This window comes from Bicyclus anynana, chromosome 19, assembly GCF_947172395.1.
Source record: "Bicyclus anynana chromosome 19, ilBicAnyn1.1, whole genome shotgun sequence".
Classification (NCBI taxonomy): domain Eukaryota; kingdom Metazoa; phylum Arthropoda; class Insecta; order Lepidoptera; family Nymphalidae; genus Bicyclus; species Bicyclus anynana.
This window is the reverse complement of record NC_069101.1, coordinates 15241720-15313808: the sequence shown is the minus strand read 5'-3', so window position 1 is coordinate 15313808 and position 72089 is coordinate 15241720. Positions and strand designations below refer to the sequence as shown.

The window sequence follows — 72089 nt, the reverse complement described above, 5'->3', positions numbered from 1 at the left end:
TACAGTAGTTAGGTACTCTAAAACGAGTGTTTGGTTTCGTTACAATGGTGTTTATTGTATCCTCCTATTGTTGGATAGGCTTGTGTTTTGTGCGTGTCCCGTACCTCATGCCTTACACGAGTAGAAAGCAACGAATGAGTTCTATGCTTGAACTTTATCCTCGAAGTTATGCGCATTCATGAAGAGACTGAAATAATAATAATTATGTGGTCGGAATAACGGACAAAGGGAGTTAGGTCACTTTAGCTGTTCGGATGAGAAATACAAAACATAGTGCAATACATATTCAACAGAATAAGTATGTATGTATGAGTTGTAGAGTCGCCGTAGAGTAAACGCAAAATGTAGCTAAGTATACTCGAAATTTTCTTAGATGTCAATTTTAAACAACAATAATGGCTGACTATGAACCAAAGACAATCAGTAGGGTTGAGAAGTTAACCGCGGGCATCGTAACGATATCAAGTAGGTATCGTTATATCTGAAATAACTAAACTAAAATATCCGTTACTATACGTCATCTTAAAAAACGAATACGTTCCATATTCGTTTCGTTTTCCAACTTTTCAGTTGTGTGCATTTTAGGAAATTAAATATCATTTTAAGAATATATACTCCAAGGAGAAGAAGTGAATCATGAAATACATGAAAATGTTGGATATAGTAATAATAATAATAATATAGCCTTTATTTCCAATTTTTTAAAAATTACAAAAGATTTACAGGAAAGGTTACAAAAAAACATTAACATTTCATTTCATTTTGTTGGATATAGTAGCGACATTATTTCCGCATACGAATATTTTTGAAATAAAGTGTTTAGTGGCAATTTATAATGGAAATTTTTAATTTTTAAATTGTTGAAGAAAACAATTGAGAAAAACAAAAAAGCTACAAAAATGTTTTTCTATTGAATTAAAGATTATATATTACACTAAACTAAAAAAACTAAACTAACTAAAGAAACTAAAAAGGGAAAGATAACATTATAATATTTTCTACCTATTGATCATTTTGAAGTCGCTGCCAAGCCCGATGTTGACTTAAGACGTTACTGAAAAAAACACATGACAGACAAAAATAATGTCTAAGAAACAAAAATCTTTACGATAGGGTACACCTTGAATTAATAGATTGAATACACTGGCTTGGCAGAAAATATAATGAATTTTTTTTTCCCCTTTTGTAATTTCGTGGGTACGTTATTATTTTGTCGGTTGTATATATTTTTTTTAATTATTATTTGTTTTTTCTCAATTGGTTCCTTCAACTATTTTTAAATCAAAAATCTCCATTTAAAATTGCCACTGACTTTATGAAAAAATATTCGTATGCGGAAATAATGTCGCTGCTATGTCCAACGTTTTCATGTATGTAGATTTAGTTCTTGTCCATGGAGTATAATATATTCTTTGGTGCTGTGTTAATAAAGATACACATTTATTTTATTTATAAGCCACAAAGGACACAAATAAAATTAAAAAATATGTACATAATTATCGACACGATATAATTTCATGTATCTTTCCCATCTCTTCAATTCATAGACAATCTAGCATTACGAAATGTCAAATTCGCAACATTTTCGTTAATCTGTAGAAATAAAACTTGTTGTGATTTCGTTTTTAGTGAAATAAATGTGATAAAATAGTTAATTACAAGCAGTTTTTATGTAATTCGCGGTGTACACGTTAAATGAAGTGATGTGTATATAAATAATTTAGTTTAAACGGACAGTTAGTGAGAAATATGTGAATGTCGTGACAACGGATCTTTGTTTACCAATTTTGCCATGTAAGGAAAAAAACACTATAGCAACTACGTGAAAGTCGATAGCTACATCTATACTAATATTATAAAGCTGAAGAGTTTGTTTGTTTAATTGAACGCACTAATCTCAGGAACTACTGGTCCAATTGGAAAACTTCTTTCAGGGTTAGATAGCCCATTTAACGAGGAAGGCTATAAGTATATATAAGATATATATTATCTTCGTATTCCTACGAGAACGGAAACCACGCGGGTGAAACCGCGCGGTGTCAGCTAGTCTTTTATATGTATACGAGTATATTGAGCTATTGTAAGCTCGCACGTAGCCCCGATGTGAACCATTAAAGGCTGAAAGCGAGCTTACAATAGAGTATAGACGGTTAACTTCAAATATCAAATCCTTTATTTGCTGATTCAGTTTCACGTTAGGACTCAGGTGCAGTCGCTGCCTAATGTGGAGTCGTGCACGAGGCGCGGGCCTGTTGTTGTTAGCCAGAGCTTGCTGAGAGACTGTCAGCGCAATAAACTGTGAGCTCATTACGCATACAGTGTGCCGGAGTATATAACAATCCCATTACACATACTAAACAGACGCATTTGAATTTGACACCAAACGCTAGGGAAATAAGTCTGAAGGTCGCACGGACTTTTGAATGACACTCTTTCAACTTTGTAACATATTGTACCTCAAGATACTCCGCTACGTGATTAGAGACGCGATAGACTCTATGGCGAGAGTGATAGAGTTCCGAATGCTGTGGCGACATTACATGCGTTTATTAATAATCATCTGTGTTGAATTTCTGACATAATGCGGCAAAAAACTTGGCAGTCGAGCGCTTGGCGGTCCGCGGTCGGCAAAAACTGCGAGTAACCATGGCAACGGACGGTGGATGGCAGCGAGGATACCTATGCCAAGGTCAAAACTATTAATCAAAATGTAAAGCCGGTTGCCACGCGGAGAGACATCGCCGAGTTGTGATTGTTCGTACGAGTACTAATATCTTACTAACGAAGCGGAAAATCTAAATTATTTATTTTTTGTTAGTAATCTATCTTATCTATTTTTGTCTTGGTAACTTTGCAGCAAAAACCAATAATAGGTATGATAGCAGAGCCCATAATGACGACTGGCCACAACTGAAGACGAAATGGACATCACTGGTCAAAGAAAGAGAAGACCGAGTAAGTTACACAAACAAAGTTTTGCGTAATATATCTGAAGACTTTAGAAAATTGGAAAGTTATCAGTGATACAAAGAAGTGAAGAATAGAATATAATGAAAAAGTGTGATAGTAGATAAACAATGAAGAAAGAAAAATAATAGACAATCGTTGATTTGGTTCTTGTACGATGTACGATCGAGTAATCAAAATCGAACGTAAAATGATCTTTTCAAATCCTTGGCCCGCAAATCCGCTACAAAACCGCGACGAAAACGTTGTGAATCTGCCACGCCTCCGCTACGTCTCCGCTTTGCAACGGCTGGCAATCCGCTAGTATGATAAGGCCGTTAATATGTATCAGGTAACTCAGCTGCAAGCCGCACCATCCGTTATTAAATATATATGATGTTCTGTGACTGTACGACTGTACGTACTCGTTCGTTCACATCGTTCCAGCTGCTAGATCTGAAGTCCCGCAGACGCGGCGCTCATTGTCATTTGGTAATGGCGGTCTTATCGTCATAGATTTAGCCGCGGGTCTTAGGTGCTTACTCTATACCATCTCACGATGTTTTTCCTTCACCGTTTGAGACACGTGATATTTAATTTCTTAAAATGCACAAAATTGAAAAGTTGGAAGTTCGTCCTCCGAATCGAAGGCAGAGGCTATCACGTCTCAATTAAAGGTAATTACTTGTATTAAACGAAGTACTTATCTATCTAATCTTTTTGCGAATCAGATAATGATTAATAACAAAACTGGACTAATGGCTTGTACATATGTTTTCTGTGCTAATGGCATAACATGCTCTCTGAAGTGTATATCTGTATATCACCACCGTGGTCCCAAACGGACTGTTATGGTTTTGGCAAAGTAAGATATACCTAATACCTACACTGGACCAACGTGGCAAGTAACTAACGATTTTTTACTCTGTACCTACCTATTTTGACACCTATTGGAAAGCAAGTCCTCGAATTGAGCGAGCTCACAGTGAGTTGTCACTGGCAAGCTGTACCGCCTCCATTCCGGGAAGCAACTCTTTAGCGCTCCATAAAACTGCACGAGACTAATTTAGAAAGCAGCCCCTCTCTATCTGAACGTACGAAGTGGACAGGGACGGAGAAAGTGTTGTGAAGCTTCTAGCTTCTATTCGTTTGTTTTGTACATTACAACGTTGCACTGTAAGACAGTAATTGTGTCGTTCTATATGGAACCGTGTGGCGTAGATAATATGGGTCATTATCGCTTAAAGTGAGAGTCGCGTTAGTTTTGTTGTTTATTGTATAACAAAACAGTCGAGCAATAAAACATAACTGCCGCACTTGACGCTGTAGGCAGGGAGCTGGTGGTAATTGCGGTGTATGGTTTTGGGATTAGGAAAAGTGTAGACCCTTGGAGTCCTAGCTCTGCCCGTCAATATCTCGGGAAGGGAAGAGACTTTGTCGAACAATAGCAACAGCAACGATAATATTGCTATCTCTTTCGTCCCATTGCAACAAAAAAGAGAGCGATATTTTCTTTTCCGCCATTGTTACAGTTTGATATTTATATATTTTTGATATATTTTTCAATCCGCTTCTATATTCAAATATAGAAGCAGTCAGTTGTTGCTGGCCAAGGTTGGCTGGCACTAATTTCCCAGGAATCGTTCCCGGTGGTTTAATAAATGATTTCATTTTTATGTTACATCCACCAGCTCCTCGACTACAACAGCGGTGAGCCCGCAGCAAACAGACACATCGCGACCACTGCCCGTGACCACAACGACGTAACTGTACACATCTTGTATGCAATAATTAACCGTATTACTGATACCTAGAATTGAAATTAGGAGAAATCAGGATGAAACTTAAAATGGAAGAGATGACGTCAAGACAAGGAGATGTTAGATTAGGCGTAAACAAGTTTCAGATATAGACACGTGTGTCGAAGGGAGACGCGATGGGAGATCTGTTTGAGAAGCTGCGGTTGAAAATGTAAAGCTTTAATTGTTACACATCGTCATCACTAGTCGTATCAGCGTTCCTGGCGTGCTCACTGAAGCACGGAGATACTCGTATCTATATATATACTTAATACTTATAATAAAACTTTAATTAATCGATACTAAAGCTAAAAATATTTTTTTTCGATTTATTGTCTCTCTGTCCATGTTTTTTTTGTTACTCGGGGATCACGCTGAAACTACTGAATTAATTAAAATGAAACTTTTCCTCGGTTTGAGACTATAGTATGGAGAAGGTTATAGGATACTTTTTATTGCGAAAATAAAATAAGTAGGGGTGAAATAGGGTTTGAAAGTTTGTATGGAAAGTGTGGAGGTCTATCGGAGGTTAAGGACTCATTTAGATTTATATAGCAGTTGAGCACTGTGTCAATCGATAGTTTTGCTTCATCAACTACACTCTATCTTTAATCTCATACACATTGAATGAGGTCGCAGCTCATATGAAGCTCTATACGTTACGTATATAAATACAAAACTTAGATAACACTAGGCTACATGGACATTCAGCTGTACAGACAATCTCTACATTCATATACCGTCTAATATAATGTGAGTCACGCTACTTAGGCCTTTAAAACGCGATGTAGCTTCGCTGACCACCGAGTAGCCCTGACGAAGCCTTTGATGTCAGAAGATTTCCCCGATTACACTTCTGAAATCAAGTGGGCGAATACCAGTTTGGATCCATGTATTACCGTCCGCAACTCTTTGGTACATACAACATGTAAGTAGGTATTACTTCTGTCCACTTATATACAGTTTAATTAGGGATAATGACCGCAAGTGGAGAGGATGCGAGCATTTTGAAATAGTTGAAGCGCTTCCTTCGCCCAAATTATCTTAATTGCGGTAATCTAGTTAATGCTCTCGCGCCAAGATTATGTTGTCTTCACAACTCTTACACACCGGCATGTTTTTAAAGAGATAAAAATTTACTTGTATATTTAAGCTAATTGGGGAACCACAGATGAAAATTCAGAATTTCCCTATCCTACCTACCTAGCCTTCCTAATTGAAAGTTGATGAAGAAGAGAACAGAAAAATCAAGAAAACTTTGGGTTTATCTCCGATCATCTGTATCAGGACTTTGCTCGCTGGAGTGAGTGAAGTGTATCTATTATGTAAATGTTATGTACGTTGTTAAATAACATTAAATAAACAAATAAAAAGCACAACCCGCGGTCCGCGGTGCCGAAAGTCGTACAATTGTGAAACAGTTGAATACAGAATTAGAGGCAATTGCCACGCCATTACCATAACTACACAGCTGGCCTAGCTCTGCCTAGATACCAGCCACCCTACGAGCTGGACACAGCTATTGCAGCTTCTATTGCCATTGTATTAGAGTTCAAAGTAGCTTATGATCGAACAAGTGTATCACTGTATGCCATATACATGATGGGTAACCGAATCAACATTATAAAGGAGTCATCTCTCTCCTTAATGCGTCGGAATAGGGTGCAGATTCGGATGTTTCAGTTTCGGAATAGCGTGGTATCAGATGTAGCCTCAATGACATTGGCAATTACCAGCGTCGATTGACCTTGGCTGCGCGCGTGGCTTTGCTCGGGTTTCAATTACTGTTTTTGTATGTAACCGATACTACACGTGACATGGGTGGCTTTGGTGAAACAACCATGCTCATGTACCTTCTTTAGCCGTGGATTATGTGACATTTATTTTTCTTATTAGTACGTAAGATCTCTAGTTCATCATGTTCAATAATTGTAATCTGTGTGTCTGTGATATTATTTTGTTTACTTGTCGAATTTGTGAACTTATCTTATGATGTAAGCTAAACTAAGAATGTTGGTATTATTAAGTATTTCTGCGATAAGAAGAATTAGTAGAGTTGGCTGATTTCGTAAGTAAGTTGGGATTATTCAAAGAAATTGACTGTGAATTGTTATTATTACTGGAGCTTTAGTGACGATGCAGATACGGTAGTGAGCTAACTTATAGGTCGTTTTATGCATCAATATGTCGGAATCCCAATCGCTTTGTCAGTCTGACACATGGTACTCATTTAGCGAATTACCTACACCTGGAAATCGAAAATTGGAAGTCAAACTTCTTTAATATAAATCAAGACATTAACATTTTCTGGCTCGTTGATTACTTTATGTGGCGTCGGACCACGAGCTCCTGAGTTTGATTTCTTGATCGGACGACGACGACGAAGGAGCTCGTGATTTTACTGAACTTTTTTTTCTAGGAAAATATCCCGATTTTCGAAGACGACTATCTCCCGTCGGCTCGGAGAGTTTGCAGCAGTCGGTCCCTATCACTAGCATTAACATCTGATAGTGATCGTTACAGAGCTAAACATTATCCCGCCTACTTGCATAGGAGTAGAGTGGTGTGTCTAAGCTGCATATTCCCTCGTATAAATAGCATATCTAAGATATAAACATATCTAAGCGATAAGAGCTATTGTTTCCACATTCCGCATTAGTGCGAATCGTTTGACATGTGCACTGTGCATGTGCCGCTCGGCGCATTGGTCGCGCATGACAATTACTGCGATCACGCGACACTCCGCATGTCAAGTGCATGTCAGGTGCATGGCATGGGGCAAGTAGACCCATGCCATGCGTTTAAGTAGTTATTATCAAAGCAAATCTTCATTCATAGGTCAAGTCAAGTCACCAGTCAAGTCATTTTAAGGGAAAGGGATATGTAGAGATGTAGCACAGATCCACCGCATCAAAACTCATAACGAAGTACCAATTTGTACTTCAATTAGGCTTACTTTACACTCGCTTATGAAACTTCAGGTATGAGACAACTAGTGGACGTCCGTGATTACGTTCGTTTGAAATTGTATTTTTTATAAATTCTGTGGAAACCTTGGACTTTTTCGGGATACCAAGTAAACTGTGTTCTGATCCAAGTTTTATCTCTTTACCAAATTTTATCTAAATCGGTTGAGTGATATAACCGTGAAAGGTGACAGACAGACAGATAATATAGTCATAATTACTATAGTTGAAAACTTAAAATTAAAGTTACGAGGACTTTTTATTTTAGTTAGAGAGAGCTTACAAGCAATTTCTAGACAAGTTTGTCCGTTTGGTATATAAATAAGTAGATACCCCTTATTGACTTACCCACGGCTGAAGACTTAAAGCTTGTTCGGACTATTTTAGCAGTTTAGTCGACTATTCAGCAGATCTCATCAATTCATGTTACTGGTAACTAAGTACTGGTAAGTAAAAACTGGAATATAGTTGCAATTCTTACTATACGTACCATCTTATCACCTTCGTATCGTTGACTAAATAGTACAAACACAATGGACTATCTGTCGACCGTCTCCCAGCCTTAAGCCTAACCTTTTACGCTAATCGCCATTTGAACTATTCACGCACGGCATTTCCAACTTTATTCATAACAGCAACAAAGTCTACAATCCTTCGCAAAGCGCCGTGTTTGCACGAGTCGTTGGCGCGGGCCTTGAGAGAGCAAACAGACGGTGCGTCGCCGGCGCAGTTCTGCCGCGGCGCCTGCTCGCTGTGGCGACCACACCTGCGCCTGCAGCCACAGATAGTACATCACCATCATCATCCGCCTAGTTTAATGATCCACAAGGACAAGGACAAGGACAGACCTCGCTCTTTAGTGGGAAGTGATATGAAGCTTTGATCCTCACGCTGCTCCAATGCGATTCGGCGGGATGGGGTGTTAATGGAATTCATTAACGACTACTGTCAGATGTTATGATGATGATAACCAGTACCAACGATACAGGGTGCAACACCGACTTCAAGACTCCATTTTCACTAAATATAATATTTCTTAAAAGAAACAAAACTTAGCATCTCATACATTTTGACCCAGGATTCGAACCAATGACCTCATGATATGGAACCACATAGGCTATGCACTAGACCAACTATACGACTGATGAATTCATAATGATTCAGGAAGTAATAGCTTTCAGTACACAAAATACCAAGTAGGTATTTGTATTGGTACGGTAATTTATATAACTTGTAATAAATATCAAAGAAGTAGGTACAATATTAGGCGAGTCATTTCGTAATCTAGTTTCAGCGAACGCGGTAGGTAACAGTTAAGTTTTTTGGCATTTAACCGCGGGACCACATTTGAAATTGTTAGATAATGCAAAAAACTTCAAGGTTAAATGTAAGTTAACCTTGCCACTACTTACTGGCGCCATTTTTTGCGATAAACATGTTAACTGTCGGTTTTGAACACTAACCGAGCACTAGAGTGACTTGACAACTAAGCCTTCACTCAACATTTAAAAAATGTCGAGTGGGTTATAAATTGGTGGTACTTGTATCTACATATAATTTTTAAACTCTCATCATCATCATCATTATCAGGATTTCAACAGAACTTCCTCCGTAATCCTTTTAGAAATGGAGCTTAAGTCCAACACACTGCTTCAATGGAGGCCAGCGGACTTAGAGTGACACAACGATATCTATATCTAATGTTGACCGGGACCAACGGCTTTTTGTGCTCTCCGAAACACAGGGGTGTGATATCATCAACATCCCAACTGAAAATTTCCAGAAAAAACCCTCAGTATTTCATAGCCCGACCTAGGACTCGAACCCAGAAACTCAAAATCCAAATAAGCTAACCTGTAGTGTGCCTTTAAAATAGACTGATAACGATAAGGAGGAATTCGGTGCCTTCTAGGGCGTTGTTCCAAGAGGTTGGTCATCCGCCGTAATGTCTGTAACGTATGTATGTATACATATAGGTTTGGAGCACATCTTTCCGTAGGAGACACTCGGATCACACGCGGTGTGTTCACATACTTCCTAATTAATACTTGGGTTATAGCTTCTACTACCAATTTAACTTTAAAAGTAACACCAAAATACACCATGGCTTCTAATTATAAAATTACAATGTTAAATGTCATGATAAGCCATCATCTTCACTCCGTGTTACTTATCAATGTTTAGAGAACATAATCATGGCTCCTCGCCTATTTCAACTACCAGTAGTTTTTGTGAGTCCATAGTGATACAATACCTATCTGTAAGTACTCGGGTACACGCCGCGAGCGCGCCTGATGTCATGGTGGACACAAAAACTGCACACAAAAAGTTAAAAATTAAGATAAAAAGTGGTCAACAGTTCGCTGATGAATTGCTGGATCCTAACAAGTATACATTCAATATTAAAGTTTCAAGCGTGTCGATGATTTCACTCGCTCCGATAACGATGTAAGAAATGCTTTACAAAAAAACTGCTCGTTAGAAGTCAAAACTTATTCATATCTAGCGTAAATTCATTTTCATGTAGGTACTCGTATTTTTCCCAGTTCCAAAATATGTTAAAACTATCTTCAATCTCCGACAAAAAGTCTTTCCTGTAAATAGGTAGCTTACTAATGAACTCAGTATTACATTACAGTCAATAACAATGTGATATTTAGACTTGGTACTGTATCAGTAGTGTATAGTGGTTGCCCAAAGCTCTTCATTACTCAACTGATACATGACAGAGTTCATACATGACAACTATATGATACATGACAAGTATGTTACTGTCGTTGTGCTAATACAGAATCGGTGATTATGATGATGTATTGTTTGTTTGCGACATGTCGTGACATAACGGCGCCATTAGCGTCCCGCGCCCCTCCCCCGCGGCGACAGGCGCGGAACAATGCCCGCTAATGGGTAATGGGTAATGGAATGGGATAATAGTTTCCATTTCCTCGGTTCGTCAGATGCTCGTGAGACAATGTCTCCCGGAGCCGCTCCCTGCTATTGTCGTGTCGCCTGTCGCAGTGACGGATGACGTCACTCGCTGCCGGCTGGCCTTGACAGTTGGGACCGTGTCAAGTTCGCGCACGCCGAGAGACGGACACCTATTTACTCAGACAAATAATAATTACATATTCTAATTTTGTCTGAAGATGATTTGATGTTTCGATGTGGTGAAATATAAAAACGTAGAAAAAAAATTGTTAGCCATCACGGGTCGCCTGGTAGATGTAAACATCGACATTTTGTAAAAGTAATATGCAAAAAAAAACAGTGGGAGAAAATCGCGCAGTCGATTTCGCATGGCGACGCGTCGCCACACCGTACACACTACTGCATATAGACTGTATATGTATAATATATACCATCATATAGCGTGGCGACGCGTCGCCACGGCTATAGATGTTTCACAACAATACCACCTCGTATAATACAGTTAGAGATATTACCCTGCACTCAAATACTCTGCAAAAGTCTGCACTTTCAGAAGGGACATACAAAATAAATGTGGGGTACATTTTTCTATCACACACGATGCTCCTTACCTCACCTAATACTTACCTGCGGGAGAGGTAAGTACCTAGAGGTATACCTATTTTAGCTGATGTTTCTTGCATTTTATGTTCATAATTTTAATATTTATTAATTAATTTGATTATTAAGTGTCTGAATAATAATTATCGCATGAATGTAAACACTATTTAAACAAACATTATTTTTTTTATCAAATAACAAACCTCAAACAAAAAGATAAAAAAAATTTTTTCAGGTTGCATTCGAAAGTGACCGTCTCTTGTACTAAATGGTTCAATGCACCGCAACACGACCAGCTCAAGTTGAGCCGCGCGGTTGTTCTGTATGCACGAAATGTGAGAACCGAGAGAGCAGTTTCCATTTTCAGCGGCTCCAGCTAGGCCGGTCGCGGAGTTCGGTCACGGTAGATTTATTGGATGCAATTAGTCGTTCTATGGAACCATTACGTGACGTCACGCCGTGTGCCGCGGGTTTGGGAACTTTCCACAGCGGTTGGCAACAGCGTGGTGGGTAGCTGCTCTATAAACTTATCCGTGCCCGAGGAATTGATGATGCGCAAGTCGTTAACTATTTTTTTTTATTATTAAGTTACAATTTCACCTGATGGTAAGTGATGATGCAGTCTAAGATGGAAGCGGGCTAACTTGTTAGGAGGAGGATGAAAATCCACAGCCCTTTTCGGTTTCAACACGATATCGTACCGGAACGCTAAATCGCTTGGCGGTACGTTTTTGTCGGTAGAGTGGTAACTAGCCACGACCGAAGCCTTCCACCAGCCAGACCTGGACGAATTAAGAAAATCTCAATCTGCCCAGCCGGGGATCGAACCCAGGACCTCCGCTTTGTAAATCCACCGCGCATACCACTGCGCCAGGGAGGCCGTCAATAACTAATGTGGCGGTGTAAACTTTCATGATTGTACGTTACCTTTAAGTGTGTGTTAATGTTTACAAACGAGTCAACCTTCAAACAAAAGAAAGCGCATCATAATCGGTTCATTTGTGTAGAACGACACAGTCAGACACACAGACAAACAGATCAAACTTCCAACACCCCCTACTCCACGTGGAGGTAAAACAAAACGCACTGAAGTAGGCATATTACAAAGAGCACATCCACGTAAGCGTCCCCCGAATGTCAATGTCACAATACGTCTCAAGGACCCCGAAATAACACAAAGACGTACTCGTCCGCTCTCAGGGCCACTCCGCCCGCATGCGGCAGGGCCCAGCAGGGCCCGAGCTGGAGTGCAGCCAGTGCAGACGCAAGGGCCCTCGCCTCGAGAGCCGCGATACGGGCCCTTCAGCGCACTTGCATTGTGTACGGGTATTTAGCCCTAGCCATATACCTTTCAACTGACTGCAATAAACAACTAACTTTGTTTCATCTAAAGGAGATAATTTGTATATCCTAAGGTATATAAAACAAAGTTCTCTGCCTCGTCTGCCTGTCTGTTTGCGATAAAACCAAAAAGTACTGGTTACAGTTAGTTAAACGAGTACAAAATGATATATACGGCGTAAAACCTATAGTCAAACTCCCTTTAAAATAAATAAATATTTAAATAACCTTAGGCCTTTAAATATTAGGTATGTTTTCTGTGCTTTGACTATAAGTTTTACGCCGTGTTGACGCCTCTACTTTTCATTATGATTGCGAGAGAATACATTTCTACCTTTGAATAAAAGACCATCATTTTTGTAGGCTCATTGGTAACAATCAAAAAAGGAAATATAAAACTTTTTTCATTAGAAACAAATATGCAAATTTTCTGCTTAGGTGCGCTATAACGAGTATAAAGCAGACTTTTATAATTACCTATAATAGTTATTAGACACTGACGAAACCTCGACAGCTGTATTATGAGTTTCGGTACAATATTTTATAATGACCGCAAGCTTTTCGCACTTGTAACTCTAGAAATTCTAGAAACTTCGATAATGATTTGTCTATATCAGTAGTTGACCTAGCTACAGGCACTTTTTGCGTGGTTATTGACCAGTCAGCAGGTCACCTTTAATTTTTATTGAAATAAAAAAACTAAATAAAATATTTCCTCTGTCATTTTGTAGACCTATTTGATTTTATTTCTAAGAACTGAATAAGTACTTATAATAATTTAAATGCATTATATAAGTGACTAATAGGTATTAGAGAACTTTATTTAGATATCAATATTCTTTGCTCTAAATAGTAATAAAAAGCTTTTTGCTTTGTTGTTTTTTGAAGTCGTTTCAATTTTGATAAAAAATAAATTATTAAAAAAAGAGTAAGTTATTAGCTTAGTTTTCTGTGAAAATTTGTAATAAATTGTAATTTGAATAAGTAACTAAAGGTCTAGTTCGTTTGTTTTATCTCCAAGCTCCGCTCGCCTGTCCCGCCACACCTTGCAACACAAACACACACACGGTCACAGTTCCGTGAAACTTATCTCAGTCAAGAGTCAAGACACAAGACGAACTTTTCCGAAACACAAGTTTGGTCTATGGATAGACCGCGGACGCGTACGGGGAAATGAGATAAATAAAGTTTTAAGACCTATGAATGAAATTATCTACATGTACCATGTTCTGGCTAAATATAGAATGATTTGCAAGTGAAGCCACTCTTAGTGATTGTTATAAATTATAATATAATATTAATTATGTAGGTAGTATCCGCAGTATACAACGTGCAATGTTCAGTAGTGTGCGAATACGTTTTTTTGTCAAAAATTAAAAATGTGTAATTATTGGGTAATTATTATTACTTATCAGCTAACATGCCCTTAAGGGCAACAAGAGGCGGGTCCATTCTCATTGATCGTAGCATCAACATAGTACTATATATACCAACGAGCACTCATTAAGGGCGGCGATACGCGGACGACAGCTTGCGACTGTATTGCTATTACATGTTAACGTAATGTAACGGATAAGTCAGATTTATTAGTCTTACTTACAACTTTCACCAGTCAATACAGTTTTGTAAAATACTGTAAAGTAATGAAAATACGTAAATTCATTATAGTTAGCTGTGACTGACCCACAACTTTAAGTTTTGAAACAATTAAACAATGAAATAATATAATCTTATTCAATTTAATGTGACGTCGAGTCATTCAATATTGTAGATTACAGTTAGCCTGAAACTTATTATGAGGACAAGCAATTAGGTAGCTATCGTAATACAGAGTTGCTATAAATATGAATATAGAGCTTGTAATGATATGCTTTTAATGTCCAATACAAAAAAACTTACATGAACTGTTTTAATTTAATCGCATTAGTAGTGAGTGGTTAGACGACCTAAGATGAGTTAAATGATAAAAAGAAGTAATTAATTCTGCCTGCAGGGGTAGAAGGGGGGAGGAAACAGACGCGAACAAAATAAAAACTGACGAAACCGGTCCGCTGTGGGGCGACATACACTCGTCCGCAACTAAAAGATACACATGCGTATAACTCGTAACACAGTACAGCTAATAAGTATTACATAAAACATACATAATGCAATTACTTTATCGTAGACAGAAGATGGAACACTTTTTTGACTGAGTATAACCACAAATTATTAATAATGTAAAATAAAATTACTATACTGCACAAACCCTTAAAATTAATATCTGCATTAAGGCGCAAAGTGATACGATATTATCAAATATATTCAATAACATCATTTAGCAATAATATATTATATTGTCTTCTGTATTAAACGTTTGCTTTTTATCTGAATTGACAGTTTTGAAATACAGCAAGTAGAGATTTTATTTATTCTACAAAGTATAGATAAAAAAGTAATCTACCTTAAGAACTCGTTAGTAAGTAAGTAATTATGATCATAATATCATATATATTAGTAAATTAACAAATAATTCTTAGTAAAATATTGTTTTAATCAAAGGACCGCGATCTTATCGCGTCAGCGTGTCCTGCCGCTCCAACTTCGTCGCTCACCATTGCTTTCCTCTAAGTACATTATTTTTCACAAAGCACACAAAATGTGAAATAGCTAACAACTTATATATTATATACTAGAAATGCTATATGTCTGATAAAAGAATACACTCCAACTTAATCTGTCTGAAATTTGGCATAAAGATAGATTATTCCGCATGAACAGGATCTACCCGGATAAAGACACCAAGGGCAAATGCAAATATCTACCAATATCTACTTACAACAAGTGTCTTGAAGAAAAGCGAACAAGTGTGAATACACCCATTCCCAGCAAACCTGCCTCTTAAACGACTAATGTATTTAATACATGTAAGTTCTGTTTTATTTTTGTTTGCGTAATCTCCGTAAGTTTCCGCCCCCTCCGCCCCCCTACCCTCCCCGGCCGGGCCGCGCCGGGACTATCTAGAATGAACGGCTCATTTACATTGTCTTTGTTCCTTACTTCACCCCTCTTTTGGGGGTAGGTGCAGCTTTTTTATTTGCTTCTACTTTTGTGTAGTTTGGAACAAAAGCAGATTTATGGTCTAGGCTTAGAGGTAAATGTAGGTCTTACTTTCAACTATTGTTTTTTTTATTTGAATAATAGAGATATTTTTTTTAATTGGTATTTATAGTATTAACATTACAATTTCCCAACTAACTAAGCGAAGAGCTTTTATAAGTTATAATTATTGACGAACCAAGCTTAAAGGTCACCTAATGGTAAGTGAACGACATTCGCCTAGCCATGGGTTTCGCAATTCTCTTCTTAAAGTTTAGGTGAGGCCTTTATATTGCAACAGCAGCAGGGCCCTTCACACCGGTAGGATTAGGCGGTACTTCCCCGGACGAGCTCCGTCATACAGTAGGAGTGCTGAGAGTGGACGACTGAGAATCGATCAATAGACCTCTTGGAAGTGAGCCGGCCCCTTAACCACGGAGCTATTGGAACTTTTATCTCGAGTGAACATGACGAGCTAAGGATTGTATTGTATAGTACCTACTCCACATGGCTTGAATGATATTTGTATTGTGTTTGGTAGCCAGATGTCAAGTCAATGCGAATACTCTACAAATCAAGACATGATAATTATTGGGAGAAAAATCAAAATAACTTAATTGTTTTATTTATTAAAAGTCCTTGATGCACCCTTGAGCACAAACATGAGCACACCCTATGTCCATACCGTGTTGTAGTGCTATCGTCGTGTTGTGTACACAATGCGCCCCTACTTCACTCCAACTACATACGGAGCGAACCTACAGCTCCAACTCGCCTTGGACCAACCAACACAATTCGTTTAACTTATAATTAAGTTACCATAATGAGATGTTGCGTTTATCTAACAGTTAGGTTGTTAGTTGTTAGTATGTTTGATTCGATCTATTTTAAATGGTCTAACTTTCTAACTTCTACATAAGATTATATACTACTAATACTTCTACATAACAATGCAACAAGAGTCGTGATAGCCCAGTTGATATGACTTCTGCTTTCGATTTCGGAAGGGCATAGATTCGAATCCTCTCCGGTTTTCTCCCACTTTTCAGTTGTGTGCATTTAAGAAATTAAATATCACGTGTCTTAAACGGTGAAGGTGAACAAAGCAAGGAAACCTGCACACCTGAGATTTTTCTAAAAGTCTGCCAATACGCATTAGGCCAATAGGCCTTACCCCTCTCATTCTCAGAAGTGACTCGTGCTCAGCAGTGAACCGTATATGGGTTGATAATGATCAATTTATTATAAGTGTTGGGGCAGCATGGGAAGCAAGCTATAAACACTAGAACAGAACAATGAGTTTACAAAGTAACGTCTAAATAACCTGTCGTATGTAAGTATACGTAAGAATCATCTATAAATTACGCATGATGTGGCGATGTCGCTAAGTCAATATTCTATCTGAACTACCACCTAAGATATTAAATATATAAAAATAAATCTAGCTTATACCAATCGGGCGGCGGAGTATACAAATTAGGTTGCAGTTAAAGTTGGCTCTGTATGTAGCGGTACGACCTCTCACTCGCACTCGTAGTGTGCGAGTGGGACGGCTGTGTTGTCTCTTAAGAACCGGTTAATCGTCGTGTTTCAGTTTAAGGTTTGGGTATCGCTCGATTAAAAGTTTTCTTTTTGCTCGACAACTCTAATGCCTTCAAAAAAGTTAAGCCGAAAGAAATGAATACTGAGTTGTTTTGTGTTGTATCAAAATACAAGTGAGGCTTAACATCTGGTTCGGTTCAGTAGGTTAAGCCTTTTGACGACCTTTCTGGTAAAGCTTATTATATTACAATACTTTGATTCTGCTTCCTTCTTAGGTTTAACTAAATATAAACAAATCATATGACTGCCTTGTAGGGTTCGGGCTATATACTGAGATTACTTAAAAAAAAAATGTCAGTTAAAATTGACAGACGTCAAGGATGACTATTTGTAAAGACTCTACCACCGGTTCGGAAGGCAAGGTCTGCTGAGAAGTGCCGTCAAGAAACTCAACAGTTCCCTTTTTTTTAAAAAAAATCTTATATTATCATAATTTACAAAAGTTAAAATCGTTACATTTTCTTTTATTTTTGCTTCTTGTATGAAGGTAGAAGCTGATCCAATTACCTCCAAGTATCTTTATCATTATTATCAATAACAGTGCTCATTAATAATTTAACATTATTTTAACCCTTAAAACCCACCAACCCGCACTCGCACAGCGTGATGGGTCTAAGCTCCACATCCCCTCTCCTGTACGGATCGGGGAACTGGAGCTTATAGGCCTTATAATGGAACGTTATAGGCCGTACTGTAGTATTTTACTCGAATACAATTTTAAAAACTAGGCCTTAAAATAAGCTGGAACAAATTGTACCAAGTTTCTAGGCGATAAGTTAAGTTTTCTTTTTATGTTATTATTGTAGGTGAATCAAATAATTTAATTCATTGTGCAATTACTTTACACAGCTAGTAGTAGTAGCTAGTAATCTTTCCTATACTTTATATTAAAACGTTCAGGGAACATTTATTGTGCAAACTCTACCAAAAGAAACCCAAGAAGTTAGTTACTACCATCCTTTTTTTTTAAAGATACATTTAAGGAATAGGTAGCTTTCGAGTTGCTCTGTGCTCTGTGCAGCGAGTCCATAAATATTTATTTTTCTTTGCTATCGCCGAAGTCCGTAAATGACCTCCTCAAAGTTAGCCCCCGAGTGGGGTCCGGCGCGATCTAACTTGCCCCCAAGTTAAACGAGTTAAGTTACCAGAGCACCCGCGGGGCGGCTCTGCCTGGCTATTGCATTCTTGGCTAATTTCATCTTGTATGTATACCTACTCTACTGGTGCTAGTGTTAGTTGCATCCTTGCTTAGTGCTGTTTAGTTTCACTTGTAGATAATTGTTGTGTACGAATTGTGATGAAAACTGACGAAGCGTTAGCTAAGCTGAAACACGTTTAAAAATTGACCACCTCTCAATATCTCAACGGTAAGACCGTTCGGACTCATCATCAGGAGTGGTGGATCCCCGCCCCGTTGGTCTATTGTCGTACGCACTCCTAACAGTCTTTCCCGACTAGTCGGAGGGGAATGAGAATATTGGTCATATTTAATAGAGATATGGCAAATATTACTTTAAGTAAAAGTGGTCGTTAAGCAACGGCTTGTTGGCAAACAAAAAAAAGTTTCTATGTCCCACGCCTCCTTCTGTATCACTCTAAAAAGTATAACAACGTGCTGCTGTTGTGCTTGACGAGTATAGCTTACGCATAAAAATGCTGTCAACTTGTTTTTTGTTCGTTATAATAAAGCTAGGTTAGACTGATGCAGCCGATGGTGCAGGTGTTTGTTCTAGAAGATACCCACTCACTCTTGTCTTGATACCCATATTGAAGGTGGCAGGGAAAAGCTGAAGCTGGAAGGTTATACCACATTTTTGCAATGTGTGTAAGGAGAGAAGAGCTAGAAGAGATGGCTAATACCAGTGTTAACTGCTATCCTATGGTAAACTACTCTCATGTCAGTGGATTACTCTTCATAGATGCAAAAATGCATTACCTACTCTGAGAATTTATTATGAACACGTATTGGACACGTACAAATTTGACAAAGTGAAAATTACCTTTTTATTTTCATTTTGTATTATTTTTACGTTACAATGACTACCTTTGTTAAAACCTTGTGCGCACCACTGTCCTATGGTTACAACTACATCCAAAGTCATACCTACTTCAAATAAATGAACAATCTATCTCTACCAGTAAGTATCATTAGATCAAAAAATCAAAATTCATTTATTTCAAGTAGGCTCAGTTTACAAGCACTTTTGACACGTCAGTTGACTATTTGTAAAGATTCCACCACCGGTTCGGAAGGCAGGTTCTGCTGAGAAGATACCGGCAAGAAACTCAACAGTTGCTCTTTTGAAATAAAAAAGTCATACAGTACTATAATTTACAATTGATAACAATTACAATTTCTTATAGTTTTACTTCTTGATCTTCTTCTCAGTGCAATAAACATCATCTAACGTCCGTCATATTTACCTATAGTTTCATACAACTAATACTCTAATATATATATCTACTATTTCTAAACCGCTACATAATGTACTCCGAGCAAAAAGTCTTCCACTAAACAATTCAATATCCATTTGAAAACAAAGCCTTCTTTCTGAGCTCAAAAGAAACTTGTTCGGACGTGCGTTATTAATATTACATTTTCATGTCCCGATGCTTGTGAAAACTGGCTTTGACAGATCTTGCGAGAGGGACCGACTTACGCGCTCCGCACGAGTTGGAGAGGAACGGGTAGTCTTGATTTACTCCCCAACAGAACAACCTTCTTGTGAAAATCTTAGTAACAATAATGTGCTTTATTTTTGAACCCATTAGGTTGGTTTTAGCGTGCACTAAATTGGTTTTGTCGCAGGTTGTATAAAGGCTTGAGAAACCGGTCTGTTTTGGAGGCCTATATGGCCGCAGGGTCATCACAAGTATCCCATGGGTGCGCTCCGCCGCGCCATGGGATCAGACATTACAGCCACCATTACGAGCAATAACGAAAATTGTAATTGGTAATGCTTTTGATATTATGTTGAAGATAAAACAAATTACGTAAAATGTTACAAGCGGCCGCTTTTCGTGGCAAATCCTTATTTTTTCTTTATGGTGTTTTCGTGGTTTTAAATAATTTAGTAATCGACTTCTTTTAATTAAATTCCGATCTAATTTCTTAATTTTAGCAGATTGCTCATTACTAAAGTTACAATTACTACTTATGTACATATCTAAATGTAATCCACCTTAATATAGAACAAATGAATTTTTTGGATGTATAAATTATAAAATAATAAGTAATTGAAAACGTAAATAATTAATTTGCAACCTTGCCCTGCAAGCAATTCATTCATCACTATTAACCTCAACGCTTCTACGATAAATGGAGAGTTCCAGGTTCAATGTCTGCCCGGTGAACTCATATCATGTTCAGTGTTTAGATAAAGGAAAAACAGGATGGTGGGTAATAAAAATCATGGCTGATATTCTTCCGATTTTTTTACTTATTTATAATGTTTAGAGCTGTCCTAAAAGATATATAATATTTTTTTATAAATAGTTATTTCCGGCAGCCCTGCGCGTGCTACCGACTTACGCGTCTTTTTCTGCGCCGAGTGGGAGTCGCTACCTCATTTCTATACTATTACACCTACACAGCCTTACACCGCTTTCACAATGCCTAACACCCAAACCCGGCCACGCTAACCTCACTCGTATACGCTCGGAGCTACGGGTAGTTTTGCCGTGCACCTGTTGTCACAATGAGTTGTTTGTTATACTCGTAATGTACAGACTATAAGACAAGATAGATGGAGCGAGCGTGGACAAACCTATTCTTAATAAACCTGATTTCTATAATGATTTGTATATAAGTCGTAGTTTAAGTATAAGCTTTACAATTAACGAATATGATCTCTTATTTGTATAGCGTATAAATGAATTAAGTATCTACATAGTGTCGTACAATAGAAATAAAAAAAATGATTTTTTAATATTTTAAAATCCAAACTCGAACAAAAAAAAAAGTACTACCTATAAACAATATTTCGTTATAACAATTTTCGTTTTAAAAACAACGATTTTCCTGTACAGTAAGTTACTACAAGCAACTACTAACAATGTTGAACGTAGTCAAATCAAATCAAACAACTTACATTGCTTATTTATTTAAAAGTTGAGATGGCAAGGCGCCGTTTGTTAGAAATACGGTAGTTCAATAAACATATTTCCCATGTAGATTTTTTAAGTAAGATCTTGTTAATTGCCCCGTCTATCCTCCCCGCAGTCTGTGCGCCGGTGTTGCTATGTAAGCGCAGAGTACGCGCCGCCCCGCGGCGACGCTCGCTCGCGCCGGGGGGCGATGACCTCTTGCATTTCGACTGACACTGATCTGACGACTCCAACACGACTCATGTCAGAGAGACTGGCGGCTGGGAGTAGGAAACGGTATAAGAATAATAAGAGAACACTTCGTAACTGAGCTCGTCCGAGGAAGCACTGCCACCATGCTGATGCCGCCAAGCAGCATTACTGTGACCAGTGGGGTATGGTTGTCGGAGATACTTATTACATTTTTGTACACAATAATGTATGCACATCTAAACATATAAAAGCTACTCATCACGAAATCTCTAAGATCTGGACTTAGAAAGATGAAATTTGGCAGGGATGTAGTTTATAGTTAGTAGACATCCGGTAAGAACGGATTTTGCGACAGGGCCGGGATAAGGAGGTCCTAAGGGCGGCCGAAGTCGTGGCTAGTACTAGTATATGCCTTGTAGGACGTGTTGCAGGCAATTATTTCCACATACAACATATCATGTGCTTGTTCCATCTGCTATAAGTTACTGAAAGCGTAATTAAAAATTAAAATTGACTTCAAAATTTCAAAAAGAGAGAAATAAAAATACAACTATTTATTAGTAGGTAGAGATCGTTGCTTATAACGTTGGATTTTATAATGATTGACAATTTTTAATGATTGACATGTTTAAAAAACCTTGACATTACACAATTGACACAATCTACAAGTTACAAGTGAACATATTAGTCAACTATTTTATACCATCTTGATTATCAGAAGTAAAATAGTTGACTAATATGTTCACTTGTAACGTACAGGCTTTACAATAAAATACGTACAATAAATTTCGCAAATAACTAATTATAAAGTAGATTTATAAAATTGCGGTCGTTTGCGTTACGGATATGGTTAATCAATTTAAATATACTTTAAGTAAATGTAATGTATTAAGTGTACTGCAGTTGGCTCAGATTAGTACAAATGGCACGTAATGACAGCTCGGCTCGACCGCAGTCGTGCAATAATTGCCGGAGTTACACATTGCTAAATTGCTTTATACCTTTGCTGTATCTAATGAGGTATCGCTCCTCTGTTTTGAAATATAATAATGATAACCATAAATCCACTCTATCTACCTGCTGCAACGGAGCAGTGCTTAGCGTATGTAGCTTTGGATCAAATAGTTTAAGTCCTGTGTTGGGTTTTGAAATAGGTAATGAGTTTTGTTATCCAAGGAATGATCTACAACTGCCTGGAGTTGAGAACTTGGCGTTATACCTCTGTGCCTCGAAGAACACGATAATATTGTCATGAACATCAGGATATAGTAATGGTAAAATAACAGAGAGCCGTGATAGCCCAGTGGATATGACCTCTGTCTCCGATTCCGGAGAGTGTGGGTTCGAATCTGGCCTGGAGCATGCACCTCCAACTTTTCAGTTATGTGCATTTTAAGAAATTAAATATCCCGTCTCTCAAACGGTGAAGGAAAAACATCGTGAGGAAACTTGCATACCAGAGAATTTTCTTAATTATCTGCGTGTGTGCAGTCTGCCAATCCACATTGGGCCAGCGTGGTGGACTAATGGCCTAACCCCTCTCATTCTGAGAGAAGACTCGAGCTCATTAGTGGGCCGTTTATGGGTTAATAACGAACGAATTAAAATAACAGAGTCATATACATCATTCTAAGCTCCAAACATCTTATCAAGACTTCTTATTAGCATCATATAAAATGATGAACCATGACTAAAAATGTAATAACGTATCGCTATACAGGGTGCTCGGGAGTATATCCCATAACTTCAAGGTGTTGACGAGTTCACTTGCAGGAGCCGAACTGCGTAAGTAATATTTTTTTAACTAATAAGTAAAAACTTTTTATGTTTCCATACAAAGTAATTCAAATAATTTCGACTATCCACGTAACACACACTTTATATTATTATAAGAATGCATCTATGGGACACATTTTAAGACCCATTCACAAAAAAAAAATATTTATTCCGAAAATATTAATTTTAGAACACATATTCTTTGAACATTTTTAATTAATTTTCGGTAAAGAATAAAATCCCAGAGTAATGGTAAATAATGGTGCTGGTCCCCAGCACCCTGTATAATTGCATCATACGACGGACACCATACCTACCTGCGACGTGTCACAAGCGACCAGCGACTCTCCACAAGCGAAGCTAGCGACCGACGACCAGCCCTACATTTTATTTCTTTGTGCAACTTTTAGCTGTGCGCGCATCCGGACTGCTATTATAGTTTTATTGCCGCAAGTTGTCGGGCGGAGAGGTTTCTACAGTTTACGACTTCTGTCCGCTAAATCACTTTTTTGGTAATAATCTGGGCAGATTTGGGACAGCACTGGCGTCGGCTGCGCCACCTATTCAGTGATTTCCCTTACATAGTCCTTTTGAGATGGCCTTTATTACGAATGTCCAGGATATGGTCTAGGTACGATCGCCTTTGGCTTCGCCTTCTAATAATTCCAATCACACTCACCGTATAAATCCATGAAAGAATAACCTTCCATACCATAATTACGATATCACATTACACTACCTACTTACCTGTTTAAACTTTAAATACCAGAGATATACCACTAAAAATATCTATATTGTTTCGGAAGTAGTACCTAAGCAAGAATTTGCACTTTAATACATCCATTTGACTATGTTGGCGGTGGACGCAAATAGGCCAATATTGATAAAGGTATATTATTGTACAACAACAAACGTTATCATATTATGTTACAGTACATAACTAATATTATGTTAAGTATTCGCATTCGCACATGTTGATAGCGCACACTAACTCGCTTGCGTGTGTGTGCATGTGTAGACATCTAAAACGTCGTTTACATTACATGAACTACGATTAAAATAATAATTATTCGATTAGCAGTTGGGCCCTGTAGCCTTACTAGTTATTATCTGTGAGGATTTCTCCATGTTAAAAATACCCTTAATAACATTCCTGGGGATGAAGAAAACTGAGTCAGGTGAACAAAGATTGTTTTCACGAAATTCTTTTAGTATAGCCTACTAAACTAGTAGAAGTCCTAGAATGTGCTAGACAAATGATGTCGACGTTTCGATATCGATGACGAAGTAAAAGTCGCGACGACATGTAGTAAACGTAGTCTCCGCGACTTTGTGCAAATATATTATTTAGGTAACCTTGGACGGTACATAAACAGTTTTTTGTCAGTTGCGCGACCACATACCGGCAGATAGCACTGCCCAGCACGGTCTCGTGTGCGATAGCTTATCTGCAATTATGTAACTCGTTTGTTTATAATTTACAAGCCTCAACAGTTAAACCTGAGCTCGAGAGAGAGAGGGTTCCTACTCCGTCCATTGTCTATTACTCTCCCAGTACCCATTCCTAACAGTTTTCCAACTAGTTGACGGGGAATATCAAAAAATAGTCAAATGGAAAATACTTGCAGTATGTCAAATAAAAAAATGCTTCATTCTCAAATTTAACATACAAATTAAGTACTATAATTAAACATCTCACTTTGATTCAAAATTAGTACCCTATTTTTGGTATAATTATGATGTCAAACGGATTTACAAGCCGTTCTGAGGAAATTGAAAACATGACAAAAACAATAGTTTGCGTTACGCTTACGCATCAACAGCTCAAGAGATTTGTGCGCGATTTGGCAATTGGCAAACCGAGAATTAACACGTCAGTGAGATTATCTATTTTAAGGAACTATGTTAGTCGGTGTTTCACCGGAACACTGAATTTTCTGCACGGGTGAGACGGGAGCACTGATAGAACTAAATAAACAAATCAATAATTAAAAAATAATAAACCCACTAAAATAAAATATTTTAAACTTCGATTATACAATATAATATAAATATAATCTAATATTTGAGTAACTACCTCGTCTCGTCGGTTGAGAGATGTGGGTTATTGTTTTTTCATAAATGTACTAAAATATAGGAAACTGTTTGATTAGTGATATAATTGTAAATACATTCTTGATAACGCCGCCAGCGTGATAGCATTATACACGATTGTAAAATGTTTAAACAACTTATATTATTACGAAGTTTTACCAAAATACGCTTACTACTTTGCCTGGGTATAAAAGTCTACGAAATCAAAGGGATTTGGGTTGATGTAGTTGGACCAGAAATACCTAATACTTTTCTGTTGCTGCTCTTCCTGGTCTGAATATAATAACTAGCTGACCCGACAAACTTTGTAATGTCTTATAAATTATTCACTTAGGGGTATGGAAAACAGATGTTTGCCGATTTTCAGACCTACCCGACATCACAGAATACATACAAGCATACAAAATTTCACAAAAATCGTTCCAGCCGTTTCAGAGGAGTTTGATATCAAACACCACGGCACAAGAATTTTATTAGATAACTCAGGCATTTTAATTTTCTTAAACAGTGGAGAATTCATTTCGATGCGCGATTGCGCGGATTCAGATTACGCGTAAGAAAAGAATAATATGTCGGTAATGTATTTGTGAACAAATGCGAATGTAAAGAAGAGTGTATGGAAATTGTTCTAGCACCACTAACAATAAAAACCTATCGGTAAGCACAGTGTTGGTCGACGCCCTGCAGTGGACCGATGACGTCAAGCGGGTCGCGGGAGCCACTCGATGGTTGGAAATCCTTAAAAGAGCCCATGTCCAGGAGTGGACGTCCATCGGCTAATAAGAAGATGAAAACTATTGATGTAATGAATTTATGAATATCTTGGTAGGCAATGATATTTTGTGCCAGAGATGGAGCACTAGCGTATCAAAACTGAGGTGGACAAATGTGGAAAATTGACTTAAGTCGCTTAAACAAAGAACGTTGTTTAACCTAAATATCGTCTACAATGTCGAATTGTGTGTTCAGCAAGTGGTAAAACTATATATACATAAATATATAATGGAGTTAAAGACAAAATTGTGCATGTGTGCGCTCAGCGGTGTAGCTAAATTGGGATCACTTTATGCGGTGATTTTGTAGGACGTAACCTATCTATAGTATTAAATTATCATGAAAAAATGCCACACAAGTTATCAAACAAGAGATCTGCTCACCTGTCACCATCTCTATAATCTCTGACGTCAACGCTTTGAAGATATTCTAGAATATGACATTGTATCATACGATTTACGTAAGTCTGATCTATGTCTATATATCTGTCATACGCGACCGATTGCCAGATGTTTTGATGACTTCGCTGTAAGCGAGCACTTGTGACGTCACTTTGTTTTGGCTTCGTTTTGCTTTGTTTACCGAGCTCGGACAGTGTGTATTCTCTCACAGATCATTATCAAACCATTTGTAGTTATCTTATTTTAATCGAGATTTTATACCTAATTTGGGGAAACTTGGTACACAAATAGTGACGGATCACTGGTACACCGCTGGTGTGTGACCAATCGTCATAGAAGTATAAACGTGTTGTGTTTAGGAAGAAAGTTTTTCTATAGATAAAGGGTTTGCGCTTGACTGCAATCATGCCTGATGAACAGCAACCATGAGGTCTAAGATAGGACGCCCTTGCTTAGAAAATCAAAACAGCGAATACTTAATTCGCTGTTTCTGTAACATTGCCGTGATAGTCCAGTGGATATGACCTCTTCCTCCGGTGTAGGTTCGAATCCAGTCCAGGCCATGCACCTCCAACTTTTCAGATATGTGCATTTTAAGAAATTAAATCACGTGTCTCAAACGGCGAAGGAAGAAATGTTCTTTCAGTACTAAGATACGACAATAAAAGGAGGAAAGGACATGTTCCTGCTAAGAAACGTAGAACTATCAAATAAAATTGTACATACATAGGGTTTGTTACCCTCTACGTGCAATTATTCGGACGTGGATGGTTTAATTCTCTTTAGAATTTAAGTATATTTTATTCGCGGAGACAAGCATATTATGTTAATTATTCATTGTTCATAATGAACTTCCGCGAAGCTCTGCCTGCTTCTATCCCATAGCAACTACAGGAGGCCCAAAACGCGCGCGCCACGCCGTCTTCGCGTGCGTACGCAAATAGCGCGCGTATTTATACACGCTGCGTACGGACGCACAGTTTACGACTGTTTATACGTCTTAAGAAAACAATCTATACATACCTATAATAAAGTCGTAAGGAAGCCAAATCTGTACGCTAAAACATTACTTGAAACATTGATATTGTACCGAAATACTGTGTTTGTTAAGTTCACACACCGCAAAACACCAAGTAGTAGTAGAGCTTTGTCACAAAGTTCCACCGGGAGAATGCGACTGCCGCGCTATCTATCTGCACTGTGTACTGTGTACTGCGGTTGCCGGTCAAAATACAGGCACGGCTTAACACTGTGCCTTAGGCGAAAAAGTACGTGCTTCTAGCGAATATACCATGTGGAGTGTTTCTGAACAGAACATAGCTATGACAATACTTACGTGACGACTTACTACTTAACATGACAATCTACTAGTAAGTAAGTTAATACACCCTACTTCTTCACTTAATTGTAGTTACTACTATTAGGTACTTATAAGTAATGAACATGAGACGTAGTTCGTGCAGCAATATACGAGTAATTTCACTACATTATAAATTGTGTCCAATCTATAGCGTCAGGCTAAAACCTAGTCTCATAATGGTGAGAAAGATATGTCTGGCCGTTAAATAAAAAAAAGGACCAATAGAAGCTAATAAAACTTTTGACACGGAAAAAGCTAATTTATAGTAAAAGTTTAGTGAGCAACAAAAACTATAATTTATAGTGTATACGTGGATTTAATATCCAAATATATTTTCAAACAGCATTGACTGCGTCCACAGCCGCAGCTCCAGCTACAACCGAACAATGCGACACTGAACAAAGACACATTCGCACTCGCCGGTTGCGGTCGCGGCCCAAATCCATCACCCACTTCGCCAAACCATGCTTTATTACCTTCAGCGCAGTTGTCATTGTCGCTCGCCGCAGTTTCATCACCAATTACAATCTTTACGACTCGCTCGCATCGTAAAACTCCTTTACAATGTAAAATTTTATTAAACAGTTGTAAAATATATGTAATTATATTCGGTTTTATGGTTTTTTGAGCATTGTGAAGGGACGGAATAATTAGAGTCCCAGGGCTCCTCCCTGCGACAGGCCCGTGACGTGCACCGCTATTAAAAGGGATAAATGTATGGGAATCTTCGGCAGGGTTTTATTTTAAGCCGTCTAAATGGGGAGGGTGGAAAGACATCATTTCAGTTCTTTGTATCTTTCGATAACGACTTCTAATGCGCAGTATACAAGTTATTACTTACTAATACTTGAATATCGTAGTAAACTATTTAGCTCCTAATCATTTTCTGTCTTCTAATGGAGAGAGAGATATTTTTGGTATTTCTAGCTCAGTAAAGTTAGCGTATGCTTTGCCTTATAGGTACATATTAGGTATACTCGTACAAAGTAATAAATCCTAAGTATTCCAGCTCGAATGTGTTAGGTCTTTCTATTCAAAACAAAATGCGGTGTTAGACAAGTAAAACGATTAGGAACATCAACGACCTTTTGTTCATTGAGGTACATCGTATTCGGTACTACAGTGTTTCTTCTAGTTAAACAAGTACCTATGATTCTTGTAACTAGGAAAAATATGTAAAAATGAAATAAACCCAGAGTGTAATATTACGCATGATAAAAATGTAGCAACCAATCAGTGTCGGGTTGCGAGCCGGCCGGGATCGGGGGAGGGCGCGGGACGGGGGATGGCAATTTGGACGCCTAATTGGAGCCATCAAATATGGACGTTCAAATTATTGGCTTCATTTGTACAAAAAATGTAAGACGGAATATACTCGTACCTACAAGCACAGTAAAAATATTTGTTGTGCTGTAAGTTGGTTCGTTGTAGAGCCTCCACGGAACATGTACAATGATCAAATAATTTCATGCTTTAAAACTTATTTTTTATTTTTTAATAATAAAAAATATTCTTCAATCACATTTTACATTTTATCTGATAGTTCTTGTACCAATTTTGAAACTTAAAAATAAAGGTCTTTTATACAAAGTTGTAATTCTAAATTCTTCCCCTTCTATAGAAGAGTATGTATTAGAGTATTTAGATTTTCATGACAAAAAGTAGCCTAAAAGTCCCATTAATTTTTCTTCACGAAAATTCATCAAATCTGTCGAATTATATGTGAAAATTAACAGAAATACAGATTTATAGGATATGATAGGATACTGCCCCTCACACAGCGTACTTTTTACATGTTTATGAGCCGATAGCCAAGTCAATTATTTTATCAATACTGTACATATGTATTCTGTGCCAATACTCATTCATACGAGTATAATGTATTCTATAATCTGAATAAAAATGTTGAAAAGTCCATTTGACAAGTTAAAACCTAAGACTGTATGACAAGTGAATTATAATTAAATCTTTATGTTTTTGTAACGAAAAGGAGACTTAAACCCACGTCTCACTAGACACGGGCATAAGTTAGTTATTTCTGCATATCGTCTCCAAAGAGTAAAAAAATCTTTTGTAGGTTTGGGTGTACTCTTCTATAATAAGATCCCCAAGACTGTGATGGACCTGCCAATGCATAGCTTTAAGCAATGTGTTAAAAAACATTTACTTAGTCGAGGGTACTACAACATTGATGAGTTCCTTAATGATAAAGATGCTTGGAGGCCGTTGGATCAGCTTCCACCTTCACACAGGAAGTAAAAGTAAAACTATAAGAAATGTACTATAAGAAACAGTAATTGTTATCAATTGTAAATTATAATACTGTATGACTTTTTCAAAAGAGCAACTGTTGAGTTTCTTGCCGGTATCTTCTCAGCAGAACCTGCCTTCCGAACCGGTGGTAGAATCTTTACAAATAGTCAACTGACGTGTCAAAAGTGCTTGTAAACTGAGACTAGGTACTTGAAATAAATGATTTTTGATTTTTTGATTTTTGATTTTTTTTTGAAATGCTTAGTAATGTCATTTCATTCATTCAGATATGCAGACATACTCGTAAGGTCGATAACACAACAGAAAAGTCTACCAGGACAGAAACAAATTGAAACAATATTTTCGTATCCTACATTCCTTCGTTTACTTTGATCAATTTATAACAAGTCAGGTGGTTATTGTAACATTAAAATCATACAAAAAGGCCAGGCATTTTTTACTCTGCGGAAAATATATTAAAATATACAAAAATAATAAAAGGCATTTAGGTGGATGGCGCGGCGCAAATGAAGCGGGCTGTAATTACTGGCAACATTGTCAAAGGAGAAATGACGAGCCTCCGCCTGCGACGACCTACGCACAAAAAATTTGTAATGAATTTGACGGCTTTTCCACTTTGACTCTCTAGTTTTATTATTAAATACCTGTATAATAGTGGGGTTTTTATATTACAAACACACTAGCGGACGCCCGCGGCTTCGTTCGCGTGAAATTCAGATTTTCACAAATCTCGCGGAAATCATGGATTTTTCCGGAATAAAAAGAGTAAAATCTATTTCCATACCAAATTTCAGCCAAATCGCTTCAGTAGTAGCGGCGTTAATGAGTAACAGACATCGAAACAAACATACATCCATACAAACTATCGCGTTTATGATATTAGTTGGATTATATTATTAATTACACACTACACAGTTCCTAGATTGCGTGTAAATTAAATAAAAATACGCGTTCGTCTCGGGACGCTCGGAAGTGTTAACTTAAATTAATTTAAGTCTCTAAGTTGTTTCATCGTGAGCGCCCACCAGACAAAGTGCCGCTGTAACGCGTTACGTTACAAAGCGGTTTACATCTTCCCGCTTCCATCTTAGATTGCATCATCATTACCAGCAGGTGAGATTGTAGCCAACTAAGTTCTGTCTGCGATTTCAAGATAACTGTGCTTCCCCAGGTGCTTATAGTTGTTTTGGTACATACCTAATACTAAAATGCAATCAAACTTTTTTAATGTTTTGTCTGTCTGTTTGTCCGGGCTATACTGAACGGCTGAACCGATTTAAATGAGAATGGTTAGAGAAGATTATTGCGCAACATAATTATAGGTAGGCTATTTTTTATTTCGGAAAAATCCGTGGTTTCCACGGGATTCATGAAAAACTGAATTTCGCGCTAACGAAGTTGCGGCCGTCTACTAGTTATTAGATAATGCGACTTACATTCTCCTCTCAGTAAGTTTTGCGACAGGGCCGAAATGAGGAGATTTAAGGGCGAATGAAGTCGCGGGCGTCCGCTAGTACTGTATAATTCGAATTAAAAACGAACTATCGGCGAGCGCAAGGTGGAACGAATCGTCCCAAACGTCTCAATACTCGTTATCGGGTGTCGCAGAGTTGATTCACTGAATTTATTAAATTCCGCTAGATTACGCCGAATTCCACAATTATTCCGCCGCGTCGCCGCTCGTTACACTCCGGGATATATTTTATTGTTTCTAACGAGCCTCTATTTTCCTTCCCCTGGTATTTTAAGGAAAATTTGGTGCAAATGAAAAATGTCAAGAGAATTGGTGAGCTTTATTATTTTTTCTTGTATATTCTCTCCCAGGCGCCTCATTAACACAATACATAATTCTGGAACAAGATTTCATAAATCACGTCTCGTAATTATTAGAAGAAAAAAAAATAAAGAAGTACTATCGGAACGAACGGTATGAGTGTAATGTAATTAAAACCACACCAAACGTAGACAGGTACTGAGTAAATAGTGATGGTAGTGGTATACTGGTAGGAATCTTCTTACCAGGTAACAATTGGTAAGAAGAATTCCTCCTTCATCCTTTAGCCATAGGTTAAGTAGATGTCACACTAATCTGCATCCTTGAGCAGTGCTTATACATTCGACGCGTAAAATGTTAAAGTATTGGGATAGTTTTAGCTCGATAACAAAAGACTTTTTTATCTAAGATTTTCGCTGTTTTGAACTAAACATACGTTTAGATAAGTCCAACGCAAAAAATAACAAATTAAATAAAATTGCAAGTAGATGTCGAGGATAAGGGTCTGTAAATTCGTTCACCCGCCGGAGGGCTCGTCCCTCAAAAGAATGAGACTCTTAAGACCTTAACCCTCTTCGCGCAAACAACCTGACCGGTCATGAAATATTCAGAGGGAGTTAGTGATGTGACGTCATGCCATCTAGTCGAGTACAAACTTCGTAAAGTCATCGTTGCTTGCTTCAATCATAAGTTTTAACTGATACTATAAAAGTTTGAATGGATGGATGTTTGTCCCTGAATTACGCCAGAATGAGACCGAGACGAATGAGAATGTCGGAGGAGATTAAAATGTGATTTACTATTGGAAACGGAGAGTAACTTTATCGCCGTTCTAGAGAATTGTACACTATCGGGTTTTGATGGCGTTTTTTTCTAATATGGCTTTTATGGAAACTATAAATAATAGCTAATATGATATAGGCTTACAGTATCCAGTGTAAGTAACGCAATACCTATCTTTAGTTAAATATAGTGTAAAATATGTGCTATGTATTCGGTACAAGATAGCCCATACAGTACATAACCTGTATCTATCGACTATCTTGTACCTAATCGAGTACGGTTTTATGTCACACACAACACTAGTCCAATTTCGTCCTGTGCAAACAGTTTTGTGCATATTTGCTGACCGAGTCCGGCGGACTGCGGACTGCGGACATTTCGGATCTTTACGTTTTTTTCGCGCACTAGTTTTAGTGTTAGGTTTATCTATTTTTTTCAATATTCTTTTAACACATCATAATCATTTTAAGGACCCATGACAGAACCAGAACTATGGCTTACAAGGAGAGAGTAGGTATTTGAAGCTTGGAGCCACAACGTTAAGGTGGTATGTTTGATTGTTATCGGCGGTTACTGATAGTGACCGGGCCCGAGGCATGGAAGTGTTCCAACCAAGCCATCTCTGCTCTGAGAATTTTTACTAAAGTAAGAAAAGCTTAGCATTTATGAGTCATACCCAGAACTCGAAGCTTGGACCTTGTGAACCGAAGTCACATGGGAAAACCACTGGACCAACGAGGCAGCTTCTTTTACCACATCACTATATTATGATTAGAGGTGGTTTATGTTTAACATGTCCTGACCACAAAAACATTTTTCTTAGGGGAAGTGAGGTGCATCAGTCGTGCGTTTTTCATTCATCGCTACACGTCCCCCGGCCCGCGCGGACCATCGGGAGTGTTACGAACGAAGTTGCCAAGCTATAAGTACACGCTGCTGACATAAGTTAGCATTGCTGTAAAGAATGATCTACTGCAAAGTTATCATGCTTCGTTTCCGAAAGCAAATTTCTAGAAGTTTCATAGAATTTCCAAAGGTGCCAGGAGCTAAGGAAAACATATAATTTCCTATGCATTGAAATATGCCCAGCATCTCGTGAATAAATTTTAAACTTGTCGCCAGTATAATGTGCATCGAATAATATTTTCTGTTTTCTTGAGCTCTTGTTTTAGATTCAAATTAGGTACCTTATTATCTATAGTCTATACTAATGTTAAAAAAACTGAAGAGTTTGTTTTTCGAGTTTGCTTAAACGTGTTAATCTCGGGAACTACTGGTCCGATTTGAAAAAATCCTTTCAGTGTTAGATAGCCCATTTATCGAGGCTATATATTATCCCCATATTCCTACGGGAACGGGAACCACGCGGGTGATATTTCGCAGGGTCAGCTATTATGATAATTGTGAGAGCCACGAGCAAAAAATTAGCTTGATATCTGAAGCAAACCGGGTAGAAACCGAGCAACAAAAGTAAAACAACCAAGATCATGTTATAACTCCGCACCTAAAGCGCGCCATGTGGAGTCAATAGAAACAAGACACCGTGCACTTGTGCACTCGTACTGACGTAAGCTGCGTGTACACTGGTACTCGATGACGTGCGGACTAACTCTCGAACTAACGAAGATCTACAAACAGACCGGAAGAAGCTCAGGAACAGAGGCAACGCACGCTTTTGTACTCGACGAAGACACCGTCAAAGGAAAGCGTTATAATTTTAAAATAGTCTGTGTGTTAGTTCGCTTGATCCACCGTAGCGGCTGATCTATTGAAGCTATTTTGATGAGTAAGCTGTGAAGTTGACTCAGCAGGGTGACAGACTGCATCTACATTTCACAGAACACAGTGCACCTGCTTCTATTCGATACAGTGCTACCAACCACTGTTTTTGGTTTAACAGAAGTTTTGGTGTTACTAAAATATCTGCTTTCGGTCAGTGCAATCTCATGTAAATAGATCTTTCTACATAAGCACTTTGTACGTACATATTACTATGCTTATAAAAGACAGTGGGACTGAATCTGATAACTCCAGAGAGATTCAAAGAGTTACAGAATCCATTATTTTTTCAAAAATTGATAATAACGGAGTGAGTACCCCGCCTAACCCTGCACAGTGTCCGCACTTGTCAACCCTCCGCCGCCGCGTCTCACTCTCATCACGTGATTATCACACATGTTCGATACGAGCTCCTTAACTAACCACTTGACGAGCGCACAACCTAATATACACCATATGTTCAAACAAAAAGATCCACATTACAACGTCCGATACATTTATTTCTGGAACAAGTGCACGCCATATTAAGTGCAATCGTTAATTAACTGAAATAGAATGGCTTGTTATTAATGTGTTGCATTCGAAATAGGACTTAATAGCACAAGAAATAAAGTCGGTTTCAGAATTAAGTGTGAAGCAATTGAGATTTTTTAATTATGCCAAACATAGAATCGTATGACCTGACGTCTTGGATTGTTTTGAACTTTCAATTTAAGTTTAGCTATCGCGAGTATTAATTGAGGCGAATTGAACTCAATTCATATTATAAAGATACCTATATAAAAAAGTAAATATTAAAATATTTTTTATTTACCTATTTATTAAATAATTTGTTATATAACATTACTGATACTCATTATCAGTTAGAGCATTTTGTACATAAGGCTTGAATTTGTTATCAATCACTCGGTACCAGAAGATTATATACTAATGACCGGGAGCAATCAATTGTCGGAACTGTACAAGGATCTGTACACCACCAATTTCTCAACGCCGAGCTACTGAGCTCACACTCTTGAGCTTACTAATATAAAATCTAATAACGTATCTAACAGAGACAATGAAAGTTTATTATGTACATTTTCGTTAAAAGACCAATGATTTCGGCAGATGGAAATGCGTCAGAACAACTGAGTGGGCGCGCTGACAACATCTCTTGTTTCCAGGGAAACACTACATGAGATGAGGGATCGTTACTATAGCGACACTGCATTGGGGTCCACTCGTATTATGTATAATTAATTATCTAATATCACAACAAGAGATAAGAAATATCATCTATGACATTGTTACATTACCTTCGAGTATAATGCATGCACCTCCAACTTTTCAGTTGTGTGCATTTTAAGAAATTAAATATCACGTGTCTCAAACGGTGAAGGAAAAACATCGTGAGGAAACCTGCATACCAGAGAATTTTCTTAATTCCCTGCGTGTGTGAAGTCTGCTAATCCGCATTGGGCCAGCGTGGTGGATTATTGCTCTAATCCTTCTCATTCTGAGAGGAGACTCGAGCTCAGTAGTGAGCCGAATATGGTTTGATAATGATGGTGATGTTACTCGTAATGGAATTTCCAACATAACATCCAAAAATTAAGTTCAATGGAAGTCAGTAGGTAATAACAATAATTAATGGATGGATTTAAAAATCAAATGTAAAAATACTTGGATTTGTATCGGCTTTTATTTCACCCAAGAAGTAGAAGTAATCATAATAATAAATATTGCAATGAATGATGATTTTAAAAGAGCAACTGTAAAACATATTTTCGTATCTTCTTAACAGAACCTGCCTCCTAAACCGGTGGTGGTACAATCTCTACAAATAGTTAAGATTTCTTTATAGTTGAATAGTTGACTTAGAACAAAGTACTTGTAAACTAAATCTACTTAAATTAAACGATTTTTGAAAGTTGAAATGATGTGATATCATAATTGTTAACGTGGAATCTTTTGTTGGCCGTTCATTAGTTGTGTTAATATAGTCGCTCTCGCGACTGTCACCGCGCGACTGGCGACAGGCGACAGGCGACAGGCGACTATCTGAGTTCTGTGACGGGACACTTTTAATTACTGATAAAGTTGCAAGTAACGGACTTAATGATCGCCAACACTTGGCGGCTTGCACGTCCAACACAATTGCTAAAGGGGCGCAGATCATTTGAGGACTTGAGCCGCTTTTGAAAGGAACTTTATCAAGTAGATGACTGACAGACAACCACGTGTATTCTCGTACGTCGTACTCGTCGTATTCACGTGTGTATCGTATTTTCTCCTCTTTAAGTAGAAATTTCCAAAATTTTTTCTAGTGTAGTCTAAACTTTCTAGATAAAATCATTTTTCAAGTTTCGTGTTGCTGACTGTAGTAGCTTCTGCTAAGAATTGGTGTTAATCAGTCAGTCAGTTATATCTTTAATTATGACATACTCATAGCTTAATTTATAATTTAGTTCTAAAAGGTTCACAGTCAAGCCCGGGTCAAAGTCAATCAAGGTCACAATTAAGTGTACGGAAGAGTTCAAACTTGTTGATGGAGTTCAGTCACTTAATAAATTCTTATACATATTAAATATTTATATATTTAGCGTTTAAATTAAACATAATCATAAATATAGAGTGATTAAAACAAATTGTGCTATTGTTTGTAAAACCTAAAACGCAGCTCTTGTTTTCTTTGCATTTGCATCATGCAAATCTTTTACATAATCATAATTTTTACCCGACTGCAAGAAGGGTTAGTTTTTCGCGCGTATCTTGTATGTATGTATGTATGAATAGAAAAAAAAACAAGCTCAGTCCAGAAATTTAAAAAGCAATTAGAAAACAGTCGGGACCTAATAAATAATGTAGACCAAATCATTCTATCCAATTTATGGTCCCGACTGTTTTCTAATTGCTTTCTAAATTTCTGGACGGAGCTTGTTTTTTTCTTTTCAGTTTTTTTATATTTTATGCAGTCGGGTTTTTTTTATTTGTTTAATTAATTTATTTATTACTGAAACTGTCAGTTAGACAAAATATACGCTACTAAAATTCACGCTACGCTTTTAAAATTCAGAGCTACCAACCATTGAAAGTCAAATCAATTCAGTGTCGTTGCCGTCATAAACAAACATCATCATCATCGTCATCATATCAGCCAGGCAGCTTTGTAGCGACTTCCAAATTTCACGATCTTGAGCCGACTACATACAGCGAATTCCTGTGACTCGCTTGGTGTCGTCAGTCCACCTGGTAGGGGGTCGACTAACACTGCGCTTTCTAGTGCAGGGTCGCCATTTCTGTACCTTAGGACCCCAACATTCTGTTTAGAAGTATTTAAATAAAAAAATAAAGTTCCAACAGAACCAAAAAAGTCTTTTAAAATTTAGTAGACTTAAATTCTACCCAAATAAACTCCAGTTCGTTAAATCCCTTTAAAAAGAACGAAAAATAGCGTGAACCACGTAGATAAGCGAAATCAATTTGACATCGCGCCAAAGGAAAAAGCTAGCATTAAAATATTAGGTACGACTTTGGAGTGGGCAGTTGGGCACTGTGGTGTAGTGTAGCCTCTACAGCACTTCGCCTTGGAGGTACGTAAGGTTACATAACGCGCACCGGCGAGATTAAAATAATGATACAAAGATAATAGCCGTCTCAATGATACCTCTCGGCCGCTCGCGTAATGTGCACATTAGCTCTTGTACTGCTTTATTGTGAGTGTGACTTTAATAGTAATTGCTATAGTTAAGGCCTCCGCACACATAGCGTAGATAAACATGTTTGCATTGTTGAAAACTTGCACACTGGTCAGCAGATTGTTAAATATGGAATAGTCATTATGCTTCATTTACTACCTTAAGTTTATTTAAATTTTGATACACTTTTCTTGTAACTTTATAATGTTCTGATTCATCTCATGTTTATCAATGTTCTTTTTTATTTGTTATTATAATTTTGAATAGCTCCTGATTAGCAAATTTTCCGTCATAATTTTGTTCAAACATAAGATCATGCTCTATAAGCTTTTGTTTTAAATTATTGTAAAAATAGTGATGAGATATTGTAAAACTAAAATAACATACAATATAATAACAGATGAATCCACGGTATCTTAAAATTTATTGAAATACACATACGCTCCACACATTATATACTTAGAACCTTAGATAGTCGGGTAAAAATGTTTAAATTCTGGTAAAGATGGTTAAATGATGTCATGATTAATCGCCCGCATACATCTCAGAGACAGCTCAATCTTACTAAAATATCGGCTGTCGAACTTCCGCGGTTGCCGTTATCCCTTACGATTATGATATGGCTGACTGATTCACAGCCAAGCCAAGTCAAGATGTCTGTCGTGCTATCAGTCAACACTCAGCTGTGTCACTTCGTTATCAACTCATATTCGGCTCACTGAGCTCGAGTCTCCTCTCAGAATGAGAGGGCCAATAATCCACCACGCTGGCCCATTCCGTCACTTGGAGTTAGTTAAAAATAACTTCAATGATGCAAGCGATCGGTAACTGCAATTTGGAAATGTTTTATTATTGACATACAACCTTGATATTTGTCTGTCTGTTAATGTTAGCACAAGCTATTACGAGAAGGCTGTGTGTGTGTGCTAATGCAAAATTAAATAAGCTCCCAAAATAACAAGTACATAGTTAGCTTTTTAATGCAAGTTTTAATAACTACCATATTTAAAGTGTTTGTATTGTTTATGAATTGTTATTTATTTTTCAGTCAATACATGTTAGTCATGTTACATTAAGCTGGAATTGACTAGCAGACGACGATTTTTCCCACGACTTCGTCTTTGTGTAAACCCTGACCTATTTCCCTATTAAGAACAAATTTTGCTACTCTTTTGGAGTTTCATTTCTTCCCTTAGTGACTTTCTCCTCGTCACAAAAGAAAACTTCATTCCTGAAATACCTTGAAATTTTAACGAATTGATGCATTACTTTCGATAGTTATTCTTTATTTTTACCGAAGTCTAATAAGATGGATAGAAGGAGAAGAGATTCAATTACATTTTTCAATGCATAGTAGCGGTGCATTTATTTAATTTATTTATACTGAATATGATTGAGTCAGGGCCGAGGTGGCCGAGAGCTACAGGGTCGGGTCAATAATCATAATGTTCATGTAATGGTAATAAGTAGTATTCAGATGTAATTGTATACTGCTGGAGACCGGAAGTAGGCGGGTACAGACAGTACGATCATATACACGCTTAAAATATTATTAAACTATAATATCTTTTTATTAGTTATTCGCTATTAAAGTGGTTAGCCTAGATGCGTTTGAGTTTTGAGTCGAGCTATGAAAAGATGAGATTTTCTAGTAGAAAACAAATTCTCAGTAGCGGTTCGGAGCTGGGTAGATTACATTACATTCTCGTGACATGGTGAGCAGAAGAAGTCGTCGGTCAAGTGGTCATTATTATCATTGAATATGTTGCTGGTCGTTGCAGATTTTAAGATTATTACCTACCCAAAAGGCCCAAGCACTTTTTTTTCTCTAGCTGTGTCATCATCATCATCATATCAGCCGATGGACGTCCACTGCAGGACATAGGCCTTTTGTAGGGACTTTCAAACATCACTCCCTGCGAATCCCTGCGACTCGCTTGATGTCGTCAGTCCACCTGATGGGGGGTCGACCAACACTGCGCTTACAAGTGCGGGGTTGCCATTCCAGCACTTTGGGATCCTAACGTCCATCGGCTCTTCGAACTATGTGCCCCACCCATTGCCACTTCAGCTTCGCAACTCGTTGAGCTACGTTGGTGACTTTGGTTCTTCTGCGGAACATTTTTCTAGCTGTGTAGTCATTAAAGTTAGCTGATGATTAATTATACATATTTGTCACAATTAATTAATTAAAAATAATATAATTATAGTGTTTTAACAAAGTTTTTGAGGAAAAATAATTAATTTAAAATGTGTAGCTAAGTTTGCAGAAATTAATTTTGAAATCTCAACTTATACGGTAACGTATACCTACCTACGTAACGAGCATCAGTTCCGAGTGAAGGAACAAACACAATGTACACAATAATGAAGCCATAAACATATACGAGCACACGTTTGAAGAGACCGCCCGCAGTACGAGAGTCGGTACAGTACAGTACAGTACAAGTGATAAGCGATGTGTAATGTATTCTAATGGGCTCTCGTAAAACTCGCCTCAGTCTATGGACAGAGAGCGTGCGAGAGTCAGACACACCACATGTTAGGAAGGCGCTCTTATTTTACGGGGAGTGCGCTCAGGAATTGTTCGATCTCGTGCCATCTTCGCCGTTCTACCACAGGACTGCTAGGCATCGCAGAGATCTGCACCGCTACGGCGTCGATATTCCTCGGATGCGTACTAAGCGTTTTAGTTACTGTTTCCATATACGCACTGAAAAGATGTGGATTGCTCTTCCAGCTTCAGTTTTCCCCACCATAGTTTCAGTTTTACCCATATGGGTATCAAGTCAAGAGTGAATAGGCATCTGTTGGATCAAGAGTCGGATACAGACGGCAGTTATTCTTGAGACGCGTATTGCGAGGAGGTTCATCAATCTGGCGCCCTGACCACTGGTTGCTTGGGCACTCAAATATCCCGCAGCGGGAGGGTTAAATTTATTTTTATAATTTTTTGATTTATTATATTTTGTATTTAATTAAATTAATATTATGAAACTGTTTTTCAGGTATCCACTTTCATAACTTTCATAAAGTGAAGTATGTCTGGCCAGTGCAGACTGTCGGCCCACTGCGCGAGTAGGAGATGTGGCAGCGGCCATTACTTAACCGGAGAACAATAAAAACAGTCATAAAACAATTTGCATACATTACGCTTTCATTAAAATATAAAGCGATACCATTCGACAACGGTGAAAACTGCATTCTACCGGCACCGATGTACATTACTGCTGATAAACAATTGATATTACTACAATTATTATAAACTCTGCTGGATTACTTTAAGGTTTTATTTCGATTGGGGAGGTAGTCCTGAGATTGTTGATAAGCGTTGATGGATGAAGTTGTTTTTTAAGATAGGAGGCATTGTTTTTTATTCGAAAACTCTTTATCATTATGGACACGCGGGCGGGGTGCGGGGTGCGGGGGGCGGTGATTTGCCGCTTCGTGAGCCAACTCGTGTTAATTGTTATCAGCGATTAAATGGACTAGATACTGCGGTTGCCGGCAGTCGGCAACTCGGCACGCTGCTGCCGGCGCCCGCAACCTGCGTTATTTCAATCAAAATAAACTACAACTAGGCTTGATTTACAAACGTCGAGTTTATCCATTTGTAAAGACACAAGTTCACTATTTTGAGCTTAAATATATAACTGGAAAATCTTAATTACACACTCAATACTTTGTTGTAATACAAATCCTCAATAAAGAATTGAATTTTGTGTATTTGAATTACGTTTTTGAAAAATCTAATCTGTCAGTCTATCATCGAATTAGAACTGATACTAGCACACCTAACATCATCTACATGCGACACAGAGTCCTCTAGTACATACTATTACTTCGCAATGGAATATTGTTGCATCGACTCCGAGGATGCCCCGGGTCGGAGTGAAAAATAGTAGAATCACACCCCTGGACGGATTTAAGAGTAGATATTTTTAATTTGGAAATATCACGTGTCTCAAACGGTGAAGGAACACATCGTGAGGAAACCTGCATACCTGAGAATTTTCTTAATTTTCGGCGTATGTGAAGACTGCCAATCCACATTAGGCCAGCGTAGGCCTAATGTGGATTGGCAGTCTTCAGCCAGGCCTAACCTCTCTCATTCTGGGAGGAGACTCGTGCTCAACAGTGAGCCGAATATGGGTTGGTAATAATGATAATGACGATGATTTAAGAGTAACGAACAATCGCAAAATCTACCTTTTCAATATTCTATAGTATAAGAAAAGTCATTGATAAGTGAAACGAGCATTCGCCTGCTTATGTGAATATTGACAGATAAATGGATTGATTTGTTGTGACCGCGTGTCACGCCTGATTGAGTTACACACCAGATCATATGATATTTTTAATTTAGAAATCTAGCGCACGTGGTCGCACTTAATCCTACATCCACTGGACTACATGCCTCTTTAGGTAGCTAAAATATATTCAATTTAACATGTAAGTTTTATTATTTTACTGTGGATGGAACTGCCTCGTCGAACCAGTTCTTCGCCCCATTACGTCCTGTGCTCGAGCTGAGTCACATTATGAACGATAGAGTTGATTTCATTCAACAACTGCACAAGAGCAGCAAGTTGAGAACTTGGTGACGAGTGTCTTCCTGCTTCGGTCCGTCATAAACACCAGCAGGTTTATTATATATTTCAAATAATCAGTCACAACATCGTTTTTCATCGTATTTTCATTTTTACTATCACTTAACTTTGTTTTTACATCGAAATTACATAATTATAGCAAGTAGTAACGTTATTTTAACAAAAAACGATGTTAGATGATCACAAAAACGAAAATAAGATAAATAACTATGTAGTGATTCATTGTTTAAATGGTACACCGAGATACATAATAAGGCCGCTGATAGTGATCGTTTATAGATAGTGTAATTCAAACATTATCACCCTTTCGATGTATGTAGATTGCATTGCAGTGGTAGTACAGTACAAGTACAGGAGAGGTGTCCAGTAGCGAGCTATTGTAATTGGTTGATAACTATATGAATAGGTCATTTGTATGTAGCAAAGTTTGCGACATGTAGCGGACGTAAACACTTGGAAACGAATAGATTTCCTAGAAAACATTAAAAAATCCAGCCTTTTGTGGCCACGAGGGACTTTCTACCGGAAGAGGAGCCTCCCTGCCGCGGCGGAGGGCGAGCGGACGCCTTCCGGAGGCCTCTTTCATGTCTCGAGTCGTGTTTGAACTTTTGTCCTTTGACTTTCGAAAAATGGAGAAACTTCGTTCATTCGTGACTCTCTGGCATTCGCTCTGTTGCATGGTCATTAGTAGCCTATGGGGCGCTGTTATGTATTTTTCAATAGGTGCTTTAAGGAACTTTGATATGAATCTATTCATGGATATTGGATTCATAGATTGGTATGAATCTATTTGGAAAATGTAAACTTATAAAAATTCACTTTTAAGGTGCTTTTTGATGACAATCCTCCGTTTTATTTTCATCACTCAACCATAAAGGTCTTGACTGTGATATTACTTCAAAATTCATTATTTGACCTATGATTGTCTTTTTTTTATTCTTTACAAGTTAACCCTTGACTACAATCTCACCTGATAGTAAGTGATGATGCAGTCTAAGTTGGAGGCGGGCTAACTTGTTAGGAGGAGGATGAAAATCCAGACCCCTTTTCGGTTTCTACACGACATCGCACCGGAACGCTAAATCTCTTGGCGGTACGTGTTTGTCGGTAAGGTGGTAACTAGCCACGGCCGAAGTCTCCCACCAGCCAAAAAATCGTTCAAATATACAAATATATAAATATGAGCCATGATAGCCCAGTGAATATGACCTCTGCCTCCAATTCCGGAGGGCGTGGGTTCGATTCCGGTCCGGGGCATGCACCTTCAACTTTTCAGTTGTGTGCAATTTAAGAAATTAAATATCACGTGTCTCAAATTGTGAAGAAAAAACATCGTGAGGAAACCTGCGTCCCAGAGAATTTTCTTAATTCTCTGCGTGTGTGAAGTCTGCCAATCCGCATTGGGCCAGCGTGGTGGACTATTGGCCTAACCCCTTTTAATTCTGAGAGGAGACTCGAGCTCAGCAGTGAGCCGAATATTGGTTGACAACAGCGATGAATATGAAAATATACATTGATTTTCCTGCGGACGAAGTCGTGGGCAAGTCCCGGTCACTTCGATCGATGTAATAGATAAAGACTTTTTAGTTTAAATAATCTAGGTTTATTCTTTGGACCAAAGTAATTAAGATAAGATAATAAACAGTGGCTTTGCGTAACCCCTCTAAGGATATAGCTATCAAACCAGTTCCGGGTTAAAGTTGGCGGCAACACGAACACTTTCTAGTTTTAGCACTGTTATGTATTGTGTGCTTTTAGTCACATTTGGAGCTCCCGCGTTACGCAAGCTCATCATCAGGACTCTTTTGTTATTGAATACATTTGGCTTTCTATTGTTGTGCTTACGACTCTCAGATAAAACAATAACATCTCAGATTGGAATTGTAAATCTTTATAATACTCTTAGTCGAGTTTTACGAGTATATGTAAACTAGCTGACCGGACCGACGTAGTTCAGCCATAGACCACTTTCTATATAATCTGAAATTTATAATAATTATGTAAAGTACTTATTACCAATGCGGCCAATTTTGACGGCCTCCGTGGCGCAGTGGTATGCGCGGTAGATTTCAAAAAGGAGGTCCTGGGTTCGATCCCCGGCTGGGCAGATTGAGATTTTCTTAATTAGTCCAGGTCTGGCTGGTGGGAGGCTTCGGTCGTGGCTAGTTACCACCCTACCGGCAAAGACATACCGCCAAGCGATTTAGCGTTCCGGTAAGATGCCGTGTAGAATCCAAAAGGGGTGTGGATTTTTATCCTCTTCCTACCATGTTAGTCCGCTGCCATCTTAGACTGCATCATCACTTACCATCAGGTGAGATTGTAGTCAAGGGCTAACTTGTAAAGAATAATAAAAAAAAGAAAAATGCGAAGACGTATTGCTTGCACTGCAAAAAAGTCATCAGTTCTCATGACGAGCTAAGCTGTGAACTCTACATTCTCCAACATTTTCTTCCTCTGCATATTATAATGTTTTGTGTCCTCATACCAGCAGACCTGAGGTTCCGGAGCCAAAGTAACAAAACAAGTATATATATCACAGGAAATGGGAAGCCTTAACTTTAAAGGAAGTAGGTAGACTTTCCATTTCCTGTGATCATAAAGTTACTGATTAATAGAGCTTACAGAATAGGTTTCTCAGCTCATTCATGTAGAACTTGAAGAATGATCACGTTTATTAATAAAGATGTAGGGCAAAAAAGCTTTAACTCGTTTAAACGATTCAAAAAAGTTGCACGTGGGCGCAGCTCCAGCTCGTGTGGAGTGGCGGGTGACGTCACTCGCTCGTGATTACATCGCACCATTACTTAACAAAAGCTCCGTAGGCCGAGAGCTGGTGGACGGAGATGTGATTATTCACGAACCGAATTACTAAGTAAAGTAATCTATATTAAGATTATAGGTATGAATAGTAAATCCGCAAAATGGCATATTTTACAAGTGAATGTTTGTTTGTTATGATTTAACGCCTCAAATTACTTAACCATTGTTATATATATATATATACGAAAGTATTATTAACGAATAATACGAGAAATAATAATCGTTGGGTATTTAATTAGTAAACCAAATTCTAGGCAGTATTCTCGTGAGCAAAGCAGCTGGGAAAAATAATATTTTACTAGATATTCGTTAACCTAAATATTAGTTGTTATTTAGTAGTTAACCCTAATTACTGGAACAGAGTAAAGTAGGTACATTTCAAAAGTAGTAGCAAATTGTCATAGCTTTGCTGTTTTAATAGTTTTGACACACCTAGAGCTGCGTTATGCATCATTTGGTTCTATATAGTTTTCCGAATCTACACTAATTAAACTGTTTAAAATTGCATGTAGATCTAATAATACTTAGTAATCCGACCTCAATTTGCGAAAATGTATGATGCACAATTATTGATCAATCCATTCTAGTACTATCCGTAGTTCGAAGTGCCGATGGACGTTGGGGTCCCAAAGTGCTGGAATGGCGACCCCGCACTAGTAAGCGCAGTGTTGGCCGACCCCCCACCAGGTGGACTGACGACATCAAGCGAGTCGCAGGGATTCGCTGGATGCAGATGGCTCAGTATCGTGATGTTTGGAAGTCCCTACAAAAGGCCTATGTCCTGCAGTGGACGTCCATCGGCTGATATGATGATGATGATGATTATCCGTAAAATTTCCTTGGTCGTCTCATTGCAAACACATTGAACTGCGCCGCAGCGTCGAGCAGTCGCCAGCTCCTGACCTACTATATAAATATTTCCTCCCAAAAAACTAAAACCAGTTTTTCCCGTCCACATTCAAGGGCACACGGACACGCTTGTGTTTATTGTCACACACACTTATAGCGTGTGTTTACTCTTAAACTTAAGGCTAAACTAGAAATTATTTACATTAACCTTAAACCTTATAGTTAACAACTTAGGCAGATATAACTATCTAAGCGTAATCAGTCGGTATGTTACGTTTAACGTTCGATTCAAATTTGTTTTATATTTTTTAATTGTTTTATTTATAGAGTCTACCAAAATGATATTAGTAAATAACAGGATAAATAGTTTATTAAAATTTTGAATTTTTTAGAATTTCCAATTTCCAAATCGTATGCTTTTTTGTTTGTGGTCACATATCGCAATGATTGTACATCCAAAACAAATAGGGCTAGGTATGTAGTACTTTTAAATGTCAAATCTATCAGTGAGTAGTGACTCTACCATCAGTTGAGTGTAGATGGTATTTGCAGTGTGACGTCACGTCTTTGGTTCAGATACTGTAGGTACGTACTCGTATCTGGACAGAATGGCATGAGTACTATATTTAAAAGTGTTAAGGCCACGTTTAAAAACCTAATCAACCTATACAAACTAATCTCAGAATAGGTGCTGTTTAATAATCTGAGGAGCTAATATGGTTTCTAATGTATTTTTAACAAATGTCACCTTTTATAACATTTACCAACACATAAAACTTTACAAACATGTTATTACCTGTTTTGGGCTCAAGAACCTACCTTTTATTTAATTACTAACTTGAGAGGGCGTCACATAAACATGTGCAAATAGACTCTGGTTATGCAGACTCAATTTGTATATATAAGCCAAAAAAATATGTAGATTATGTTATCCTATTAAAAAAACGTAAATAAGTGATACCTAACCGAGTGTCCCACTGACCTCGCCATGTTGTTTACTGGTAGGTAGGTGTGAGCTAGCACCAACTTATTATTATTGCCAATGAATAACGTTTTTCAACGTTCTAAACGTTTTTGTAAAGGTTTTTGTTATCATTATTAGACTCCCAGTGGCCCGTGATGGCTACACTTGCCTCATTTTATAAAAGCTGAATGTTTGTAGCTCATGATCTACAGGGTATAGGAGATTGGAATTTGGTAATGTAGAACGGTAGCAAGTTTAAAGACGCCTGACATTCAGTTGTAAGTACCTAAGGTTTTTTAAATTTTCTAAAGTATATCATGAAAATCGTATCCCCGGAACTTAGATTCACGGCAACCCTTCGCAAGAGACCATTAATTTTTGCTAGATTGGCTAGGCGACGGGGGATATGATTTTTCCCTAATCAGATTTCAAGAGAGCACTTTAACCGTCATATGAGAAAATGGCTGAACGTCATTAGAAAATAAACCACTCTCGACAATTCACAACTGAAAAGCGTTGTGGAGGATAGGAAAGCTTTTCACAGACCGCCAAACACCGTTATGGCCTGGAGATGGCATCGTGTGATGATAATGATATTATGCTGAGAAAAGTATACAAAAAGGACGCTTTATACTTCATTGGTTGGTTGAGGGTTTGGACCCTTGAAACCTGATATCTCTCAAAGCCACCACGGTACAAACTCCACAATTCCTTAACATACTGACCAATGGTAGCAGCTTATAAAAATTAAGTAATAACTAAAGACCTATCTATCTATATATCGGAGGCTCTAACATACATACATAACATACTGTGCTCCAATTTACTTACAGTGTAGTTTTCTTTGGCTGGCTTTTGTCCCAAAGGTCTTGCATTCGATCTCTACTACATGCACTACTATTGAAGCAATCAGCTTTCAGTTACATGAAGAAGGTCTCGCCACACCAGGCTTCCATTATGTTTTTGGTACAAAAAGTCAAACAGGTCGATACATATTTCCACCGTCACCGTGTTCCTGGGCATGACAGCACAAAGCGAAATCCATTATCACAGTATAATGTACAGCGCGCTGTTTACTTGAGGCTGAGGGACGCTCTGACGATGTTGTGTTTGTTAACGCTGCACTTGACAGAACACAACTATGATTGGAGAGAATAATGTTATACGTATTGTTGCATATATAGGTGATCAGAAAAATTAAGGTCAATTTAATTTTTACATTTTTGCACACCTAATCAAACTGAAAAGCTCAAATCGAACTATTTCGAGCCCGGATTAAGCTTACCCCCCGGTGACGCCGCTGAGGTCCCATAAGGAGACTAGCACTTACACAATCAGAAAAAAAAAATTTGAAGCGCTTTATGATCTGTGATTAGGAGTATTGTTCACTCAACTATTCATTCAACATTATCAGCATATTCAAAGCTTTCTGGCTCTTCCAGAGGTAATTTTAGAGCTCAAGGCCGACTAAGCTGCTGCAATGCTAACTGAGATAGGCACCGGATATAATATTTTGTTATGTTGTTTACAGCAATAGGAAAGTTAACTTTTTGTTAAAAAAATAAGATGAGGTTACTATAAAATGTTCTTTGGCACTTCATTAATATGTAATTAATTTTATTCTGACACGTTGTTTTGCAACTTTTTTATATCTTAGAATAAATAATTTTCGAGAGGTGTGTCTCTGTTCACGGCCGTGTCATTGTCGTTCAAGTAGATATACTTATTTAAGTACATTGTTCGTGTCAATATACCTGAATAACACGTATACTAAACATACTCGACAATTTATTGATTACGTATTAATGTAGAGATGTAGGTAGTGATGATAAGAGATTGAATGTTGGTACTTTTTACTTTGTATTAATCTCTATTATACATATTATATCGGAAATTAATTCGTGAATATAAGGTTTGTGGGAAAAACCACACCACTTGTAATTTGTTATGAGGTCATTTGAAAATGCCAACAAATCTGGACTTCCATAAAAAATAAAACAATATAAAATGAAAAATAAATAAATATAATTATGAGTAAAAGCTTTAACACCTGCAAAATTAGGCGGAACATTTAGATGTCTTTGAGTCTGTCGTCCTCTTCTCAGATATCTATTTCATAATATTACGATCCATTAATTCTGCTGGAGTTTACTCGTTTGTCAGATATTATCAATCCATAGAGAAAGCCACGTTCATAAGTACAGAGATTATCGTTCGGTTCCTGAAAACGTTTAAGCGACCGTCAGGTAGGCGGTTGAGGTGTTCACATTCGCTGCCGGATCCAAGCGTTGAAGGAGGTCACCCTCATGAAGCCTGAGGGGTTCCCGCTCTGGCAGCCGGCGCGGTGCACGAATGACGTCACTCCAATCTGTGCAGCACAAACGTGTGGTCAGATAGTAGTTCAGATAGAATACTTATTGCTGTCGGAACAAATATCAAAGCGTGAGTATATACATCTGTTTCATAATCACTGTGGAGCATATCCAGCATTTCATATTGAGAGCTTTATTATCACTACATAAAAATATATCTAGTAGTTGAGGATATAAGGAGGAGAAATTCAGAAGATCTCTCTAATTCTCTCTTCAGGGATTAATGTCAGGTTACAAAAAACTACCTTCAGAACTCGTACATTTCTAGTGGGTTAGAGTCCTAAGGTACCTGAACTGCTTGAAGGTTTGATCCTTCCGAGGAATGGGACCCGCTTGCCCATTCACTCTTGCCTTAAAGGTATTAAGATTATAGGTGCCGTAGGAAACAAAACAGACGCCGCCAGGGCATCCCACACTTAAGCAGTTCGAATATGATACTTAGAAGTGAACCGTTTGGTTCGGGTCTCGCTGTTTTTTTGGTAGAAGAGAGAATAAATCCAAGATCGTGGTGTTCCTGGCTGATAACGGTGATGATGATGTAACATGAGATAGGCGGTGCCACTAGTATGAACTACTGACCAGCTGCCGGCCGGCGCCGCTGCCGACGTCCAGCGGGCCGCCGGAGTCGCCGTGGCAGACGCTCTGGCGGCCGCCGTTGGTGCCGGTGCAGATGACGGACGCGATGACCACGCTGTTGCCGTACACGTTGGCGCACGCCTGGTTGGTGATGACCTGCATGCTCACGTGGCTGAGGACTTGGTTCTGGCCGATGTTGGCGTCTGGAATGTTGGTACACTCGTAAGTTCATTAATACGAGATCGGTTTGCGCGTGATCACAAACGTTGTGCGCGAACGTGATATACTCTATGCCTTAAAGGCAAGGCAATAATCTTACGGTAAATACTGATTTTGAAAGGTATTTGATATATCAGCAATTTCAGTCAGAAATTCCGAATACCTAACAACTTTTCGTGCAAAGATGGGGCCTACTATTAGATGCCAACAACGTAATATGGATGCCGATGTTCACAGTACATTCATTCCGAATTGTTTTATCAAAAATATATGTTTATATTTAGATGTCTGCAATGTCCAAGCACATATTGTAAAGGATAATTATGTTAAAAATACTAAGGTCAAAAAAGGTAAAATGCGAGGATCAAATATTTCATTTCAAGATTTTATAAAAGCACAAAGTAAAGTCAGTAAGTGAGACAACTCTACCCTTTGGTTCATCTGAGAAGATCCAGCAAGGATCTTAGCTGTTGTTCTTATTAATTTACAGGTTACAGTATATCCGCTGTTATGTGCAGACGAAAGCAGAATCAACTGCTTTGATGACCTTTGTCATTTGTCAAACTAAATGTGAGTGATCTTACTGTCGCTGGTCCTGCCGAAGCCGGAGGCGGTCACCCAGGTGCCGGCGAAGTTGTTGTTGCCGGAAGCGAGGTTGATGGTGTTGACGCCATCTAAGAAGAAGAAACAAATATTCGTCATCATATGCCATACTCGAACCGAAGTTTGGCAGTCAATACGTTTCCAGCTTTTAGCCGCGGATAGCCTAGCCCAGTCCACTCTCAATCGTCAGAATAACAATAAATGTAAGATAAAGAAGCCATCACCGATAATCAATAAAGTCTGTTAGTACAGTTTCACGACTAAATCGCTGACCAGATTTTAATGAATATCCGATGTTATATTCATCTCTATAGCAAATATAGAGATGATTTTTTTTTGAAAACCTGTCAATTTCGAAGTCATATTTACAATAATTGGTAAATTTACTGTCGATAAATTTAAAAGGTTTGCATTCAGCGAACTCCTGCAAATCACTTGATGTCGTCAGTCCACCAACACCAATTGGTGGGGGGGTCGACCTACATTACGTTTTTTAAAAAATGCAGTGAAAGGAGGTAAATATATGAAATGTGGTTAAAAAGGGGATGAAAGCTTACACAGATATTCTCGCTTTTGAAGTCGCGGTTATTCACAAGAGACATAAACCGAATAGTAAACCAGTACTCACTGACTAAGTTGACGCGGTTGATGTTGCAGACGGCGATGTCGTTGTTGAGGTTGTTCATGTTGTACTGCGCGTGCACGTGGATGTTTCTGGTGACGATGCGCTGGCCGCCGGTGAACAGCCGTACCGAGCCCAGCACTACGGTGAACTGGGTCGCCTGGGTGGTGCCGTGCCGCCAGCAGTGCGCCGCCGTCACGATCCGGGTATGGGAAATGAGAGACGAGCCGCAGACCGACTGTCTGTTACCTGACAGTTGGATCACCAAGCCACCCTGGCACGAACGGAGAGGAAACGTTAAATTAAACATAACCAAATAAGTACCACCATCAGCATTACTTGAACGGCCCCCTTCAGGCCTCCCACCTTTAAGAGAGGGCACATGGAAACAAATGCAGCCCCGCTTATTCACCTCACTGAACCACTAAATGACAATCATTAAGTTGTTCTAGATTGTCTACACGCACTTGGTCAGTTTAGCGCGGATAGTGATTCTACTAGAACAAAATTCATGATGAAGATAAATTATAAGTAGCATAGAGCAAATTATAATTCTATGGTTTTTCATCCTGATATAAAAATTTATTATAGGTACTAAAATGCAAGTCAGGTGAACAACCTTTTTCTATAATCAAGCTACATTATAAATATTGTGACTCACCAAGTGAGGATGCTGTCCGACGGTAGAGTGGGTGCCGCCGATGATCCTCGCGCCGTCGAAGTCCATGGACTCCTCGGCCGCCTTGATGCGCGCCGCCTCGGGGATGCCGGCTTCCAGGTGATAGTCCTCCCAGATCGGGGACACTTCGGCCGAGACCGCCAGGCACAAGCCGAGTACGACCAGCGACAGTTTCATTTTGGCGCCAACTATCAAACACACTATACATTCGCCTTATATATTATTTTTTAAAAATAATCTAATCTATACTTCTAAATCAATCATCATTATAATTAACATTTAAAAATCCCGAATTGATGAATTTCTCGGCCTTTCCGAGTTCATTTATTGGATTACCAGATTATAACTTGCAACGTTAATGTCACTGAACACGTAATAATGCGATAAAACAAATAGTATTATGTCAAAAACCGGACTGCTTATAAGTAATGAACTGAAAAGATAAAAAACAAGTATCGTAATATCTATATAGAATTCGACTAACTATTAATTAGTTGTATTGTAAACTACTCAATCAAATGAAATACCTATAATATATCCAAATTAATCAAAATAAACACTCTATGGTGCAGTTTTGGTAGATCTTTCGTCAACAGGTAGTTACAAAGTATTGTTTTACCTACCGCCTGCAGCACCATATAGTATATAATTTAAATATAATGAATGAACTTCATTTATTTTCTTTTATCAATCTATAGGTACTGTTAAATACTCAGCTTAACAAATACATAACCCTGTACGATAATCAGTTTGGATTGAAACCTGGTCAACTAAGTCTGCTATATTGTGTTTAAAGCAAACTGTCAAGTATTATTCCACAAGAAAAACGCCTGTGTACCCCAACATATAACCGAAATTTTCAAATTCCAAAACATCAACCAGGTCAATGTTGTGAAATAGTCAGGAAGCTACTCGAGTTCGTATCTAAGTTGGAGTGTAGAGTTAGGCAGGGGGGCTTAACCTCGCCCAAGCTCTTTAATCTGTATGTCAATGCGCTGATTGAAGCACCACGCGAGTGGGTTGTCATATTAGTGGCGTGTGCCGCAATAATATTAGCCACGCGGATGACATGACTCTGCAGAGTGCTTCTGTCTGCGGATTAGCGAAACTTATTGACATCTGCGAGCGCTATGCTGAGAAACATGTCCAGCATATAATACTAAAAAGAGCGAGTACATGATTTTTCGGGCCAGTGGAAAGTCACTGCCTTCTACTGTCCTGCCTATAAAACTGTGTGGGACTCCTTTGGTAAGAGTAGAACGCTTAAAATATCTGGGGCACATATTGACCTCTGACGTGAAAGATGATGCTGAATATTGAGCGTGAGCGTAGGTCGTTGTCAGTGAGGGCGAATATGATCGCCCGCAGGTTTGCTCGCTGTACAGTTCCAGTAAAAATATCTCTTTTAAAGCATACTGCACCTCTTTCGACATGAGTAGCCTGTGGATTACCTTCATCAAAAACAGTATAGCGCCGTACGTGTACAATATAATGCATTCAGGATGTCGATGGGACTGCCCTGATGCTGCAGTGCTTCAGGTATGTTCGCCGAGGCGCGTGTGGGTTGCTTCAATGCAACCAATGCGCAGGCGGTGCACATCCCTGTTGCGCAGAGTGCGGGCCAGTTCCAGCAGCCCTGGTGTCGTTTGCTGACAGGCTCGACTGTATTTGAATCGCTGTTCTATGATTCATGTACTGACAAGTCGATCCTGTCATAGATTTTGAATATATATAAGTAGGCTTAAGTATTGTACTAACACCTAAATTAAGTTTAATATTAGCTAACACTACTACGACCCCCTTTGTGGGTCAAAATAAAAGATTTTCATTTCATTTTTATTATTTACTAGCGGACGCCCGCGACTTCGTCCGCGTAAATTTCGATTACAACTTTACTACTACCCCTACCCTACCCTACCCCTACCCTACCACTACCCCAACCCTACCCTACCCCTACCCTACCCATACCTTACCTACACCCTACCCCCATCCTACCCCTACCCTCCCCGTACCCTATCCCTTTCCTACCCCTATCCCACCCGTACCCCTATCTCACGCCTATCCTACCCCTACCCTACCACTTCCCTATCCTACCCGTACATCTATCCTACTACTACCCTACCTCTACCCCTACCCTACCACTACCCTAAACCCGGCCCTAAACCTACCCTACCCCTACACTACCCCTACGGTCCCTACCCGTACCCTACCCTACCCTGTAACTTCTCTATTTTACTCCTACCCTTAGCAAAATCGGTCCAGTCCTTCGAGAGTGGTGGTATGACCAAGAGAAATAGAGACTTCTATGCTAATAATATAAAGAGGTAAAGTTCGTGTGGTTGTAGGAGGTAATCTCTGGATCTACTGGACCGATTTGGAAAATAGTTTTACCAATAGAAAGCTACGTTATTTGCGCTATGTTAGGCTATGTTAGGCTATGTTTGATCCCCATATTCACACGGGAACGGGAACTACGTAAATGAAAGCGCCGGGCATCATATAGCGGAATTTCTGCGTCTTTTAGAAATTTTGTATTATCTCCGAAACTATTTAAGTAATTAACATACTTTAAAGGGCAAATCTTATCTCCATAATATCCTTGTGATTATTAAATTATTTATTTTAATAAGGATTAAAGTTTAGTTGTATAAATAATGACGTAAACCTAAGTATATAAAATTAATAATTTTTAAAACACAAAAGGTACTATATCTGCTAATATATAGAAGATAGATATATGGTGTCGCGGACTTTTTTGTAGAACTTTTAAAGATACATAAAGTCTCTGTACATTAATTTCAATTTTACACAATAGTTAAGGCAGCGCATGCGAATAAGTCTGTTTAAGAGGATTTTCAGTCCGACCTGTATGACAAAAACTGTGATAACTCAGCTAATATATATGATACCAATATAAAATATAGCCTATAGCACTCCCCGATAATGTAGCATCCTACTGGTGAAAGAATTTTTAAAATCGGACCAGTAGTTCCGAAGATTACCCCATTTAAAAAATGTGACAAACTTACAAACTTACAAACTTTACCTCTTTATAATATTAGTAAAGATAAAGATATACTGATATACATGGCTGATGAGTTGGTTTGTCCGTTTAGATGAGACAATTGTTTCCCTTTAAAAGATCTAAAACATCTGCGACATAAAAACCCGACAAAATTGCGATAAATTGATTTTTGTGAAATTTTACCTGGAGTAACTTATGTACTTTTGAGACAACTCTTAGAACACCAAAATGAAAGTTTTTACGACTATACCACTTATTTATTTTTAATTCTGAAGTTAAATCCTTATTTGTCAGCGATATATCTTGAAGCGTGCGTCTGACATTCGACGCGTCGTCGCGTCATGTGCCACGGATAGCGAAATTGTATTGAAGTAACATTAAAAGCGACGCGGTACATACGTATCAAACACGAGTCGCTTGCGGGACGACTCGTGGGAGAACGGCCTTACACTTCATTTCATTGCCTCTTGTCTCAGAGACAGAACTCAAAAGGACAAAGTCGCAAGGTACAACTTCGTTAATGGGTGTTCCACAGGGTTAAATTTTAGATCCTTTTCTATTTTTAGTGTATATTAACTACCACACCATGTTAGCGACTTTTGTGGGATCATAACGTTTGCTGATTACACATCTTTTTAAGACTTTAACAAGTCTTACTACAAAAGTCAATAATGATGAACGACAAATCACTAGGGATGAAGAATACCACAGTTTTTCTTAAAGTGGCCTTGGATCATATAGGCAGTAGATAACCGACACATTGATACTCACTTATACCCACCGTTAGTTCTCCTGACGCCGCGCCGCTCCATCCGCTGACGCGCTGCATCGTCCTGCCACCGCTCGACGAGTCTTAGGGCTCCCGCACACGGGCCACCGGCCACAAGCTCAAAACGCCGCTACCTATATATATTTCCTGTAGTTTTCATACATTTTGTATGGATGCCGCACACGGTTGACATTGCAACACGCCACTCGCACGATTCCGCACCCCTCTCTGTTAAAATTTGATGTATCCAATAACTACGGATTCGTCTTCAGCTACTTTTTTGGCCCTTTTTGCTTCTTGTGGCGGCATTTGTGGTTGTCGCGTGTTGCCCGTGTGCGGCGACACTTACCGTCTGGTAGTGCTGTGGATTTCAACAAGGAGTTCTTGGATTCGATTCCCAGCTCGCGTCAGGATTCAATATTTTCTAAATTGACTCGTATCTAGTCCGGCATCGGCTGTGGATATAAGTTGCTGCCAAGGGATGTAGTGTCCCGGGATGATGTCGTGTAGATACCGTCAGAGGCAGGGGTAGAATTTGTACTTCACCCAAGTGAGCCCTTCCATCTTATACCGACATTAACACCGGGTGAGATAGCACTCAAATGGCTTGTCATCAAAATAATAAAACAAGCGGGGCAGATCAAAATACTTTATTATTCCTGTGAAAGAAGAGAAATGAAACTACAGAAGCCAGAATGATTATAATTCATTTACAAATAAAATAAATGACACTTGAATTACAATTTCGATTTTTAATTTAGTTTTATCAGAATCAGCCAATTCACAAATCCCAATTCGAAATCACAGCTGGTGATTTTAATGTACCTGATATGTCAAGGTTTTAAGAAGTAATATGACTATTCGTCGTATAAATAATAAAAATCGGTTAAGTGTGTGTCGTGCCACGCGTAGTGTAGGGTTCCGTAAATTAAATTAGTACTTTAAACCCTTATTTTATGCACAGAATACCGATATTAATATTTTCCCTACACCTTGGCATAAAAAATCATTCTCACTTTACAAAAATATTTTGTTTTTGGCGCTCCTTCTCATAATAATAATTTATATAATACGCGCGTAAAACAATAATATTTCAAAGCCTACTGTAAAAAAATGCCAAATCAGACCGAAAATGTTTCACTTTGTATAAATAATGCAAAAAAATATAGTTAAGACTTAAAAGTATTTTCTAGGAGGTTCTCTATTTATTCTAAATAAATCATGTCTGTCTAATGAATTCGTCATCAATAACTAATTTTATTTTGACTATATTTTGATTCCAAAATTTTTACAATAAATAATAGATTTTGTTTAATCGTAATTACTAAAATAAGTATATCAAAAAGTAAAAGTAAACGTGGGTACCACACATCCAAGTAATTTTATATACTTTTGTATGAGCAAAATATGCCCAAGTGCTCAGGTACACATCCCGGTCGAATCCGGACGAATTATAATAAACTATTGTGTGTATGTGGGTATGATTTTTCTTTAATTCGGCCAGAATCTTATATCTCAGAGAACACGAAATTCATTGGTGGGTCCAAAGTAAAGAGTCAACGAATGGTCGAGGCTACTTCAAGATAAAAGAATTAGGTTAAGATTCATTTAATTGTTACAATAGGTAATCAGCAGTGATTGCGGGCCCAGGCTCTGCTGCTCACAGCCGCTGACGGATCCAGTTGACGAAGGAAGACACCCTCATGAAGCCCGACGGGTGACCGCTCTGGCAGCCGTTGCGGTGCACGAATGACGTCACTCCAATCTGCAGAGTTAAGTATGGACAGTACTTTAATAATGTGAAAATAGCATTGCTCTACTGGGACAAAAGTTAAGATATTCTGATGTAGATTCGTAAGCTGAAAAGGAAAACGTATACAAAATTCTTGGACTTTGATAACGAGATTACCGAGTACCGACATGTGGAAAGTTAAGGCAACCATGTTTTATAGTCGTTTCACTACAATCTTAAAAAGTGTCGATATTTTTGGTGTAAAATTTAATGTAATAATAGAATTCTATTTTTTTATTAGGCAATAATTTACGAGTCAAGTTCTTATCCTGTAACGCAGTCTATCCTTTTTACAACAAGGACAGACCCCCTCATGTTTGCATGATAACAGGCTGATGGTGATGATGAAGACTGACCAGCTGTCGGTTGGCGCCGCTGCCGACGTCCAGCGGGCCGCCGGAGTCGCCGTGGCAGACGCTGGTGCGGCCGCCGGCGCTGGCGGTGCAAACGACGGACGGCACGATCATGCTGGTGCCGTACGAGCTGGCGCACACCTGGTTGGTGATCACCTGCATGGACACGTGGCTCAGCACTTGCAGCGGGCCCACGGGCTGGTCTGAAACGTTGATACAGGCGCAAGGGCTTAAGCGATGTTTGTACTATCATGATTTGCAGTGGTCTTGCAAAGGATTTTATTTTATATTTCCTAAATTAACTCTGGCCTGGTCTGGTGGTCAAGGAAAGATGGAGGACACAAGAACGCGTGGCAGGTCACCGATGTGCTGGACTGACCCAGTGAAAACCGCTCAATGGTTTGCTCCACGAATGTGCTAGGAGAGCCGCACTACGGGAAGAATGGCGACGGACAATGAGGTTTACCGCCACACCAAAATGGTGACCACGACCACCCTGTCAAGAGTGTAGCGACAAACAAAAACTTTTTATAAAAAAAAATACAATCGACTTCAAAACCTAAAGACGTACCCACTAAACTAAAAAGTGAAAAATAACATTATAATATTATTATGTTCTACTTGCTGATCAGTTCGAAGACGGTGCTAAGTCGATGATGTATTAATTCAATCCATGAATATTGAAAAAAAATAAAGAGATTGTATTTTTGTATGATGAACACATGGGGAGTATAGATATTGCAATCGCGTAGAAAGAGAAACCATCAGATATATATATATTTTTTTAATCTTTACAAGTTAGCCCTTGACTACAATCTCACCTGATGGTAAGTGATGATGCAATCTAAGATGGAAGCGGGCTAACTTGTTAGGAGGAGAATGAAAATCCACACCCCTTTCGGTTTCTACACGGCATCGTACCAGAACGCTAAATCGCTTGGCGGTACGTCTTTGCCGGTAGGGTGGTAACTAGCCACGGCCGAAGCCTCCCACCAGCCAGACCTGGACAAATCTCAATCTGCCCAGCCGGGGATCGAACCCAGGACCTCCGTCTTGTACATCCACCGCGCATACCACTGCGCCACGGAGGCCGTCAAAAATATATTGGTAGATTAAACTAGTACCACTTCCAAGTTAGCCCACCACCATCTTTACATATGGTGAGGTTTACAGCGTCACTTTACATAAGGTGAGATCGCAGTCAAAAGCTATTGTAGCCTGCACAGTTGAGGGGACGGACTCAACACCGACAGGTTACGTGTGGTCCTTACAGTATTTGGAGAGGAAGATTTGTAAAATAAAAATAATAAAATTATCTTACTATTGCTTGTTCTACCGAACCCGGAGGCCGTGGCCCAGACGCCGACGAACAGGTTGGTGCCGGTCGCGATGTTGATGGTGTTGATGGTGTCTACAATCAAACGTCAGCTATTAGACAGAAACACTTCAAGCTTAAGCAGAGCTTCACATACCCACAACATCCCTATACCAGGCTCAGGTCTGAACTTGTATGGAGTAGGTACTGCAGTCACCTTTGGGATGGCTCTGTGAAATTTTTGGCCACTCGTACTAATCGATTGGCATTTCTAATTCGCAAAGCAAAAGTTTGGAATGCCTATCCAATGGCTGTGTTCGTGCCACTCACACTCACTAACTTAGGCCGCATCACCCCTTTCTGTCAGACTAAGAACAAGCTGACTCACTGCTCAAAGTGACGCGGTTGATAGCGGCGATGGCGATGTCGTTGTTGAGATTTTGCATGTTGTACTGCGCGTGCATCTGCACGTTCCTCGTGGTCAGGCGGGTGCCGCCGAAGTTCAGCCGCACGGAGCCGAGGATGACGGTCAGCTGCGTGCCCTGGTTGTTGCCGTGCCGCCAGCAGTGCGCCGCCGTCAGGATCCTGGTGACAGAGATGAGGGACGCGCCGCAGATCGACTCTCTGTTGCCCACCAGTTGGATCAGCAGCCCGGCCTGCGGTGACAAACGAGTAAACAGTGTGGTCATTTCATTGGTGTTGAATATGGATAAAACCTTTTAATGCGTGCAGTAACAAGGACATATTCTAGTTAGATCCAAGACAATGAAAAATATGCATTGTGGTTTTAGACAACAGAAAAGTTTAGGAGAAATATGCATGGTATAAGAAGAAGGTTAAAACTGTAAGTGAATAGACGCAAGAGGAGATAAAGGCCTCCGAGATGGATGGAGTATACGCAAAGATATGTGTGTCAAAGGAGTTAGTGTTGAGTTGACGTACATTCATCATCATCATCATTAACAGTCGATAGACGTCCACTGCTGGACTTAGGCCTCTTGCATGGATTTATAATCACGATCTTGAGTCGCCAGCAACCAGTGGCGCCCTGCTACCCGCTTGGTAATCTCGGTCCACCTAGTGGGGGGGCGACCAACTACGCTCTCCGGTGCGGGGTCGCCATTCCAGCACCTTGGGACCCCAACGTCCATCGGCTCCTCGAACTATTTGGCCTGCCCATTGCCACTTCAGCTTTGCGACTCGCTGAGCTATGTCAGTGACTTCGTATGCGGATCTCCTCATTTCTGATTCGATCACGCAAACGTAACGTCACATGAACATATTAATTTTGGAAGATTAGATAATAGGAAGAATAAAATTATAATATTTATAGATTTTGCAAGTTTGTATATCCATCTCATTCCCTTAAAAAGCATCTTTTTAGACTCATGCACTTTTTAGCTATTAGCTAACTCACCTTACCCTTATCTGACGTGCTGGTCGAATATTACTGAAGTATTTGGGTTTGGATACAGGTTTGCCAGTCATTTCGCTCCACTCACCAAGTGGGGGTGCTGGCCGAGGTTGGACTGAGTTCCTCCGACGATCCTCGCGCCGTCGAAGTCCACGGACTCCTCGGCCGCGCGGATGCGCGCCGCCTCGGGGATGCCGAACTCCTCATGGTAATCCTCCCAGATTGGCAACTCTTCGGCTGCGGCAGCTAGGCACAGACCGAGTAAAATCAGCAACAGTTTCATTTTAGTGTCTAGTACAACAAACGCATCGCATAAATTTGACTTATATTTATAGTGAAATATAATCTAATCATGTATTTGAAAATCAATCATAATTATAAAGTTAACATTTTAATTCCTATCAGAAACCATCATTACATTACAACTTGCACATATCTATAAACACCAAAACACTACGCCTTTCTTAAGTTCAATGACACATGGAATAAACTCTCGTACTCCTAAATTCCTCGCGACGCTCAGGATTCTTTAGCGTAACAAATAATTAATTAATATAAGATGGACTAACTGATGATGACAGATTAGATATCTACTAATGGTACTTAAAAATAGTACAAGTTGATACGAGTATAAACGTCGAGTCGCTCGTGGAGCAAAACGTTGATGTATAGGAGGAACTTCCCTCGGCAACAACTAATGCAGTCAATTTCGTTTTATCGCCCGTGAACGATAGACCCTCTATCACACCGCAGAGCACAAAAATAGTATGATTATTATTGTACTATTGTTAAAATATTGATATTAATCTACTGTCGCACCCAATTCTAATACTAGTTGGAAAGGGAATATTGATTAGCATTTATAATATTAGTAGGATTCTCAAATAAAACGCGGTTGTCAAACAATAGTGTTGACTGCGGCTTTGTTTGTAGCATTTATCAAGCAATTGATTGCATAATGAAAAGGTCACACTTGTGTAGCAAGTTTCCCAAACATTTAGAACGGTAACGGTCTGAGCGGCGGCCATTTTTATTATTATTTCGGCGAAGGGAGGCTTCCGTCTCATTTCACGTTGGTACACTTAATTAACGATTTGCTGCCCACTGCCGACCGTGGCCGTCTCACGAACTGCATTTTACCTATGTTATGTTACTAGCTGACGTCGCGCGGTTTTACCCGCGTGGTTCCCGTTGCCGTCCCAGTCTATGACACATGATCATGCCAGTGACGAACACGATGTCAATATATTAACAATTGCAGTGACTAGTCGATACATAAAAGCCTCTAAGGGGTTCAGTCTTGTCTACAGTGGTACCACTAAGTAGATACAGTGTTCATTTAGAGTGAAAGTGATTAACCAAGTGATCACCAGAGTGTGCCCGAACATTACAAGCAGTCAAGTCGAAAGTATTTTTGACAACATTGCATAGAAAATTGTAACTCGATTTCCCATTTATAAGGTTATAGCCCAAGAGCCCACGACAGCCAGACCTTCGTTATTTTATAAAAGTTGAAAGTTTCTCTGTAGATGTCTCCTATACAGGTAAGAACGACCAGCGACTATAAAGTTTGGGTTGTGGTTACCTGGGCAGGTAACAGGTAGTAAAGGTGTATAAAATAGTACTTGAAATTCGTTAAAGTATAAAGCTCAATTTTTTAATATTTCCTTCGGGATAACTTTAAAAATCTCGTCATCCATTGCCGGACACTTATGACAGTTGCTACCCCCTGCCAGACACCCCTAAACTTTAATAAATTATAATTATACTTTCGTTATAGTATAAAAGCTAAATTTTATATAAGTTACTTGGGGACTTATATAAGGGCCTGAGACGTAAGTCGAGGGCCGCCTAAATAGAAACCGAGTATATAATGGGTTTAGCCCCACGTGTTACACTCTGCTTTTCACTACGATTGCGAGAAAATAAAATAGTTTAGTTCAATATTCAATGATTTATTTAATTGAAAATTAAATGTACAAAGTCTACAATTTTGGATATTATGGGAGATGCTTTTACCCGGTAACATAATTTCCGACTACTGAATAACGAGTATATGAGGTAAACGTGGGAGATAATAGTTTTAAAAACTCCTTTCGTAAGTGAATCCATTTGTTGTTGTTTTCTTCACTTATTAAATTTTTCGTAGGTAAGTATTTAAGTAAATGCGTCTGGACTTTGATGGTAACAGATTGAAAATTTCATCCATCTCCAAATTAGGATCACCATTCTCAGTAGATGAAGACACTAATAACAATTAATGTTGAAATATATGACACAGAATATACTTAATGGTGTTAAATGATTTCGATGTGTGAGTTTACCTCGTCCCCCTCAAAAAATGACAGACTTTTTTGTTGGTGAATTTGGGTGCGAACCGCGTCCAGTTATTAATGATCTAAGATCTCAATATATAATGTATCATCTATGGATGATGCGCAGTAAAAGAACGCACTCGACTAAGCGCTCTATCTCACTCGCACCTAGCACAGTTGTTACCCCGCACTCGCACCTATAGTGGACTTTCGATGTGTCTGGCAAGATGTAAAAACCACGAAAACTGTCCGGCTATTGAGGTAACATCTTTTTATAAGTCCCCAAGTAACATATATAAAATTTAGCTTTTATACTATAACGAAAGTATAATTATAATTTATTAAAGTTTAGGGGTGTCTGGCAGGGGGTAGCAACTGTCATAAGTGTCCGGCAATGGATGACGAGATTTTTAAAGTTATCCCGAAGGAAATATTAAAAAATTGAGCTTTATACTTTAACGAATTTCAAGTACTATTTTATACACCTTTACTACCTGTTACCTGCCCAGGTAACCACAACCCAAACTTTATAGTCGCTGGTCGTTCTTACCTGTATAGGAGACATCTACAGAGAAACTTTCAACTTTTATAAAATAACGAAGGTCTGGCTGTCGTGGGCTCTTGCTCTATTACTAACTGGCGCCGCGCGGTTTCACACGCGTGGTTCCCGTTCCCCTAGGAAAACGGGTATAATATATAGCCTTCCTCAATAAATGGTCTATCTAATACTAAAATAATTTTTCAAATCGGACCAGTAGTTCCTGAGATTAGCGCGTTCAATCAATCAAACAAACAAACTCTTCAGCTTTATATATTAGTAGCGATTACTCCAAACAGAAGTTCCATAGTCAAATAATCAAGCGAGTAGGTTAATAAATACATACTCGTATGTATACTTTGATGCGTTTTGCTTAAACATGTTTTTGAGTATGATTAAAATCAAATGTTTGGTATTGTGTAATAACTTTAAGCACTTGGGAAAACACAGTTGTTTTAAATCACAGACAGACGTTTTAATTTTATTAATGTGTAAATGTTATGTCAGATATCTTAATTTATCAACTACAGATTAATGTCTTTGTGGTAATAGATACGGTAATAAATATTTTATTTTTTATTCATATTAAAGAAATAAGTACCAAAGACGTAGGTACGTAAGGCTTGATTACGACCTGATTAATCACTGGAATACCCTTTCACATCGGGCACGTGTTTCAAGATAATATCAATTTACGCAATTAATTAATCAAGTAATAATCAGCAATATGTACATAATTGACACAAAATCTCTGTGTTATGTGGTCTGAATCTTGAACCGCAGCTTGTTCTTGACTTCATCTGTGTGACCATATCGACGTAGACATAGCTTGGCAAATTCGTTCGTAACACTCTCGATGGTCCGCGTGGGCTGAAAGGCGTGTAGCGATGAACGAAAAACCCACGACTGATGTACCTCACTTCCCCGCACAGTCGCGCAGTCTTTCCCCAGTCAAGCAGTAGCGGGCTCAGGTACAATTTATTTCACTTTTACCCTCAGACTAATCTACTTAATTGGTCAAAGCTTATGCCCATGTGATCTCCGTAGCGCGGGACTGTGAATTAAAAAAAAAAAAACAAATCTTCGATTGACAGCTTGACTGGAAACGCGAACATTTTTATCCATAGTCGCATAAGCTAACCATTGGGCAGATGAGGCTATCACCAGAGATCTTTAGTGAGTTATACAACATACATACAACTTCCGATAGGTTGTCCCCGCATTGTCTCTGATTCGCTTGTGCGATGTAAGTAGCTCATACAGTGTGTAGGTGGTGGAAGTTTTATTTTGCTCTTGTAGTAAACGCTTGTTCCGTCCTGCAAGCGGCTGCTTCTGGAACTGCTCTATGAGGGATGAAACGTCCTTCAAATACCGTTTCTTTCATCCCGGGTTCTTGGAACTTTCAGTTAATTTTCAAAAGCATTACAAAATAAACAGTTAGTTTAAGTGTTTTTCAGATAGCATGGGCACTGACGTTGCCTTATTTTCGTTCGTCATGCGTACTATTATCGTGAAACGCGGCAAACTTTCCAGAGTGAAACGAACTGTCACCGTACTCATGCTATCTGAAAAACACTATAATGGGGACTGCTTCAATGCGTGGACGTACAGAATGTTTGATTTCTGTCTGTCTAACAACTTCTTAAAAGAAAAGTACAATTTCATAACCCAATCTAGAACTTCACTGACCGTTGCACCAACTAGGTAGCAAGCAACGACAAAAATGTTAGGACAACAGGAGTCAGATCGGCATTCACATCTTTACGAAAGAAGTAGGTAGATAGTGATTAGCAATATAAATAACACGGAATAAAGATCATACAGAATGAGTCTAGAGTCTAGAAGCAGCGTGGTGAAGTTGACTGAAACCCAGAAAAAAAACAAACGACACGCGTCTCCGTGACATCCGCATATACAAACTTTTTTCATAATTTGTATTTCAAAATTTAATATTAACAACAATTACTATAACGTTAATTAATATAATAATAATAATCAATAATAACTAACCAATGAAATAATACTCCATCTCGTTAATAATAATTTAAGCCTTAAAAGCTAACGGGAAAAGCGGACTCATCACCAAGGGGTGGTGGTTCGATCCCCGCCCCGTTGGTCTATTGTCGTACCCACTCCCAGCACAGTCTTTCCCGACTAGTTGGAGGGGAAAGGGAATAATTATATAAAAAGATATGGCAAATATTCTTTTAAAAAATAAAACAAAACAAAACAAATTACATTAGTTGTAACTTTAAATGATGATTTACAATGAACGACGTTGAACGTGTCAGTAAGAGCCCACTCGAGGAGATGCGAAGTGGAGGAAGTGGATATTGTTTAGAGCGGGCTTTGGAAGACGTAAAATCGAAGGAGATCGTAAAAGATAGCTTCAAAAATCCGCTTCTTAGGCTGCCTTCCCACCGACTTTGGCCTGTAATCACCGACTTTGGCCTGTAGTCACAGTGTTTGGCCTGTGATGTGAGAGGTGTGGTTTCTTTATTACATCTATACTGTGAATCTTGTAGATGTGTTTGTGATATATTTACAAGACTGATTCACAGACAGAGACGACTAATGCCCAATAATTTTTGAATACGAAGGTAATTTTTTTAAGGTAATTTTTGGAAATTGACTATTTAAAAAAAAATCTAACTGCATCGTTTAGGTAATACACTGGTTGTTATGAGGATCTTAAATATATATATTTCGTTATTTTAATACCAAATACCAATGGTTTCCAAGTTATTCAATTTGGTTGAAACTTGAACTTCAACTACTGAACTGTGATCTTAAGATGATATTTTTACCAAAAGAATAAGTATTATCGAAGATAGTAAGCTTGTAGTATTTACATGGGAAAGCAGCCATGGGAAGGCAGCCTTAAACGCCTGAGTTTATAAGCCAGGCTGCCAAATTTCCCCACATGAGCAAAATACTAGAACTTCATGAATTTCATCAAGCATCCCTCCCTCTCGCACCCGAGCATGCGTCCCACTCGCACTCAATCTCCATTATGACGATAAAGTGACGTTGAGCGTAAGATTGGTGGCAAAGTATACGCTCCTTTATAACTGTTGGGTAAACACTTGCCAGACGAAAACCGCCCGTATTTTTGGTACATGAAAGTTTGTATAACTTTCTGGAAAGGCAAGTAAAAGTTTGTGGGCTAGTAAGGAAGTGTATCCTTGGGAGAGCAGCCTTATCGTCAAGGGCTGCAGAATATTTGCTGCAAGGAGCCGCCCTGTCGTTATCAGTAGCGAGAGTCGCTCGCGACACGCGCGGTAGATGGGGCACAAAACTGTGGCGCAAATGCAAATCTGTCAAATGATATGAACTCGTTTGTTTCGAGTGACTTCGAAAAAGGGAAATTTGCTTTCCATATGGACACACGGTCTTGTGGCATTTGTTTTTTGTCGCTCTCCTCATGAACACACATATTATTTATTGCTTAGCTTATAGATGAAGTTATTTTTTTTTGAATATGAAATTAAAATCGTTGTTATTATCTATACTATGTTATATTACTACATCTTTAGGAATTGTTTTGCTTTCTATAAAAATCCTTTTGCAATCAACTTTTAAATGTAACTCAAAGAGTCCACCTCCAGAGGGTAATCACTAAGTATCTCTGTATCTCGGACTCACACCGAGTGGTCTCGGGTTCGATCTCCGCCCGCCGAACTATTGTCGTATCCACTGCTAACACAATCTCCGACTAAAGGGAATATTACTCATGTTTATAAGACTTAGCAATTTATTTATATTCTAAAAAAATAAATCAGTAACACGAACTTTTCATTGCGATGATATGAATATGCATTACAGAGACATTGAGCACAGTTAGTGAATGAGGTACTCGGCAAAAAGAAATACATTACGTAATAGATTTGAACTGATAAAGGCAAATACATCCCCGTAAACACCACATACGGTGACCCTCCCCGCTCAGGCCCCCCGCTGAGTGCATATTCAATTTGACACAACATCAAATTTGAAATCATCTAGTCGTGAACACTCCCCCCCCTATCCGCACCCCACCCCCCGCAGCGCATCGATCAAAAACACGTTACCGACACATTTGACGAGGTAATGTCGCGTGAACTGCACTAACTTTTTTATTCGATAACAAAACGATGCGATCTCAGCACTCGATATATCGCTACAATCGTAATAAACTCGTTACGTCGACGCGACTGTGCTTTTTTGATGTTATGACGTCACTAAATTGCATTTTTGGTGCCGTCGCACTACGATTTGTGTTATTAAAAATATTTTTGTGAGTAATAATTTTGTACTAAAATTTATTTAAGGGGTTTTGTCTGCGTTGAACACAAAATTTTCGAATAAAACCCGTTCACCGCGTCCGATAAAAAAAAATATGCTCATTTAAAAGCAACTCGTTTTTTCAGTAGTTTTACTTCATTGAAAATTACAATTTCTATGAAAATCTATAGAAGTCTTGTGATATAAATTGAAAAACACATGAAAATTAATAAAAAACTGTAGATTGATTGTCTGTAGATCAAATTAACAAAATATACATCGGTGAATGGGTTTAAGTTCAGCTCAAAGGAAAACTGTTTTCACCTAAAATCACATAAATGATATAAAGCTGATTAGACGACTTGCTAAAACCGCGAATGTTTTCTTATAATAAATCGTTTTTAATACTTCGGCAAGGAAGTAAATGGGTATGAAATATGGAGTTTGATATTAATAAAGCTGGCGATAAGTAATGTCGGCCATTAATATTGTTTTTGTGCTGCCAGCTGCTGCGTCTATTCTCAGGCAGCATCCCCCGCCGCGGCCTACGGAGACGGTGCGAAGGCCGCCGGCTCGCGACAGACACGCGCGACCAGACAGGCGGCCAATAGTGATCGAATGAACGAAGCGTAAGATGAACTTGAGAAGTGTAACAGCGGCAAGCGGGGAGTGCTGTTGCCTTTTTGCAGTAACTGCGAATCTGCATTGTAAATAGATCATTGATTACCCGAAGCAGGAAACGATGGTGTCTAGGGTGACGTTTTAGCAGTCTGTAATTGACAATGGAAGAGTGGTTGTCACTAAACATCAGTTATCAAATGAAATAAATGAGAATTCTTTTATCTTTATTAATTCTTCGTAGTTTTCAAGGTACCTACGTAAAGTCCGGTAACTTTCAGGCAACCAGCATGCAAGGATTGCCTGGAAATGTCCTTGTGACTTAGTGAGCCGATCTGCGATTGTCTTAATACAAATCTCGTGCACCGTTTGTAGCGAGCCTTAAGTGACGCAACACGGAGGCATATAGAGTTTCTTATGGTGTTTGCCGATCAGCTGTTAGCATGGGGGGCTCTTATCTAGCCGTTACCACTTATATACGTGTAGACCAACGGACGACGCCATAGGGGTACGAAATTATACGTTGTAAAACATTCCCTCTGCAAAACAGGTATATTTTTTATTTCATGGCAAAATAGCAAAAACCGAGTGACTATGAATTGATAAACAATTGTATTATCCTGTCCCCTGTATCCCAGTCTAATGATAATGGTTACCGGCAAATTCTAAGTATATTTTTATTTATAATACGATAGTAAGTAGTCATCGTTTGGTTGTTTGTTTGCCTTTGATTGAACGCGCTAATCTAAGAAATTTCGAATAGTCCATTTATCGAGTAAGGCTATTAAACTATATATAAACTATAATATAAGCTATTACGCTACGACTAATAACAACGAAGCATTTATGAAAAATATATCAAACACTGTAAAATCCTTTCGATAGCTTCTGTTGTATACGCTGCTTATTTACCTAGTTTACGCAAAAATTATGTACGTCGCTAACGAAGTCGCAAGTCCTTTAATTACTAAAGTAATAGATGCGTCCATAGATAATTTGTTTAGTTTTTCAATGAGCTCGGTTATCGCGGCACACTAAACTACCATCAGTAACGACCATCTTAACTGCGTTTTGATTCGACTCCTTTATTGGGCAGAGGCTTGCGAGTTACGACGCGATTAGGGGCCGATCAAATAAACATACGGAACACCCAGCCGGCTTTACGAGCGCGGCTCGCTGATTGAAACCGGTTTACGAGCGCTGCTTTGATCTCGCTCTAAATAAATGTATGGCTTTTTACATTTTACTTTTCTATGTTTTCCGGGATAAAAAGTTGCCTATGTGTTATTCCAGGGTGTCTATCGCCATTTCAAATTTCAGCCAAATATACTCTACACACATACATACACACACTTACTTTCGTCTTTACGTGTGTTAGTGTGACACACAGTACACTGGGTTTCCTCAGCCTTTCTGTAAGGAATAGATAATAAATATTTGTATAAATAATCATAATTTTCAGCCTACTTTATCTCCAGCGCCAGGTCTTAAACGAGATGGAGGGATATGAAGCTTAGGTCCACCAGGCTCCTTCAATGCGATTTGGCAGGCTTAGAGTGATAATGTTAATTCTTTAACGACCACTCGGATCTGATGATAATGAGAGACCTAAGACTATCATCATTGGATCAACGAATCAGTGTAAATTATACCTGAGTGAGTGAGTATGTTTCATAACCAATATAATAGGCATATTATCTCGAAAATTATTACAATTTTCCATCATGAATACCTAATGAAACTTACGGAGATTTATTTATATCGCGCATAAAATCAACACAGATCTCGTTATGTGCGAAACCTTTTGTATAAACGGCCAACGCTTAAATCCGATATATCTCAAAAGCTCAATAGGATGTAGCCGGAATTGAATCCACGCCCCTCGGACCGCAAGCGAACACCACGCGTGGCTGACTCAGACCGACCGGTTTGGGTTCCGTTCGATTTTTGCCACAAACTTACCAGTTTTGTTTCCTGTAAAAAAATATAAAAAGTTATTTTTTTCACATTACCGCTGATCTTCTTTTGTTTTTTTGCGTACTAACACGTAAAATTCGATACCTGTCTTTTGTTTCATGATTTGGATCTCTACTAACTACTAAGATTTGTTTTCAATTTCGTGGAAAAAGAAAAACTCCCGATCATGCGCTTATTGGTACTCATGGCCTCGTGATCTAAATAAGTGTCATGTGCCTTTATTTACAACGGCAAGTAGTCAGAGAGGAACAGCAATGCTGTGAGGCGGTAGGACTTATAGCAGTAATACTTCCTTGGATGAGTACTGCTAAAAAACTCTATATTGCTACTTGATTAACAAGGTAGGTATAAATTACGACCTTACAAACCTGACATCATTACATAGCCGACGCCCCGAGGTTTCACCCGCGTAGTTTCCGTTCCCGTAACAATACGACGATAAAATATAACTTATGACACTCACAAATAACGTGGCTTTCTAATAGTAAAAGAATTTTCAAAATCGGTTTAGTAGATCCAGAGATTACTTCCTACATTACAATACCACAAACTTTACCTCTTTGTATTATTGTGTATGACCTAACTGTAGTACAGAACCCTGTTGCAAGTGAAGTGTTTTTTTTGGTCGCACGGAACCTGTCACCCCACGAAGAGGGTTATTATCGTCATTAGGGCACCACCCCCCTACGCGCTGCACTCCGAGCTGTAGTGCGCCCTGTACGCTTAGACGCGCCCCACTTGCATAGTTGAGCGTGTCTAAGTTTCCAATTGTTAAAACTTTTCCTTATTTAAATGACCGTTACACATAGATCACTAGTAGGTATTGCTCTTCTCGATTTTGCTCATTATCATTAATATTTGATACCTACTAACTGTAACATAGCATATATATATTACATACATTACACTATACCCATATTTTAGTAGTGTTGTGTTTATAGGGAGAGCAACCTAACTCACTAAGTAGTGGGTCATTCAATTATGCTGACAATGGTGTATGTAAACTTGGCTGTATAGATAGAATAGTTGTAATTACATATTATATTGCATAGTTGTAATTATTATTAAAATCAAATCAGTTTATTTGTAAATTATATTATATCTATACTAATATTATAAAGAGGTAAAGTTTGTAAGTT

The 72089-nt window shown here is 38.7% G+C and overlaps 2 protein-coding genes and 1 long non-coding RNA gene across 3 annotated transcripts; 1 reads left to right on the top strand and 2 right to left on the bottom strand.

Moving 5' to 3' along the window:
- The first annotated feature begins 21435 nt into the window (after positions 1-21435).
- On the top strand, positions 21436-58626 carry LOC128199169 (uncharacterized). Its single transcript, XR_008251842.1, has 3 exons — positions 21436-21741; positions 57990-58137; positions 58489-58626. It is a non-coding gene; the product is annotated as an uncharacterized LOC128199169 (long non-coding RNA).
- Positions 49509-55938, bottom strand: LOC112052256 (collagenase-like). Its single transcript, XM_024091265.2, has 7 exons — positions 55780-55938; positions 54023-54280; positions 52554-52759; positions 51899-52166; positions 51252-51341; positions 50452-50651; positions 49509-49868 (listed from the first exon to the last, which is right to left on the bottom strand). The coding sequence occupies exons 2-7, from the start codon at positions 54066-54068 to the stop codon at positions 49764-49766; spliced, it is 915 nt and encodes a 304-aa protein (XP_023947033.1). The 5' UTR covers positions 54069-54280; positions 55780-55938; the 3' UTR covers positions 49509-49763.
- LOC112052257 (collagenase-like) lies at positions 57002-62256 on the bottom strand. Its single transcript, XM_024091266.2, has 5 exons — positions 61328-62256; positions 60214-60481; positions 59832-59921; positions 58514-58713; positions 57002-58130 (listed from the first exon to the last, which is right to left on the bottom strand). The coding sequence occupies exons 1-5, from the start codon at positions 61520-61522 to the stop codon at positions 58026-58028; spliced, it is 858 nt and encodes a 285-aa protein (XP_023947034.1). The 5' UTR covers positions 61523-62256; the 3' UTR covers positions 57002-58025.
- Positions 62257-72089: the final 9833 nt, after the last annotated feature.

What these genes read in the sequence shown, in the direction of transcription:
- LOC112052257 (XM_024091266.2), bottom strand. Translation starts at nt 61,522, where the DNA reads ATGAAACTGTTGCTGATTTTACTCGGTCTGTGCCTAGCTGCCGCAGCC. An exon ending in TCGGCCAGCACCCCCACTTG is followed by an intron (nt 60,482 to 61,327) that starts GTGAGTGGAGCG and finishes TTGTCACCGCAG; the next exon opens with GCCGGGCTGCTGATCCAACT. An exon ending in GTTCGGTAGAACAAGCAATA is followed by an intron (nt 58,714 to 59,831) that starts GTAAGATAATTT and finishes TCAACGTTTCAG; the next exon opens with ACCAGCCCGTGGGCCCGCTG.
- LOC112052256 (XM_024091265.2), bottom strand. Translation starts at nt 54,068, where the DNA reads ATGCATTATATTGTACACGTACGGCGCTATACTGTTTTTGATGAAG. An exon ending in CTATACTGTTTTTGATGAAG is followed by an intron (nt 52,760 to 54,022) that starts GTAATCCACAGG and finishes TGTGTTTGATAG; the next exon opens with TTGGCGCCAAAATGAAACTG. An exon ending in CAACCGCGTCAACTTAGTCA is followed by an intron (nt 51,342 to 51,898) that starts GTGAGTACTGGT and finishes TCTTCTTCTTAG; the next exon opens with ATGGCGTCAACACCATCAAC.